This window comes from Gorilla gorilla, chromosome 13 (genome assembly GCF_029281585.2).
Source record: "Gorilla gorilla gorilla isolate KB3781 chromosome 13, NHGRI_mGorGor1-v2.1_pri, whole genome shotgun sequence".
Taxonomy (NCBI): Eukaryota; Metazoa; Chordata; class Mammalia; order Primates; family Hominidae; genus Gorilla; species Gorilla gorilla.
Genome location: NC_073237.2, coordinates 83,593,486 through 83,665,574, shown reverse-complemented (window position 1 = coordinate 83,665,574; position 72,089 = coordinate 83,593,486). Strand labels below are relative to the sequence as shown.

The 72,089-nt window shown below is 42.7% G+C and overlaps 1 long non-coding RNA gene and 1 pseudogene across 1 annotated transcript; both read right to left on the bottom strand.

Annotated features, from left to right (window-relative positions):
- Positions 1–32,038: 32,038 nt before the first annotated feature.
- Positions 32,039–33,675, bottom strand: LOC129524487 (cytochrome c oxidase subunit NDUFA4-like; annotated as a pseudogene).
- A 2,146-nt stretch (positions 33,676–35,821) lies between these two features.
- Positions 35,822–46,482, bottom strand: LOC134756881 (uncharacterized). Its single transcript, XR_010130256.1, has 2 exons — positions 46,158–46,482; positions 35,822–46,006 (listed from the first exon to the last, which is right to left on the bottom strand). It is a non-coding gene; the product is annotated as an uncharacterized lncRNA (long non-coding RNA).
- Positions 46,483–72,089: the final 25,607 nt, after the last annotated feature.

Below are 72,089 nucleotides of genomic sequence, written 5' to 3'. Positions count from 1 at the left end.
TTGAAGCAACCCCTCCCATCACAGGCCTGGAGGCCTAGGAGGACGGAATGGTTTTATGGGCCAGGACCAGCATCTCCCCACTATCCTGCACAGCCTTAAGACACTGCTCCTGTATCCCAGCTACTCCAGCTCCAGCTGTGGCTCAAAGGGTCCCAGGTACAGCTCAGCCTGCTGCTTCACAGCGTGCAAGCCCCAAGCCTTGGTGGTTTCCTTGTAGTGTTAAGCCTTTAGGTACACAGAGTGCAAGAGATGAAGCTTGGGAGCCTCTGCCTAGATTTCAAGTTTTTTTTTTTTTTTTTTTTTTTTTTTGAGATAAGGTCTCGCTCTGTCACCCAAGCTTGAGTGCAGTGGAGTGATCTCGGCTCACTGCAACTTCTGCCTCCTGGGTTCAAGCAATTCTTCTGCCTCGGCCTCCCAAGTAACTGGGATTATAGACACCCACCACCATGTCTGGCTAATATTTTTGCACTTTTAATAGAGATGGGGTTTTACCATGTGGCCATGATGGTTTCAAACTCCTGACCTCAAGTGATCTGCCTGCATCAGCCTCACAAAGTGCTGCGATTACCGGTGTGAGCTGCTGCACCTGGCCCTCTACCTAGATTTCAGAGGATGTATGGAAAAGCCTGGATGTCTAGGCAGAAGCCTGCTGCAGGGGCACAGCCCTCATGGAGAACCTCTACTAAGGCAGTGCAGAGGGGAAATGTGGGGTTGGAGCCCACACACAGAGTCCCCACTGAGGCACTGCCTAGTGAAGCTGTGAGAAGAGGGCCACCATTCTTTAGACCCCAGAATAGTAGATCCACTGACAGCTTGCACCCTGTACCTGAAAGAGCCATAGGAACTCAATGCCAGCACATGAGAGCAGCTATGGGGGCTGAACCCTGAAAAGTCACAGGGATGGAGCTGCCCAAAGCTTTGGGATCCCACCCCTTGCCTCAGTGTGCCCTGGATGTGGGACATGGAGCCAAAGGAGACTATTTTGGAGCTTTAAGATTTAGTGACTGCCCTGCTGGGTTTTAGACTTGCATGGGGCCTGTAGCCCCCTCTTTTGGCTGATTTCTCCCTTTTAGAATGAGAGTATTTACCCAGTGCCTGTACTGCCATTGTATCTTGGAGGTAACTAACTTGTTTTTTATTTTACAGGCTCATAGGCAGAAGGGACTTGCCTTGTCTCAGATGAGACTTTGGACTTTTGGGTTAATGCTGGAATGAGTTAAGACTTTAGGGGACTGTTGGGAAGGCATGCTTGTATTTTGCAATTTGAGAAGGACATGAGATTTGAAAGGGCCTAGGGGTAGAATAATATGGTTTGGCTCTATGTCCCCACCCAAATCTCATGTGGAATTGTAATCCCCAAATGTTGGAGGTGGGGCCTGGTGAGAGGTGATTGGATTATGGGGGCAATTTCTAATGGTTTAGCACCATCCTCCTAGTGCCATCTTGTAATAAGAGTTCTCACAAGATCTTGTTGTTTAAAAGCATGTAGCACCTCCCCTCTCTCTCCCTCTTTTTCCTGCTCTGGCTATGTAAACTTGTGCTCCCCCTTTTCCTTCTGCAGTGATTGTAAGTTTTCCTGAGGTCTCCCCAGAGGCTGAGCAGATGCCAGCATCATGCTTTCTGTATAGCTTGCAGAAGAGTGAGCCAATTAGACCTCTTTTCTTTATAAATTACCCAGTCTCAGATATTTCTTTATAGTAGTGAGAAAATATACTAATACAGAGGGGCAGGGTTTATAACATTATGTACCTTAGGGCAGAATGCAGCAAATAGCTTCCCTCTAGAAAGGCATCCAGTGACTTGTGGGTGGCTCAATCTATGCATTCACGATATCCTCAATGCTATCTTAATGCAAGAGCCCAGAGATTCTCCTGTAAGATCTGATTCTTATTGCAGGCACAGGGGTGCCCTGTGGAGGAAACAGCAGAACTACTGGTGAGAAAGAGAGCATACTATATTGTATTTACAGTAGAAACTCCTGAGGATGATGAGCCCACAAACTCCAAGCCCAAAGCAGATGAAAAAAGCTAATACTAAAAAAGACAGGTTTTAGCACTGGGTGAGGAATTAACTCCCAAGGAAATGAAAATAATGGAGCAATCTGAAAATGACTTTAAAATAGGTATGTTTAAAATTATCTAAGAGATAAACGAAGAAATAACATTTATTTAAGTCTACAATAACTAAGAAAGTAAATATCACTTTTTTTGTTGTTGTTAGTTAAGGGATCCAAGGGTTAGAAAGATTAAGAAACAAGCTCAGTGTCCCACTGGTAATAAGTAGTAGAGCCAAATTTCACACTCAGGGCTGTCTCCAACGCTAAGTGTTAAACAAAAATCTGTGTTGCTATTCCCAGCAGTGTCTATAGGGCAATATGTGTTTGCATGTTTCAGACCATCTTGAAAGGAAGAAATACAACAGAGCACTTCATTAAAATGACTTGGGTGTGCATAGGCTTGGCTCCTATTATAGGATGGGCTAGAAAACAATAATTAATTTCATAAACTCCAATTCAATAAATATTTATTGAGAACCTACAATTTTGTTTAGCTCTCTGTTAGATGGCTTGAGGGTTGCCAGTGGCGGGGAAAGAACACAGTGTAATTTGCAGTCTAACTGGGGAGCAAGGCTTGGAACTATGCACCAGGTTGGGGAAATGTTCAATAAGGTGTGCTTATGTGGGAAAACAATAAGATAAGTAGCCAATAAGATAATCAAGATTCCAGAGAAAAACAGTGGCCATTTGTGGCTTTCAAGTAGGGTAGTAAAGCATGTGCATGATTTAGACAGGGTAGATTTGAAAAGAGAGAGAATTCCAGGGAGCAGAAATAGTCCACTGAAAGGAAAGAGACCTGAAAAACAGAGGCATTTTTAGGGCCCAGTGAAGGTATCAGATTCATTTGAGAGAAAAGATTCCACTGACAAGGTACAAGAATACATTTGTATAAATCAGATTCAAACCATATAACACCTATCCCTTGCTTAGCAACTATCATTTATTCCTATAAATGCAGCTATAAGTAAAAATCCGTTAAAGAAGAAAAAATTTTCTATTAAAAACTTTAATAGAATTATATATATATATATATATATATATATATATATATATATATATGTATGTATTTTTTAGCCAAATTTTCAACCTTTTTGTGGGGGCCACAATTATCTTCTTGTATCCTCATGTGGCAGAGAGGAGAGAAAGAAAGAGCAGGCTATCATGTTTCCTCTTAAATGGGCACTGATCCCATTCATGAGACTCCACCTCATGACCTAATCACCTTCCAAAGGCCCCACCTCCTAATACCATCACCGTGAGGGTTAGGATTTCAACATATGAATGTGGGGACACACAAACATTTAGTTTGTAACAGCATATCTAGGCAAAGCAAGACAACTTGGGGTCATCCAAACATGGAACACAATCCTAAACCATCCCACTTGTGTGTCTCTGAGTAAACTCATGAGTATATCTTTGCCTGAACTGTAAGGTTCAGCAGTCTATTTGCTAAGTAGCAAATGTGGGAGTAAAACATTTATGTTAGGAAAAAAGAAACAGTTTTTGATAAGTGAGCCTTTTCAAGAGTTTTCACTGTCAAAAGCTGTTACCTGAACAGTCATTGTATGACATAGTCTGTCCTTGGGATTGTGAAATGGAGGGGGAGGTTTCTGGTGGGTTAACTCAGGTTCTCCTTTCTGTGACATAGATGCCACTATCAAGAAATGCCTAATTCCACCCTGTGGAGGCTGAAGCAACTCCATCTTGGACGCTAATCTTCCATGTTGACTTCTAATTAACATTTACTCCAGTTCTAGGAAGACCTCTAAGATTTCCATTTTACCTACTGTTCCTTGTATAAGGGCAGGTACTTACTGGATATCCTACTCTTAGGTCAAACAACCTTGATGTTATTGTACTTCAGTTGTCCTACACATCCCTTCTGAATCGCCCTTTCCTTGTGTTATACAACGCTAGGTTTGGGGATTAACGGTGCAGGGATCTACCATCTTGTCTCACCACCACCTGATGCACAGACATGGCTTCTATTCGTAAGGCCCTATTACATATTTCTTTCTGAGAAACTGGATCTGTCAGCCTCTTTCTTCAGCCTCTCAGCTTCCGGGGACTTCTGGGGGTAGGTTTGCATAGACCTGTCTGCCGTGGAGCACATCTTGTTTGCAGCACGCATCTCTCCAGGTAATCTACCATTATACATGAAGGCAAACAGGCAGCAGCCTCAGTCCGTAGAGACGGTGCGGTTGTTTTTTTCTGTCAACATCTAAACTGTGGGATATTTGGATTGCTTCACATAGTCATAATATTTGTGGTCTTATGGAAACTGTGTTACTTTTTCTGTGTATGACTTCCTTGGTAAATATTTTCTGGGTCTCTACTGATCTTGTTATCAGAAATAACGTAAAAAAATTTGCCAAGAACAATTCGTTTGTTATACTAAGAGTTGTTTTGGTTTGCTATGTAAACTAAGACAAATATTGACTTTACTTTTCAAATTGATACCTCCAGTATACATATGCCATTCCCCTAAAGGGAGAACACCTGCTTTGAGTAGTTATTATTAATCTATTTGGTTAAATAAAGGGAGAGCTCTATTAATAATAGTTGAAATTTCTTCCTTACTTTTTAAAAATTTAAACATAGTGTGCTCATCAGTTATGTCTTTAGCTAAGGGAAATCTCCAAATAAAATGCTGTTTGTTGGAAGCTCTCCAAATCAACATGGTTTTATTCGGTTTAAAAAAATTAGAAACAAAAAATATCAAAACTAACAAAAAACAGTACAAGACATGAAGTCCTCAGAGAGGGGAATAACACACACCAAGGGCTGTTGGGGAGTGGGGGGTGAGAGAAGGGAACTTAGAGGGCTAGTCAGTAAGTGCAGCAAACCACCATGGCACATGTATGCTTATGTAACAAATCTGCACATTCTACACATGTATCCCGTTTGTTGTTGTTGTTATTTTTGTTTTTTGGCGGGGGGGAGGTTTTGAGACGGAGTCTCGCTCTGTTGCCCAGGCTGGAGTGCAGTGGTGCGATCTTGGCTCACTGCAAACTCTGCCTCCCGGGTTCAAGCGATTCTTCTGCCTTAGCCTCCCTAGTAGCTGGGATTACAGGCACCCACCACCATGCCCAGCCAATTTTTGTATTTTTACTAGTGACGGGGTTTCACCATATTGGCCAGGCTGGTCTCAAACTCCTGACCTTGTGATCCGCCCATCTCAGCCTCCCAAAGTGCGGGATTACAGGCATGAGCCACAGGGCCTGGTCTGTTTTGTTTTGTTTTAGAAGAAATAAAGAAAAAAAAAGAAATAGTCTGACATACTCTGTTCTCAGCTGTTCTTCAGAGATAATCCTATGGAATCTTTTGAGGTGAACAGTCTAATTGAGAATCTTTTCGCAAAGGTGCTTATAAACACCTTTCATCTCCATCAAAATAAAAGCAGATGTATTGTGGGGTTGAATTTCATGTTCACTGCTTAATTAAATAATAACTTAAGAAAAATGAGGAGGCTTTCGTATGTTTACTGATGCTCAAATACTCTATTAAGCAATTAGCTTTCATCATTCTATCATTGATAATAAGGATGATGATAATAATTAGTTATACAAGAGTGATACATGAAACTTAAGGAATTGTAGGCCATCCTCCCCACTGAGATGCTAAAAAGGTTTCTGGATCTGCCTAAATTAAACTTAATTTAGTCTGAAATAACTATGGGCAGCAGAATAATTATATCCAAAGTGTTTGTGTCTTCATATAAATTATGTAGCTCTCAGACCTGGGATCCCTTGAGATTTGCATATTTTTGAATCTTAATATAGAACACAAATTTCACTTTAGTTTATACTCAGGAAGATTGCTTGAAAAATTTTTAATAATTAATGCATGAAAGCCAGGACCACACGTGTATTAATGAGTAGACAATTATGTTAATGGACAATAACTTTCTATTATAATTATATTAATTATAAAATTTAAAAATGTATTAATTATACATTTTACTAGGAGGTAGCTTTTAGAAGTTCCTTTTTCAAAATAAGGCTCAACTTATTCCCATTTAACAGAACGAGGAGTAAAGTTACATGGAGCAAGTGACTTGCTCAAGCTCACAGAAGCGAAGTGGGATGTGGAATTCACAGCCCTTGAGGTTTGGTTTCTTGCTAAGTTCATCTCTGTTGCTTCTGGTCTGTTGCTTAGGAACAGTGGTGCTTCTTTACCCAATAGCATAATATCTGTAGAATGTGCTATTACCACTGTAGAGTTTTTAAGTGGAACTAAAATTCCCACTAAATCAGTTCTTTGAATTCTGTATGTAGAAAAAAAAATCCCCAGAAGCAATCACAATGTGAGGAGATTGCATTTTGTCAAGTTTTTTTAAAAAAAGAATTATTCTCCTAAGAACAAAATGTAGTGTCATTTTTCTCTTGGAATTCCCTCTTCTGCAGTATTTTTAATAAATTTATTTGTTTACGAGGTGATCTCAGTGTATTACAGTCAAAAGGAATCTGTTGCTCCTAGGAGAAAACAGTAACGAAAGAACTTTGGAAACAACAAGATAATACTGATAATAATTGATTACTTACCAAATACTGATATTGATTTGAACCTAGAACTGATTTGAACACCTACATGTGTCTATTAGGTTCATGACACTATCTTGGAATAGTGCAGTGGTTATCATCCTAAGCCGTGGAATGAGATTCAACTTCCAGTCCTGGCTGTACTCTTCATTATCTTGGGAATATTGCTCCAATGCTGTGTTCTTTTTTTCTTTTTCTTTTTTCTTTTTTGAGACAGGGTCTCACTCTGTCTCCTAGGCTGGAGTGCATTGGTCGATCACACCTCACTGCAGCCTTGACCTGAACTCAAGCAATCTTCCATCTCAGTGTCCTGAGTATCTGGGACTACAGGCATGCACTACCACACTTGGCTAATTTTTAAACTTTTCTAGAAACGAGGTCTCCCTATGCTACCCAGGCTGGTTTTGAACTCCTAGCTTCAAGTGATCCTCCTGCCTCAGCCTTCCAAAGTGCTGAGATTATAGGTGTAAGTCACCACACCCGGCCCACTCTGTTTTTTTCTTGACGCAAAGCAGGGAAAGTAATCACGTTTACTTTAGATTAGTTAGGAGTCAAATGACATAATGCATGTAAAGTGCCTAGCACTATGGCTGGCACACAGAAGGTACTCTATAAGTGTCAGCTATCATTGTTTTTGTCAATATTATTAATCGGAAATGATATAGGCATGGATTGGAGAGACAGCATCTGCATGCATGAGGAAGTTTCTATGCACACAATTTTGCAGCCTTTCAGAATTGGAAGGGATCTTTAAATTCACTGTTCAACCTCATCATTTTCTGATAAAGAAACTGATGTGGAGAAGGTCAAAGCGATTCATTCAAGGTCCCCAGGATAGACAAAGCCAAAGTCAATATAGTCAGTGTGGTTAGGCTGTGTCAGCCTTCAAGTGAGAGTTGGGAGAGGGGTTGTGAACAAAGGCAGAGACCTGGGGTGAGATATATAATAAAACTGGGAATATAAAGCTGTATTCTGACAGGCCTTGAGAGCCAAAGCAGGAGAGTGTGTGTTTGTACTGGCGTGGTGGTAAGAGCACGTTTTTCTCAGAAGCCAATTAGTTGCTATGGCTGCCAAGGGGTAAGTGGACACCATGGAACAGTGTAGCATGCAGAGTCCTGCTTATGAATATGTCTGACGGACAATGAAGAATGTAGATAGGGCTCAGCTATGGTAACAGGACTACGGAGCGTTCCAGAGACAGGCTCTCCCAGGGTGGAGTGCCAGAGAGGGCACTGCAGGGAGGTTGGAGGAATGCAGGTACCTGGGGACCACGTGGTCATGCTTGTCCATCCTGCTGCCACCACAGCCCATTTATTAGGGCATTAGCCTAGAGAGGACTATCTCCAGACCCTGCTGGCTGCTTATCACGGGAGGATCAGGGCAGGCCGCAGGCAGCTGGGTGCTTGCTACGAATAGTTGCAAAGAGACCAGGACTTAGAGCTATTAGCAACTCTATCAGGCACCAGAAACTTTTAACATTATAGAACCCAATGTCAGATGGTCTAAAACATTTTCCTAGTTGCCTCTTATAGGATGTGGCCTTGGAAAAGATACTTAAACACATACAAAACAACTAAACACAGACAATCTCTAAAATACTAAGTTTTTACTTCCAGATCTTCATTTTTAGAATTTAATTCCTGCACTAAGCATTTTTTTTTCTTTCTTTTTTTTTTTTTTTTTTGAGATGGAGTCTTGCTCTGTCACCCAGGCTGGAGGGCAGTGGCATTATTTCATTTCACTGCAACCTCCACCTCCCAGGTTCAAGCAGTTCTCCTGCCTCAGCCTCCCAAGTAACTAGAATAACGGGTGCATGCCACCAAGCCTGGCTAATTGTTTTGTATTTTTAGTAGAGATGGGGTTTCACCATGTTGGCCAGGCGGGGTTTGAACTCCTGACTTCAAGTGATCCTCCCTCCCCGGCCTCCCAAAATTCTGGGATTACAGGTGTGAGCCACTGCACCCAGCCGCACTAAGCATTTTAAGATGTTATGTCCACTCTAATCCATGGCTTTTCATCTATTACCATGCTGACTTTTCCCTGGTGAATGCTGTCCAATGGGCAGGTAGGAGGCACCTCTCTTGGTGAGGATGCTGGGCTGGATAGTCCTGGGACGCTAAAGCAAAGCAGCATGAGGTAGTGGAGCTGGGCTGGAGAAGAGCGCAGAGGAGCCATGGCCACATGTGAGATGGCCATCAACAACTGAGGGGCAGGGTGGGGACGGAGAGAGAAAGACCAGTGAGATGGGGGCCAGGTAGCTGAGAGAAGAGCTGGTAAAGTGCATGAGGCATGCTGAGATGACACTTTTGGGACTGACTCTGCAAACGGAGGCATTGTATGGGTGCTTGTTCTATGCTGTGGTCAGATATGCCACAAAAGAGAAGCCAAGCGCTTCTTTCATTTGCCACTTGACTGTAGTTTTAATTTTTTTGTTTTTTAACACATTGTTTTAGTCCGTTTTCACACTGCTTGTAAAGACATACCCGAGACCAGGCAATTTACAAAAGAAAGAGGTTTAATGGACTTACAGTTCCACATGGCTGGGGAGGCCTTACAATCATGGCGGAAGGCAAGGAGGAGCAAGTCACATCTTAAGTGAATGGCAGCAGGCGAAGAGAGAGACTTGGGAAGGGGAACTCCTCTTTTTAAAACCATCATATCTCCTGAGACTCATTCACTATCACAAGAACAGCGCAGGAAAGACCTCCCCCCATAATTCAATCATCTCCCACCGGGTTCCTTTCATGACAGGTGGGAATTGTGGGAGTTACAATTCAAGATGAGATTTGGGTGTGGACACAGCCAAACCATATCACAGATAAAGACATTTCAGAGCCTTCCTCTTGAGAGTCTCTCCTGAAAATGACCTCTTTGGGCATAGGGCTATACTCCAGATTCTTCCTCCAGAATTAATCTTGGTTGCACATAGCTGGAAACCCCATTATGCAATTTAAACAAAATAGAGGTTGTTTTTCCTTTGGTATAGGAAAGATCTGGAGGCAGAGAGCCTAGGGCTGAGATCAGGCAGCTGAAGTTCTGATCAGCAAGCTGGGCTTCCTTATTCCTTCTCTTCCACAACCTTCCTACAGCCTTCTCATGGTTGCAGATGGCATCTGGTGCTTGACCCACTAACTCCGAATTTCCCTGTGGAATCTAGAAGGGAAAGTGGAAGAGCAGAGGAGTACCCTTCTCAACTGTCAGTCCCCTTTAAGGAAGTAGCGTGGAAACAACACTTCTATTGACATCTCATTGGCCACCCTGAGGAGCATGGCCTTCTGGGAAATGTAGTCTTAACGAGGCTGTGCCTGCCTGAGGTGTCATTCAGTTCTGTTAGGGAGGAAGAAGGGAAAATGAATATTGCAGAGGCAGCTGGTGGTCTCTGCCACAGACCATCCCACCCCCCTGCAGTCTTTTATGTCTCTCCCTGCTCTATTATCAGAAGTTTCCTGGCCTGTCTATGATTCCCAGCTCTTAAATTTTTTTTGGTGGAGGAGTGGGAAGAAGCTAACATGTTAGAGTCTATGAGGGTTTAATATTTGTTATGAAAGGGTTACTGTATGGATGAACTTTTAATAGCATAATTTCAGGTATTTGCGGTAATCTGAAGGAGAAGAGACATTATGAGGCAACTACGCTTTGCACATGGAGGGCCACATTGCATGTCACCTCCTCCCCAGGGTCCCACAGACTTGCTGGCCTCCCCTCGGCTCTCTGTTGATTTTGCAGAGCTGGATCTAACAGAGCCTCCTCACCTCCGGTCTTCAAGCTGCTCCAGTTTCCAAGTCAGTGAGTTTTAACCCTGGCTTTACTTGAGAATCAAAACATACCTCTTTCCAAAATACTGTCACATGTGGCTTAATGACAAACATAGGTTCTGAGAAATGCGTCGTTAGGCAATTTCATCATTGTGTGAACATCATGGAATGTACTTACACAAACCTAGATGGTATAGCCTGCTACACACCTGCATTACAAACCTGTGTAACATGGGACTATATTGAACATTGTAGGCAATTGTGACACAATAGTAAGTATTTGTGTGGCTAAACATACATAAACAGAGAAAAGGAACAGTAAAAATATGGTATAAAAGACAAAAAAATTATAGGGCAGCCCCATTATAATTTTATAGGACTACCATCATATATGCAGTCTATCACTGCTCAAAATGTCATTATATGGCACATGGCTATTCATATATCTGGACTCCATTATAATCTCCAAGGTTGTATTATAATCATTTGCATTTTGAAAAAGCACCCCAGTTCATCCTGATGGGCATTCAGTGTTGAGACTACAGTTTTTGGACATTTCTGATTAATGTGGAATAGTTTTTGTTTTAATGCTTCAGACTAGTCCCAAAAATAAAAAATGGGGAGTTAGTTTGAGAATGCCTCCCCCCAACAACCACCATTTGCCTGACCAGGGAAGCAGTGCCTGCTAGACGATGGAATTCTGGAATTCTGCATCAGTAACTGAATCACAGAGCTGTGTAACTGAGGAGCTCCTCCTCTGATAATGGGGGTGTTTGTTGGAGCTGCCTGAGGGGATTCTGTACTTTGCTGAATCAGATTTTTCCTTGAACCCTAATTCTAACTTGGGTGGCTATCTTGTGCAGGAAAGAAAAAAACTTTCCCTCTACCCTCAAGTTTGTCGCTGGGTCCTGTATATTAAACTGACAAAGACCAATAAACAAGAGGAAAGGTTTATTTTTCATGCACATGGAGGAGGGCAGGCTTTACAGAAAAGAAATAAAAATCCCCCAAAGAAGTGGTTGTGACATTTTAACAAAGGGTAATAAATTGTGATAACACAAAGGAAAAGGAATTTGGGCTGTGTGATGGTTAATTTTTTTTTTTTTGAGACCAAGTTTTGCTCTTGTTGTCCAGGCTGAAGTACAATGGTGTGATCTTGGCTCTCTGCAACCTCCCCCTCCCGGGTTCAAGCAATTCTCCTGCCTCAGCCTCCCGAGTAGTTGGGATTACAGGCATGGGCCACCATACCCAGCTAATTTTGTATTTTTAGTAGAGACAGGGTTTCTCCATGTTGGTCAGGCTGGTCTTGAACTTCCAACCTCAGGTGATCCGCCCGCCTTGGCCTCTCAAAGTGCTGGGATTACTGGCGTAAGCCACCACGCCTGGCCTGTGATGGTTAATTTTAGGCCATATAATTCAGCAGTACTATTGGTACTTGAGTTCCCTAGGCTCAGTTGACAGAGGAAAAGAAGACTAGGGCCTTATGGAGGAGTCTGCACAATAAACAGGCACCTAAATTGTGCAAAAGTAAAGAGCTGTAGCACTTTGGCTTTCTTCTAGGACATCCTTAAAGACAATAATGAAAGAAAATCTTCACAATGGGCAGAACTTCAGGCGGTTCACTTTGCTTGAAAGGAGAAATGACCAGATATATGATTACACACTGATTCATGGGCTGTAGCCAATGGTTTGGCCAGATGGTGAGGGAATTGGAGAGAACATTATTAGAAAATTTGTAACAAAAGAAAATGGGAGAAGAGGTATGTGGATAGAGCTTTCTGAGTGGGCGAAGGATGCAAAGATATTTGTGTCCCATCTGAATGCTCACCAAACAGTGACCTCAGCAGAGGAGGGCTTTAATAATCAAGTGAATAGGATGACCCATTCTGTAAATACCGGTCAGCATCCTTCACCAGACACCCCTGCAGTAGCTTAATTGGCTTGTGAACACAATGGCCATAGTGGCAGAGATGGAGGTTATGTATGGGCTGAGAGACATGGACTTCCACTCCTCAAAGCTGACCTGGCAGCAGAGACCAATACTGAGCCCCAATATGGCACCATTCCCTGGGGTGATCAGCCAGCTACCTGGTGGCAGGTTGATTACATTGGAGCATTTCCATCATGGAAAGGGCAATGTTTTGTCATTACTGGAATAAACACTTACTCTGGATTTGGATTTACCTTTCTTGCTAACAAGGTTTCTGCCAAAACTACCATCTGTGGACTTACAGAACATCTTATCCACCACCATGGTATTCAACACAACATTGTTCTGACCAAGAAACTCACTTCAAAATCAAAGAAGTGTGACAATGGGCTCAGACTCATGAAATTCACTGGTCCTATCATGTTCCCCACCATCCTGAAGCATTTGGCCAGTAGAACTATGGAATGGCCTTGTGAAGCTACAGTTACAGTGCCAGATGGGTAACAATACTTTGCAGGGCTGGGGCAAGGTTCTCTAGCATGCTGTATATGCTCTGAATCAGCATCTAATATACGGTTCTGTTTCTCCCATAGCAAGCATTCACGGGTCTAGGAATCAAGGGGCAGAAGTGGAAGTGGCACCACTTACCATCACCCCTAGTGACCCACTAGCAAAATATTTGCTTCCTGTTCCCATGACTTTGTGCCTTGCTGGCCTAGAGGCCTTAGTTCCAGAGAAAAGAATGCTTCCTTCAGGAGACACAACAATGAGTCCATTGAACTGGAAGTTAAGACTGCCACCCGACTGCTCTGGGTTCTTCATGCCTCTGGGTCATCAGGCCAGGAAGGGAATTATGGTGTTGGCTGGCATGTTGATCTTGACAACCAAGGGAAAATTCTACTACTACACCACAATAGAGGTAAGGAAGAGTATGTCTAGAATACAGAAGATCCCTTAGGGCATCTCTTAGTATTACCACGTCCATGATTAAGGTCAACTGGAAATTACAAGAGCCCAATCTAAGCAGGACTATAAAATGGCCCAGACTCTGTAGGAATGATGGTTTGGGTCACCTCACCAGGTAAAGAACCATGACCAAGAGGTGCTTGCTGAAGGCAAAGGGACTGCAGAATTGGTAGCAGAAAAATGTGGTTATATATACCAGCTAAAAACGTGGTCAGTTACAAAAATGAGGACTACAATTGTCATGAGTATTTCCTCCCTATTTTGTAAAGAATATATATACATATATTAAGCAAATATTTTTGTTTTCATTTCTCTCTTATTCCTTTATCATATAACATATTTAGGCTTTATATTAGTAGTATCGCCATTGTTACATTAAAGTTTTTATATTATGAAATACCAAGAGAAAAATAGACATTACCTCCTCCTCTTCTGGAGAAAGATTTTTTTTTTTTTTAAAAAAAAACAAGGTCTTGCCCAGGCTGTATTGCAGTGGTGTGATCATAGCTCACTCAAACTCCTGGGCTCAAGCAATCCTCCTCAGTAGCTAGGACTGTAGGTGTGATATTGTTTGGGTCTGTGTCCCCACCCAAATCTCATGTTGTAATGTAATCCCCAATGCTGGAATTGGGCCTTGGTGGGAGGTGATTGGATCATGCGAATGGATCCTTCCTTCTTGAATGGTTTAGCACCACCTTCTTGGTGCTGTCTTGTTATAGAGTTCTCACGAGAATTGGTTGTTCAAAAGTGTGTATGCCTCCCACTCTCACTCTCTTTCTCCTGCTCCTGCCATGCAAGACGCCTGCTCCCACTTTGCCTTCCACAATGAGTAAGAGCTCCCTGAGGTCTCCCCAAAAGCAGATGCTGCCATGATTCCTGTATAGCTTGTGAAACCATCAGCCAATTAAACCTCTTTTCTTTACAAATTACCCAAACTCAGGTATTTCTTTATAGCAGTGTGAGAACTGACTAATACAAGATACGTGCCACCATATCTGACTAATTTGTTATAGTTTTTTAGAGATGAAGTCTTGCTGTGTTGTCCAGGCTGGTCTTTAACCCCTGGCCTCAAGCCATCCTCCTGCTTCAGCCTCCCAAAGCACTGGGATTACAGGCATGAGCCACTGCACCCAACCTGGGGAAGGAATTTGTGAATTTTCAGTTGTATGCAGGATGGCTGCATCATGTTATGGAGAATTACTACCTTGTTCTCGTCCTTACTTGAAGATTAAGTATAGTTTGAGGAGATGGCTGTGAGTGTCAGGTTGACAAGGAATGGACTTGTGATGATAAATTCTAGGTGTCAACTTGACTGGATTAAGGAATACCTAGAGAACGGGCAAAGCATTATTTCTGAGTGTGTCTGTGAGGGTGTTTCTAGAGGAGATTGGCACATGAGTCAGTGAACTGAGGAGGGAAGATCCGTCCTTAATGTGGGTGGGCATTATTCGATCAGGTAGGGGCCCAGATAGAATAAAAAAGGCAAAAGAAAGGCAATTTTCTATTTCTGTTTCCTGGAGCTTCGACACGCTTCTCCTGTACTTGGCTGTCAGAACTCCAGGCTCATTAACCTTTAGATGCTAAGACTTACACCAGCAGCCACACCGTTCTCAGGCCTTTGGCCTAGACTGAGAATTACACCATTGGCTTCCATGATTCTGAGGCTTTCAGACTTGGACTGAGCCACGCTACCAGCATCCCAGGGTCTGCAGCTTGCAGATGGCCCGTCGTAGGACTTCTTTTTTTTTTTGAGATGGAGTCTTGCTCTGTCGCCCAGGCTGGAGTACAATGACACAGTCTTGGCTCACTGAAACCTCTGCCTCCCATGTTCAAGCAATTCTCCTGCCTCAGCCTCCTGAGTAGCTGAGACTGCTGACATGTGCCACCACACCCAGCTAATTTTTGTATTTTTAGTGGAGTTGGGGTTTCACCATGTTGGCCAGGCTGGTCCCGAACTCCTGACCTCAGGTGATCCCCCTGCTTTGGCCTCACTAAGTACTGGGATTACAGGCGAGAGCCACTGCACCCAGCCCCATTGCCCTGTTGTAGGACTTCCTTTTTTTAAATTATTATTATTTTTGAGATGGAGTTTTGCTCTTGTTGCCCAGACTAGAGTGCAATGGCGTGATCTTGGCTCACTGCAATTCTGCCTCCCGGGTTCAAGCAATTCTCCTGTCTCAGCCTCCCGAGTAGCTGGGATTACAGGCACATGTTACCATGCCCGGCTAATTTTTGTATTTTTAGTAGAGATGGGGTTTCATCATATCGTTTAGGCTGATCTCGAACTCCTGACCTCAGGTGATCCACCCACCTTGGCTTCCCAAAGTGCTGGGATTACAGACATGAGCCACCGTGCCTGGCCAGGACTTCTTAACCCCCATAATTATGTGAGCTAATTTCCCTAGTGAACCCCTCTCACATATCTATATACATAGTCTACTGGTTCTGTCTCTCTGGAGATCCCTGCCTAATAAAGGCTTCTAGGAGTGGTACACTGTGAGAAGGTAAATATGAGAGCAAAACAATTGGAAGGTAAAGGTTGTTTAATAAGGTTTGTTTATGCAACACATCTCAATGTGACTTTTTGTCTCCTGTTACAGAGTTCTTGTCTGTATTCTGGTACAGAGACAGGAAGTGGACTCCTTTACCAAAGGAAATTTATGCCCCACTTTTAGGCTTCTGGAAAGAGTGAGGGCAGAGAATTCTTCCTGTGTCTGCTATTTCTCAATTGCCTTCGGCTCAAATTAATCCTTATGCATGGCATATTATGACTCCCCTTACAACCAAACTTTGAGAAAAAGTAACTAAGGTTTCGAGAACCTGAACTTCAGGAATATTTAGGCTCTTTATAAAGTTTTTCTCTGACCTCATCTGCTAAAGATTCAAACTTGTGGAAAAAAGAGCCTGATTGATCCAGCTTGATGCGGTGTGCCAGCCTTTGGGGGTCAGTGTGGCAGGGCCTTCTGCTTGGCAGCTCCATCGAAGCCACATAAAACAGGACGGAAGATATGTCCCAAAGAAAGAGGCATTCCCAGACACAAATAATAGATGTTCACTACAGTGAATTGTGGAATCAAGATAACAGGAAATGTGGTTTATTAGAATCAATTTTTGAAATTAAGTAGTGAAATTCCTATGTACGTACCAAAATATATGGAGGCTGGTTATAAACTGGCAAACTGCTAACATAATTTTCTTCTGTAATAAGGTAGGACACAATGTACCACTGAGGTGGAAGCTCTTGAGAAGTAGGTAGCTGTGGCTGTGAACTATTTAAAGAGAACAAGAAATGCTGGGAGCAATAGAGTAGGATGGTTTCTTCTAACATCACTGGATATTTTATTTTATTTTATTTATTTTTTTGAGGCAGAGTCTCGCTCTGTTGCCCAGGCTGGAGTGCAGTGGTGTGATCTTGGCTCACTACAACCTCCGCCTCCCAGGTTCAAGCAATTCTCCTGTCTCAGCCTCCCAAGTAGCTAAGACTACAGGTGCATGCCACCATGCCCAGCTAATTTTTGTTTTGTTGTTATTGTTTTTTGAGACTGAATTTTGCTCTTGTTGCCCAGGCTGGAGTGCAATGGCGTCATCTCGGCTCACTATAACCTCCACCTCCCGGGTTCAAGTGATTCTCCTGCCTCAGCCTCCCAAATTGCTGGGATTACAGGCACGCGCCACCATGCCCGGCTAATTTTATATTTTTAGGAGATACGGGGTTTCTCCATGTTGGTCAGGCTGGTCTCAAACTCCCAACCTCAGGTGATCCGCCTGCCTTGGCCTCCTAAAGTGCTGGGATTATAGGCATGAACCTCTGTGCCCTGCCCAATTCTTGTATTTTTAGTGGAGACGGGGTTTTACCATATTGGTCAGGCTGGTCTTGAACTCCTGACCTCAGGTGATTCGCCCTCCCCGGCCTCCCAAAGTGCTGGGATTACAGGCATGAGCCACTGTGCTCGGCCATCAGTGGATATTTTAACAGCTGTCTCAAACTTTGAAATTCTTCCTGCAAGACATGAAATAAAACTCAAAAACTTTAAGAGATTTTGGTTGAAATCCAGTATTGTGTATTCATGACTAATGGTTTTAAAATAACATAGAAGAGAAAATATCGAAGTATATTATATATAGTAGGGGTAAGAAATGTTTCATGTAATTTACAATTCAATTATATGTGTATATAAACTTATTTATGATACAAAATTTATTTTATAATGTAGGTAATAGCCAAAAATGCTTAGAAATCACTGAATGCCTTTGACTTGTAGATATGGGGCTAAAATAACTAAAATCCAAATGCACAGATTAACTCTGCAGATTGCTATTTTAACTTACAATCTGACCAGGTCTCTTACTGAAAATTAAGGCTTTTACCAGAAATCCCAGTAATTAGAATGAGAGATATGGCAAGATTTGAAAGATGTTTTTTAAGATCCTCCAAACTTTCTAAAATGCCAGCTATACCATTTCTCTTGACTGGGGAAGCCACATCTCCTATGCAGAAGAAAGAGGATAATCTTTCACAAGCCCCATCTCTTACTGATGCTCTAAAAATAACTGGGATTCAAACACAATATGATCAGGGGGTGAAGTGCAAAATTCAAATGTCATATGCGAAGAACCTGAAAAGATTCATAAATTTGTGGCATTAAAAGTCTAGATATATTTTTTGAAACAGATTTTGGGAATGTTTCACCACAGGTAGGACTCAAAGTATTTATATGAGTGTATTTTACCAGAGATTCACCATCAAGTGGGCTAGGATTAGCTCACCAGCCGGGGTTCTGCCAGTTCTCTGGGTTAACTCATATAATCTTGGATTAAATGTTGGCCCATACTAAATGACACAGAAAAACCATGAAGGGTCATAATCAGGAATAGTGATTACAAGAATTTGTGTAGCGTATGCTGGCCTGGATCTTTTTACCTTTTCTTTCCCTGACCCTTGATATATCCCTAGGTAGAACCCAGAAAACTTTCCCTTTACTCCTGCCATGAAGATGATGTTAACAAGAGACGCAACACAATGTTTAAAAAGAGCTTTACAATCTGTTCTTGAAAAATCAAAAATCCGATGAAATTGACTGCAATTGAAATGGGCTCCTTGATGTCAGTGTGGTTAAGAGAAGCCAGGGTGTCTGAGTCCAAATGACAGCAAAAGCACAGTGGATGTGGTCACTGAATTATGCAGCAGAGCAAGCACAGTGTGAAGACTTTAAGTGATTATCCGGCATTCATACATTTCTGGCTGTCATTTTTTTTTTTTTTTTTTGAGGCGGAGTCTCGCTCTGTCGCCCAGGCTGGAGTGCAGTGGCGCGATCTCGGCTCACTGCAAGCTCCGCCTCCTGGGTTCACGCCATTCTCCTGCCTCAGCCTCCCGAGTAGCTGGGACTACAGGCGCCCGCCACCACGCCCGGCTAATTTTTAGTATTTTTAGTAGAGACGGGGTTTCACCGTGTTAGCCAGGATGGTCTCGATCTCCTGACCTCGTGATCCACCCACCTCGGCCTCCCAAAGTGCTGGGATTACAGGCGTGAGCCACCGCGCCCGGCCGGCTGTCATTTTTTAAACTGTGAGAATCTCAAGAATGAAACCAACAGGCAGCCCATGGCTGGATGGAAAAAACAAATTGGCTTAAACTATCACATTAGAAAATAAGATTTCTTATTTTATTTATTTTATTTTTATTTTTTGAGACTGAGTTTCGCCCTTGTTTCCCAGGCTGGAGTGATTGGTGCAATCTCAGCTCACTGCAACCTCTGCCTCCCGAGTTCAAGCTATTCTCTCGCTTCAGCCTCCCAAGTAGCTGGGATTACTGGCATGTACCACCATACCCAGCTAATTTTTGTATTTGTCGGCCATGCTAGCCTTGAACGCCTGACCTCAGGTGATCCACTCGTCTCGGCCTCCCAAAGTGCCGGGTTTACAGGTGTCAACCACCACGCCCTGCCTAGACAACAAGATTTCTTAATCAATTCTACAATACGAGTCTGTTAAAAAATTCAGAACCATTTGAATGGAGGTGAAGCTGAGCACAATTGATGAAAGGCTGTGCTGTGTTACTACCTATGTCTAGTAAGTTCCTTCTGGCATCCCATTAAAATAACTGTGGCTATTTTATTGGGAGAAACTACTGGATATCAAGAAAGATTAAGTGAATTCTCAGGAATATAGAATGTTATTGTTGTTTGCTGAGCAGGGTGCTTGGCCATATTCACTGAGTAGTAAATGGAACGCAAACTTCAATTTCTAGAGAAACTTTAGAGATTATGTTACAATCGAACACTTGAATCAAATGTCTAATGGTTCGTTATTAGAATATATTATTGCATTCTGATGTGTTTCTCAGTTTGGCCAGTGCAAAAAAAAATCTGATTTTGTATAATAATGGTAAATAATACATTTAATTAGGTGGTAATTTCCATTGTGGATGATTGTCTGTATAGAATTTTATTATCGGAACACATTTATAAAGGTCTTGTACTTGGTGGGCAGTTGTTCAGCTGGTGTATTTGTTTTACATATTTTTTGTGTATGATGTTCAGTCAGATGCAGCCACAAGAGGAGACAGAAGAAAGGCTTAGTAAAGCAAAGTTTATTATACTCACAGGCCTTAGAGACAGAGGTATGGCATACTATGCAGGCCACATGGAAAAACACCAGGGCGGTCAGGAGGCAGAAGACTGGAGCAAGTGGGAAGCATTAGGCCAGAACCACTTTTTTTAAGAGATGGAGTCTTGCCCTACTGCCCAGGCTTGACTCAAACTCCTAGGCTCAAAAGATCCTCCAGCATCACCCTCCCAAGTAGCTCGAGCTACTGGCCTGTGCCACCATGCAGAGCCTTTATTGGGGTTTCTTGCAGGAATGATAGGGTGAACAATTTAGAGTTGGTTAGTTTGAATGACTTTGGCAGACCCTAAGCTACAGCAGTGGTCCTTAGTTGCCTGGTACCTGACCCTGGGATGATTAAAGCACAGGAATATCTTCTCCTGGGGTGTACTGGCCAGATAAAGGAAGTGCGACTCTGGATTGGTTAGTTTGCATATCAAAGGCATGCTCTGGGCTGGATCTTTTGCTGTCAGTAAGAATTGGCTACCCCAGGGAGAGGCAGTCTCTCCCTAGCCAAAAATGTTGTTTTAAAGATGTCTGCTATGGTTTAATAGTTTCTCACAGTTCATGTGTCAGAAACTGAATCCCCAATGCAACAATGTTGAGAGGGGATCTTTAAGAGGTGATTAGGTCATAAAGACTCTGTTCTCATAAATGGATTAATGCTGTTATCGCAGGAGTGGGTTAGCTATCACTGATAAAAGGATGAGTTCAGCCCCTTTCCTTCCTTTCTTTCTTAGGCTCACTTGCCCTTCCTCCTGCTACCATGAATGATGCAGCAAAAAGGCCCTCATCAGATGCTGGCCCCTTGATTCTGGACTTCCCAGCCTCCAGGACCATGAGAAATAAATTGCTGTTCATTACAAACTACCCAGTCTCAGGTTTTGTGTTACAGCAACACAAAATGGAATAAGACAATGTCAAAGCATCATAATATACAAAAAGAAAAAAATATGGTATATATATTCATGTATACACAATGCAGCATTTTTATCCATTTCAATAAATTGAAAATACCAGAGATATTTATTTTCACCTGACAGGTTCAGCATTAAACATTTGCCATCTTCCCTCTAACTCTGTGTCACAGTCTAGTCCATAAAGAATGTAACCAAATCATCAATCTACAGTATTATACCACTAATGCCTGCACTGACATTATGCTGATAAGCCCTGGAGAATAAGCAGTAGTAGGTTCTCCAGTTGTTCTATTAAGACACACAAATAAAGGATGTTGCAAAATAACTTATGTAAAGATTCTGGAGCTCCAGTGGTTTGATGATTATTAAGTTATTATCTTTTTCAATAGGAAACACATGTTGCTGAACACTGTGTTTCTTACTACTAAAAAAAGAGGTGTGGTGCATGGTGAAGCTTCTTCACCATGGGTGTCCTATTTGGACCAATTTACCAAGTGAATCCCAAAGTTGTTGGCAGCTTTGAATGGAGCCCAGAATAAGATATGACTCTCCGATGGGCTTGATTCTACTTTTGTCTTTTGGCTCAGAATATTCAATAGTTCCTGGAGTACCTGGAATGTATATGAAGCTTGGCAAGTCCAGACAGGCAAATTACAACAGAGACCTTAAATATTATAGAGCAATGTTATATTCTCTTAAACAAGTAACTATTCTCCTTTAAGAAACAGCTCCTGACTTGCTACTGGGATTTACTTAAATGAATGATCATGAACTGGATACTGTCTGATCCATTCAGCCATGAAGTCAGGCCTTCAGTCATCAAGCATAAGAAGTAGTTATAGGATTAGGCCTAAGCCAGCCCTGATACAAATAGTGTTTGCATGACTACATGGTTCACACTCCCCATATACCTTCTCCTGCCACACATTTTACTTTTCTTTAGTCTGCACTTGTGACTGTATGAATGGCTCCCTATGACGAAAGATTTTCTAGAAACCCAACTTGATCCTACTGACAGATGTTTTAGCTTGATATGCCAGCTACCACCAGAAGTGAGCAATTAAAGAATTTCAACCTGAGACTAGTGGGAAAAACTTTGAATAGTATATCTCTGTCTACTTGGCCTGGAAGAGCAGATTGAAGAAAAAGATTCTATTCCAATTTCTGGACAGTGGTTCTGGCCAGATGAGCATGGTTTCAGAAAGAAAAAGATCTGAAGATTTGGACAAGGAGATTTGGAGAGGGCATGATCCTTGCAGAATGGGCTCATAGTGTGAGAATCTTTATGTCTCACTTGAATGGTGAGGGAGAACTTGTCTGGCAGTGCCCTGACCTTCACTGGGAGTTGGAGAAAAAGTACCCTCACTTGGGAGGGCCATAGGAGAGCATTAACCTCAGGGAAAGGCATGAAGGTGGAGGCAATAATCAGTGGAGTCTTTGTGGAACAGGAGCTGCCAAAAGTGTTGGGAGGAAGGAGAAGAGCGAGGTTTTACATTGTTGCAGCACAATACAGTGTGGTGCTAACAGTGAGGGGAGACTCCAGGTTCAACATGGGACTTTGGGTTTTGATTGAGGCTGATCGAGAGGGAAGACATGGTGGATTTATTTGTCTGAGGGAGTTCTGAATCACAGAAGTGTACCAGAGAAGGTTTTATTTAATAACTAGGACTCCAATTGGACAGGGAACTCTGGCCTCTAGAGAAGGACTCAGCAATGGACAGCCAGGGATCCAGGGAGGGACGTCAGTCTTGGGGTGGACCCCCTCTCCTCCCCTCTCCTCCCCCTCTTCCCCTCCCTTCCCCTCCCCTCCTTTCTTTCCTTCCTTCATTTCTTTCTTCCTTTCTTTCCCCTTCTTTCTTTCTCTTTCTTTCTTTGCCTTCTCCCTCCCTCCTTCCTTCCTTCCTTCCTTCCTTCCTTCCTTCCTTCCTTCCTTCCTTCCTTCCTTCCTTCCTTCCTTCCAACAGGGTCTCACTCTATTGCCCAGGCTGGAGTGCAGTGGTGTGACTGTGGCTCACTGCAGCCTCTACCTCCTGGACTCAGGTAATCCTCCTACCTCAGCCTCCCAAGTAACTTGGACTGCAGGTGTATGCCACCATGTCTGGCTAATTTTTGTGGTTTTTTGTAGAGAAAAACATGGTAAAACATGGTGGGCAGATGACTTGAGCCCCAGCTGGTCTTGAACTCCTGGGCTCAAGCCATCTGCCTGCTCTGACCTCCCAAAGTGTTGGGACTACAGGTGTGAGTCACGTGCCTTGCCCATTTTCTTCTTCCGTTTTGTTTTGTTTTGTTTTGAGATGGAGTCTTGTTCTGTGGCCCAGGCTGGAGTGCAGTGGCACGATCTTGGCTCGCTGCAAACTCCGCCTTCTGGATTCAAGCGATTCTCATGCCTCAGCATCCCGAGTAGCTGGGATTACAGGCATGCACCACCACGCCTGGCTAATTTTTCTATTTTCAGTAGAGACAGGGTTTTGCCATGTTGGCCAGGCTGGTCTCGAACTCCTGACCTCCAGTGATCCACCCTCCTCAGCCTCCCAAAGTGCTGGGATTACAGGTGTGAGCCACTGTGCCCAGTCGCATTTTCTTCTTTCTTACTAAAATAACCCAGTCTTTATTCAGGATGACATGCGCCTCTGCCCTAAATCACTCAATTTCTCAGGCACCCCAGCAATAGCATGTGACGTAAATCTGAAATTCCACTGGTAGGCCTTCTTGCGATGCTGTTATTTTCCTAACAAAAAGAAAGACTCCATAGGCATGCAGTTTTTTGCCAGTCAACCGTCTCCCTTGTTGCCACCTGAACATAATCATGATGCCATCTTGTTTTTGCTACCTGAACATAATCATGATGCCGTCTTGCAACCATAAGGCTGGACATTCCTGCAAAAGATAGTGGAGAACAAGGTTTGATGACTTCCTGAATCTGCTGCACCAGCTCTGAACTTCTCACCTCTGGACTTCTTGCTTAATGAGAAAAACAAATACCTTACTTGTTTAAGGCATAATGGTTGGGTTTCTGGTACATGCACCCAAATGCAATCCTAAATGAAAAAGCTTTGTGGGTGAAAATGGACACATGGAGAGAAGCTTCAAAAACTGGATTCTAGTCTCCAAATGTTAAACCAGTTCTCTTTCTGGGTGTTTTATTTTTGGACCTGAGATAGAATGAGAAGGTGATATTTTGGCATAGAGGAAAGGGCACCAATTAGAATTGCTTGGTGAGATATGGGCTTATTCTTATGCAAGCAGTACAGCAAATAACCAAATGGTAGTGTTGCTCTGTGACAGCAAACAGCCCAGAACCAGGCATATATATATGTTCCTGTAAATTCTGAACCCTCTGTACATGAAAATCTTGCCCATGTAAGATTTATAGCATGGAGAAATGGAGGAGAAACAATGGGCTGTGCTACACCTGCTCAGTTATCTTATCTCCCTGGGGCAGCATGGTTAAGAGTCAGGGAGAAGCCTGTATTGTACTTTGAAGCATGGAGAAACATTAAGTCCTACTGTACTTCACACTTAGTCTTTCTAAAACTTGGCCAAATCCTTTCTTATGACTTGTCCAACATGTCATTGACCCAGGCCCCATAGGGCCCGGAGCTTATTCCATTCATCATGTTTAGAAATCAGAAAATATGTGTAAATCACTTCATATGCAGAGCCTGGTGCATAGTGAATGCTTAATATAGTAATACAGCATCACTTAATTGTTATTATTAGTAACATATGGGGCCAAGCGCAGTGGCTCACACCTGCAATCCCAGAACTTTGGGAAGCCATGGTGGGTGGATCACCTGAGGTCAGGAGTTCAAGACCAGCCTGGCCAACATGGCAAAACCCCGTCTCTACTAAAAATACCCACATGGTGGTGGGTGCCTGTAACCCCAGATACTTGGGAGGCTAGGGCAGGAGAATTGCTTGAACCTGGGAGGCGGAGCTTGCAGTGAGCCGAGATTGCGCCACTGCACTCCAGCCTGGGAAACACAGCGAGACTCTGTCTCAAAAATAAATAAATAAGTACATAAATAAAATAAAATAAAAACATATGGCAGGCAATTTAGTGTATTAGAAAGATTATGATCCAGAGACCTGAGGTATAATCCTGGTTCTGCTATTAGCGAGTTAAACAGCTTGAAATCACCTTCTCTAAGGCCCTTGCTTTCTTCATCTGTGAGGGAGTTGATAATTTCTGTGCAATGTATCTTTAGCCTAGACAACAATGTAAAGTATATTTCCTGGAGCCATACAATGTGGAGGCCGTGCAGTGGCCAACTTCCTGCAATAGTGAAGCCCAGTGAGAACTGTGACTTTCTCAGCTTGGAATCAATGCAATCTGATCACCCTTGCCACAGAAGGTGTAATCCATCAATCCACGGTGTGTGCCTGAAATCAGTGATGAAATGTCCACTGGGGAATTAGCCGGCCCTGCTGTAATGAGTTTTATACATGCAAGATTGTAGTATTTGTCAAGTGGGAAGCCACAAATATAAATCTAAAAGGGAAGCAGAATGCTTACACATCTTCTGAAGTTCTAATCTCTAGAGGGGTTAGCCAATCAGGCTGACCCCTGGGTCCTGGACTTTAAGGACCCCCACAGATACTTTCTCGTAGGTTACAGAAACATCAAAGTAGGTAGTGGGGAAACACTGGGGCTAGCTGGTGCTGAGGAAAACAAGGCTCTCATATCTACACATGTGAATTAACTACTAGGGATGGTTGCCTAGCAACATTATTCCCCTCCCCCTTCACACCATCTTTAGCTTGCTTTTTGACTTCTTGTGACATCTCCACTTCTCTTCTCTTTTGATATTAGCCTGGTGTTTATTATGAATCAGATTTCAGTTAGTTACAGTGTGTTAAGAATGGTATGTAGCATAAACGGGTAGAGAACAGATTGATTTGCTGGTAGCATTTGAAAAATATACTGGCCAGGCATCTCTTTAAAAAGTCAATGGCTCACTTTTAGCCATGTAACAAAAGTAGATATTTTGACAGAAAACCAAACACCGCATGTTCTCTCTCATAAGTGGGAGTTGAATGAGAAGACACACGGACATATAGTGGGGAACAACACTCACTGGGGCCTCTTGGGGGTGGGGTGAGGAGAGGGAGAGCATCAGGAAGAATAGCTAATGGATGCTGGGCTTAATATCTAGGTGATGGGATGACCTGTGCAGCAAACCACCATGGCACACGTTTACCTATGTAACAGACCTGCACATCCTGCACATGTACCCTGGAGCTTGAAGGAAAAGTTGAAGAACTAAAAAGAATGAATGAATGAATGGAAGGAAGGTAGGGATAAATATTATTTTAAACAAACAAATAAAGAGATACTTTAAAATCCTGCCCCCTTATGAAGGTCCTATCCCATGCAATACTCTTCTGCTATCATACTTATAGCTAATGGTTAGGTGGATGTTTCTGGTTCTGTAGGGACCTAGGAATCTGTTGCAGGTAGACTTTAAAATCAGGTTGAATACAATTTTATTTGGTAAAATACTTAACAGCAGGGTTGTTAAATATTTGCTCCAGAAAAAGCAAAAACCAACCCCTAATTTAACACTTTTTTTTTTTTTTTTTTTTTTTTTAAAGAGATGGATTATTGCTATGTTGCCCAGTCTGGTCTCAAACTTTTGGGCTCAAGTGATTCTCCCACCTCAGCCTCCCAAGTAGTTGGGACTACAGGCCATGCCACCACCACTGGTTCCTAACTTATAGAATTTGCCAATATCTGTGGTGTAAATACTCTCATGATGGCCAGTTTCAAGCTACCAATGTACTGTCCCTGAATGCAGAGTTGGGAAAAGATGTACATTGTCTGCCTTCATGAATTGGTACCTATCACAACCCTGAAATAATTCTAAAGCTTTCTGTTTAAAGCAGGAGAATTTCATATGTCTGTCAGTAATCCTGCAAACTCCATATCCCAAGAGGATTTAATTCAAAGGGTGAAGTGTTTAGAAAATAAAACAAGGCTGGGCGTGGTGGCTCATGCCTGTAATCCCAGCACTTTGGGAAGCCAAGGTGGGCAGATCACTTGAGGTCGAGAGTTAGAGACCAGCCTGACCAACATGGAGAAACTCTGTCTCTACTAAAAAAAAATATGTATATATATATATATATTTTGTGTGTGTGTATATATATATATATAAAATATATATATATAAAATATATGTGTATATATATATATTTTTTTTTGTGTGTGTATGTATGTGTATATATATATATACAGACACACACACAAAATTAGCCGGGCATGTGGCACATGCCTATAATCCCAGTACTTTGGGAGGCCGAAGTGGTTGGATCACCTGAGGTCAGGAGTTCGAGACCAGCCTGGTCAACATGGCAAAACCCTGTCTCTACTAAAAATACACAAATTAGCTGAGCATGGTGGCACATGCCTGTAATCCCAGCTACTTGGGAGGCTGAGGCAGGAGAATATCTTGAACCTGGAAAGTGGAGGTTGCAGTGAGCTGAGATTGCGCTACTGCACTCCAGCCTGGGCAACAAGAGTGAAACTCCATCTCAAAAAAAACACCAAAAAAACCAAAAAAACAAAACCCGAGTAAGTTCCATTTCACCAACTCACAGATATGATTAGCCTGAGTTTCCAGAAAAACAAGGAATGAAGGAGAGACTGCAATCCTGTACAAAGTGCCTAGAACAAAACAAGCACCAAATTATTCCTTGCAAAATGTCAGCCATATTTAAAAGTGGCTCTTCTTTAGTTAAATTTTAAAACTGAGTTTATTTAAATCATTTCTTAAAACTTAGTTTCATCCTAAGCAACTCTGTTTATTCTTTTTGTATTTTTTAAATTTTCTTTAAGAGACAGGGTCTTGCTCTGTCACCCAGGCCAGATTGCAGTGCTGCAATCGTACAATCATAGCTCACTGTAGCCTTGAACTCCTGAGCTCAAGTGATCCTCCTGCCTCAGCCCACACACCCAGTCTATCTTCATTCAATCTGATGAATGGTGAAATGGTTACGTTTTCAAACACATTTTAAAACAATTACATAACCTATAAAATAACAAATATTCATCAGATAGTACCTAAAATCACTTTGCATACCATCTGTGGCATCTGTACAGGGATGTGTACCATGCTTTGTGAAACAATGCACCAAGTACGTGTTGAACATTATTATTAATATTTATCTTTGGAGGCTGAGTATTCAAAGGCTCCCTCCAATAAGGCAGGTGGTAAATTCTCAGTACTATATTTAGATAAATCATCAGGAAACTTGACTCCCAATATCATAAAAATCCTTTAGGAAAAGTCTGTCTGGCCTTTCTTTAAAGGTCACTGCTGCTAGACAACACCTTTCTTCTGGGATGTGGACCACATTTCTTAGATTTTATTAAAGCACTTGTCTTGTCATGGGTGGAGGTGGGGGAACATATTCTGCTTCTATCTAGCATTTCAGTAGAGTCCTAAGCTCAGAGAGGACAACAAGATTCAGTTCAGAAGAGGTCACACATTTCCTCCTTCGTTTTGCACATCTGTGGGTGTCGTGTGCTATAGGCAGTGTGCAGTGGATTGCAAAATGAGGAGCTCTATGTTTCCACCTTTGAGCTGCTACCTACTTCCTGGGTAATCACTGGCCAGCTTCCCAACCATAGGTCAGTCTCCTGTTGTCAAACCAGTTAGAGCAGGAGGCTGTCTCAACTGTGGGGAAGATCTGATTTCGGAAATGGAAGCTATTCTGCCCCATTCTCCCTCCTGAGCTGATCAATGGCAACTATTCACAACAATGACACATGGTGGGTCATTTTCTTTTAATTTATTGATTTTTAACCATAACGGAGAGAACTTCCCTGTTGCAAATCTGGAAAAGATGGTCTACACTTCAGAATTGTCCATCTTTCTCCTTGTTTTAAAGGGGACTACAGCATTCAAACCCAAATCTAAATCAAAACCTAATTTCTTCAGGTGGTTAATTGAATCAAAAGAAGAGTTGTTTCTAATTACCAGCTGTGTCCTGATTGCAAGGTTATTTGTATTCATCCATGACTAGCAAATTCATAATGCATGAGGCCCTACATAGCCACTTGCCTTAACAGCCCTCATTTTAGGAAGCTGATGTCTTCAAACCAAAGGATGCTTAACGCAATGTTTAGTCACGTTGAAGAGCCTTGATTGACTATTCCTGAAGTAAGCTTGTAGAAAAGGAAGTAGTTTCCTAATCCATCTCAGCTTCTCCTCCAATCCACTCCAGCTCCTTTCTGTCAACCACAGGAAAAGCGTAAAGCTGGAAGGTACAGGAACACACTCATCTGCTGACTCTGCTTTCACTGAGGAGGCCGAGACAGTTCAGTGCATTTTCAGCCTTTCGAATATCAGCGGTGAGGGTCCTCTATGGTCTCACATTTTAGTGCTCAATGATTAGGATTTCTCTCTTGACCACAGAAACTGGACCTTCCAGTTCCTCAACAGAGTCATGGGAAAGATCCCATCAGGAAGAGGACTGTTGCCTCTGGCAAGATTTGACCACAGGTTTAGAGCAGGTTAAAGTCACGGTTTCTACAAAGTAGGTTGTTCCTGGATGTAAGAGGTGGCCAGCCATCAGAAAAATCGAGCATAAAGGGGCCACATGAATACCAGTCATGCCAAATGCACCTTGGAGAAGACTCTCAAGCACAGTGCATTTAACTTTTGGGGAAGTATGCCCTTTCTAGGAAAGGCATACAGTCTCAAGAATTCTGACTTAAAATCCTTTGAAGTGGGAAGAAAAAACCACAGTCTATGTGATGGAACGGGCTGGTGGTCGTTACATTACCTGAGTTAGACTTTACATTACCACCTAGCTTTGTGAATTTACACAAGTCACTTAACTTTTTTGAGTATCAGTTTTCTAAGCAGAAAATGAATGAATGAAATATTTACTAAGATCCCTTCCAGCTCTATGATTCTGTGACTCAATTACTTACTTTCACTTCTAGAAACTCATTTATCCCTCTGAGCTTAACTCACATTTCTACTATAGTGTCTAAAAATTAATGATATCCACAAGATTAAACATTTCTAGGGTCTGATTCCACCCCCGCCCTGCCCCTGTCCCAAGCATTTCAGCAGGATTTTTATTATATATATATATATAATATATACATTTATATTATATAATATATATATATTTTTTGCTGAGATTTATTTTCTCTTCTGAGCTCAGAATTCACTATTGGAGCATGTCATGAATCATGCCTTAACTCTCTTCTGCTTGGTCTTACCAATGAAAAATGGAAGATGTATACTGGCAGAGAAAGAATTTAAAGCTGGGCGCGGTGGCTCACGCCTGTAATCCCAGCACTTTGGGAGGCTGAGGCGGGCGGATCACGAAGTCAGGAGATTGAGACCATCCTGGCTAACATGGTGAAACCCCGTCTCTACTAAAAATACAAAAAATTAGCCGGGCGTGGTGGTGGGTGCCTGTGTTCCCAGCTACTGGAGAGGCTGAGGCAGAAGAATGGCATGAACCTGGGAGGTGGAGCTTGCAGTGAGCCGAGATCACGCCACTGCACTCCAGTCTCGGCGACAGAGCAAGACTCTGTCTCAAAAAAAAAAAAAAAAAAAAGGAAAAAGAATTTAATAAGCTTTGGAGTCAGAGAAACTTAGGTTCGAACTCCAGCTGAAGCACTTACCTTGCATGACTTCAGGCAATTATTCAAAACACCTTCTTCTTTAAGTAGGGATAAAATTTCTGAATTTCTTTTTTTTTTTTTTTTTGAGTCAGGGCCTCTCTCACTGCCCAGGTTGGAGGGCAGTGGCTCAATCGTGGCTCACTGCAGCCTCAACATCCCCCCAGCTCAGGTGATCCTCCCACCTCGGCCCCCTGAGTAGCAGGGACCATATGTATGTGTCACCACACCCAGTTAATTTTTGTATTTTCTTATAGAGACGGGGTTTCATCATATTGCCCAGGCTGGTCTTAAGCTCCTGGGCTCAAGTGATATGCCGATCTCAGCCTCCCAATGTGCTAGGATTACAGACGTGTCTGGCCAAATTCTTTAATTTTATGTAGAATTCTTAAGAAGATTAAATGGTCTTCACACCTTCAAAGCATTTAATGGCTCACTTATTCAAAACTCATCTCTCCACTCAATTTTTTGAGATTTCCCCAACCTCGTGATGATCCATCTTGCATATCAGAGTTTCAGTTTCTCTACCTCTTTAAATATTTTTTTATCCTACCTAAACTATTGATCACCATGGCCATAACATGAACAATTCATCATCTTAAATGCATAATTACTAAAAATTAACTTCAGTATCCCAATATCTGACCACTACCTCCCATCCTCTACATCTCTAATGCCAGTGTCTTCACTCCAAAAATTCTTCAGTCTCAACAAGGCCTCTAATCCTTTGATCCTAGTGTATTTTCACAATCAGGCACTTTATTGCATTTTCATTTCCCTTACTAAGGTTAGAGTAGATGGTCCATCATACTAATCACCTCTTGCACATTCCATGAATTTTGTAGGCCCTTTCTTCAATGGCTTACTCCTCTAGCAAACATGCAATCTTGATTAAATCCCATTCTCTGCCTCTTCTGTTCCTTCACTTGGGCAGATAATTATTGCTGGACAATAGCACACAATTGTGTTGACTGGTTCTTTTAAATTATTATTATTTTTTTTTTGAGATGGAGTCTTACTCTTTTGCCCAGGCTGGAGTGCAGTGGTGCAATCTTGGCTCACTGCAACCTCTGCCTCCCGGGTTCAAGTGATTCTCCTGCCTCAGCCTCTCGAGTAGCTGGGATTACAGGTGCATGCCACCATACCCAGCTGATTTTTGTATTTTTAGTAGAGATGGGGTTTCACCATATTGGCCAGGCTGTTCTTGAACTCCTGACTTCATGATCCACCCACCTCAGCCTCCCAAAGTGCTGGGATTACAGGCATGAGCCACTGCACCCGGCCAACCAGTTCTTGCTTTAGTTTCATGATCACGAATCTCAACTGTACGTTCAATGCCACCCAGTAACCTTATTGTTGGAACAAATAAGTTCCTCTTCAAAACTCAACTCTATGGTCATAAGTGATGTGGTCATAAATCCACCCTTCCTTTCTCCCTCCTTCCCCCTTTCATCACCCTGGCCTTCAAAGTTCTCATTTCACTACCTTATTTGGAAACAGTTTCAAACTTCCTTCTTTCTTGTTTTGTAAGTCAACCCTACCCCTTCCTCTCCCTCCCCTCCTTCCTTTGCAAATCTCATGTTTACCCCATTTGGAAAAGTTTAAGACTTAGCAAATTGGGTTACTTAGATTGTGCAGTCTGACTCCAGCCAGTGGGGAAAAGACAGAAGCAGGAGCTGCCTTAGGAATAAAAACCTCTTCTCTCCTTTGTGTGATGTGCTCTTGCAATCACTTTGGACACAGGCAGCACCCTTCTGCAGAAGTAAATTGCCTTGATGAGAAATTTATGATCTAAGTGCAGGTTCTTCTTTGCAGCGCCTAGCACCAATTTTCAACACTTATTTTATTTATTTATGTATTTATTTTGAGTCAGAGTCTTGCTCTGTCACCAGGCTGGAGTGCAATGGCGCGATCTCAGCTCACTGCAACCTCTGCCTCCCAGGTTCAACCAATTCTTCTGCCTCAGCCTCCCGAGTAGCTGGGAGTACAGGCATGTGCCACCACACCTGGCTAATTTTTGTATTTTTAGTACAGACAGAGTTTTACCATGTTGGCCAGGATGGTCTTGATCTCTTGACTTCGTGATCTGCCCACCTTGGCCTCCCAAAGTGCTGGGATTACAGGTGTGAACCACCATGCCCAGCCACCCAGTAACCTTATTAAGCATCCCTAGTATATTAGTTTTTCCACTGTCTTGTATGACCACTTCACACCTTCACTCCCGTCAGATCTTTCACATTTCTCTCCATGTGCCTGATATTCAACAAGAGGACATAGAAAGCCTTAAGCATGTATACACTCCCTTGTCTGGCACTGCCTCTGCCTCCATACACTCCTGTTGATTATAAAGAAGGAAGGCCAACACCTCCACTTTGCTCTTGGGCTTCATTTCCTCTTACCAGCTCAGGAGCTTTTCTCCTGCAGTTACTGCTCTTGCCCCCCTAAAACCTTTTTTTTTTTCAAGTTTCAGTTATTTATTTATTTATTTATTTATTTATTTATTTATTTTGAGATGGAGTCTTGCTCTGTTGCCCAGCCTGGAGTGCAGTGGCGTGCCCAGCCTGGAGTGTAATGGCGTCATCTCGGTTCACTGCAACCTCTGCCTCCTGGGTTCAAGTGACTCTCCTGTCTCAGACTCCTGAGTAGCTGAGATTACAGGTGCATGCCCCCACACCCAGCTAATTTTTGTATTTTTAGTAGAGACAGGGTTTCACCATGTGGGTCAGGCTGGTCTTGAACTCCTGACCTCAGGTGATTCACCTGCCTCGGCCTCCCAAAGTGCTAGGATTATTGGCATGAGCCACCACACCTTGCCAAGTTTCAGTTATTTATTAATCAGTGTAATCTCCAATAGATTACATCAACATGATTTCACGAATTCAGAGGATAAATATTTCCTGGTTAAGTGGAAAATTGTGAGGATGGCTTCTGGAAGACCTTCATTCTAAAGCAGCTTCATAGTGAAACATTTCATTTAGAAATATGGACCTTCTTTCTTCAGTTTGCTGTAATCCACATTCACTGAGTAGAACTTGTATTAATCATTGTGACCTAGCTTGTTCCAGGGCTCTGGGTTATTCTTTCTGTCCCAACTAACATTTGGATTGAACAATGCCAGACGTAAGACATACAGTGCTGCTCCAGTATCTCCAATAAATACAAAGCTCCAATAAATACAAAGAGGGTGATCAAGCTTGGATGCTTCTTGTCCTGACTGATGATCTGGCGGAGCGTGTTTGCGGCAGAGGACTCCGATTGGAAAGGAGAGAATCAGCCTAGCCACCAGGCCCCTGGGCTAAGTAGTATCTGCACTGAGACTGTGCAGATGTCGCAAGTGTTAGGACTTATTTTGTGACAAGCATCACACTGACCCTGGGATATGAAGACCAATAAGTCAACATTCCTTCCCCAAAGCCCTAAATTTCCAGTGGTTAAGATCATATTCTCTTAGGGGAATATGCAAATTTCTATGTGAGCAGAGGTAGCTTAGGGTGTTAAAAGAAAAACTTTAAACAAATTATTTTGAACAGAGTTTAGCTGAGCAAAGAACGATTCTTGAATTGGCAGCCTCCTGAGCCAGAATAGGTTCAGAAAGACTATGGCACTGCCCAGTGGTCAGAGGATTTATGGACAGAAAAAGGAAGTGAGGCACAGGAACAGCAGGACTGGTTACAGCTTGGCCTTATTTAAACACAGTTTGTACAGTTGGCTGCCTGTGATTGGCTGAAACTCCACAATTAATACAATAGTAGGTTACAGTCTGTTTACACATTCAGATAGGTTACAGTTCACTATGCACAGAGGAACCTTTTGAGGTAAGGAGGCAGCTTTAGGCTAAACTTAATTTAACAAGGGATACATTGGGCTGAAAAGTTGGGGTGGGTGTAGTGAGGAGAGGCAAGGAAATAATTCCAGTGTTTGATGAAGATTTGGTAGGAACATTAAAAATCATCATTGTTTATTTGGAGCTAATTAAACCATAATCATTAATAGTAATCTTACTCTCTTTTTATTGGAATTCTGGGCCTCTTTTTACTTTTAATAAAGTGAAATCCTCTTATTTGTGTGAGATCAGTCGCTTAACTTGGTAGGGGTTCTTGAACAAACCTATTGTCTGTTCTATGTGTTTTAATTTTTTTCCCTTTTTTTTTGTTTTGTTTTGTTTTGAGACGGAGTCTCACTCTGTCACCAGGCTGGAGTACAGTGGCGTGATCTCAGCTCACTGCAACCTCTGCCTCCCAGGTTCAAGTGATTCTCCTGCCTCGGACTCCTGAGTAGCTGGGACTACAGGTGCCCGCCACCACACCTGGCTAATTTTTTTGTATTTTTAGTAGAGGTGGGGTTTCACCATGTTGGCCGGGATGGTCTCTATCTCCTGACCTCATGATCCACCCACCTCGGCCTCTCAAGGTGCTGGGATTACAGGCTTTTTTTCACTTTTCAATAGGTTTACTCATCTTTTAAAATACAGAAATTTTAAACTTTTATGAGGTTAAATTATCTATTGATTTATAATGTTGTGTTTTGTTGTCCCGTTTAACAACATCTTCCTTCTCCAAAGCATACTCTTCCATTCATTCCTTTAACACTTATTTTTGGAATGCCTACCAAGATCTAAGAATTGTTGTTGACTCCCAACATATTTATTAGGCAATCCTCTTCAGGCAACTTTCAGTTTTCTTTGGGGAAGGGAGACAATAATATTTGAACAAATCCATTAATAATTCTGAATTATCATAAAGGCTTTGAGGGACATATACAGAGTGATATGATTGCTACCACCTGGGGAAGGAGTGAAAAGGCCACTGAGATAGGATGCCAAGGGAGCTGAGGCCCGAAGGATGATGAGGACCATGTCCCACGCCAGGGGAAAGGTCTTCAGGTGGAGGGAAGAGCAATGACAGTAGCTCTCAAGCAAGAAAGGGCATGGTGTGTAGCAGCAGCAGGAAGCAGATTGCTGTGGAGGGAGCTTTGTGAGCAATGGGAATGTGTGGTGAGATGAAGTTGGGGAGACAGGGCACAATCATGTAGGGCCTTATGTAGGACCCTGCTGTCCTATGTCCCCCACCTCCTAACCTGACTCCTCTGGAGAAACTTCCTTAATAAATCAAAGGCATGGGTGGGCACAGTGGCTCATACCTGTAATCCCAGGACTTTTGGAGGCTGAGGCGGGTGGATCACCTGAGGCCAGGGGTTCAAGACCATCCTGGCCAACATGGCAAAACCCTGTCTCTACTAAAAATACAAAAATTAGCTGGGCATGGTGGTGGTGCATGCCTGTAATCCCAGCTACTCGGGAGGCTGAGGCAGGAGAATCGCTTAAACCCAGGAGGCAGAGGTTACAATGAGCTGAGTTCACACCACTGCACTCCAGCCTGGGCGACACAGTGAGACTCCATCTCAAAAAAAAAAAAAAAAAAAATCAAAGGCATGAATTCACTCAGTGTCCACTTCTGGGGAACTTGACCTAAGATGCTGGCCAAGTTAATTTCCCCACTAGGTGCAGGAATTATCCAAGGGTGGGAAGGCCCATGTAACATCACTGGAGACCACTGAGAAGCGGCTTTAGTGGAATTTAGACAGAAGCCAAATTGCAAGGATTAAGAAGGAAGAGGATATTGCAGACAGTTTGTCATTCTTTTTCGGTGGCCTACACTTTCTGAAAACTCTTATTATGTTTGGGATATTTCTAGCCTTTTGCATCTTGCCTCACCAAAACAGAACTCAGAAAATTGAGATTCTCAGCTTCTCTAGCAGCTGAGATGCAGGAATGTGATGTATGCAGCTTCTCATCAGATACACCCATATTAACTACCTGTTCAGAAACCAACAGCTTGAGAGACTTTCTTGTGGGATCTTTTACTACAGTTGACCCTTGAACAACATGGGGCTGGGGCAATGACCTCTGTGCTGTCAAAAATCCATGTATTACTTTTTATTCCCCAAAACTTAAGTAGTAATAGCCTACTATTGACTGGAAGCCTATATAAACAGTTAACACATATTTTATATATGTATTATATACTGTATTTTTACAATAAAATATGCTAGAGAAAAGAAAATGTCATTAAGAAAATAATAATAAGAAAATATATTTACTATTTGATATGGCTAGGCTTTGTATTCCCACCCAAATCTCATCTTGAGTTGTAATCCCCAGTTGTTGAGGGAGGGACCAGGTGGGAGGTGATCGGATCATGCGGGTGGTTTCCCTCATGCTGTTCTCATGATAGTGAGTGAGTTCTCAAGAGATCTGATGGTTTTATAACTGTTTGGAAGTTCCTCCTTTGTTCCCTCTTCTCTCTCTCGCCTGCCACCATGTAAGATGTGCCTCTTCCCCTTCCGCCATGATTGTAAGTTTCCTGAGGCCTCCCAAGCCATGCATAACTATAAGTCAATTAAACCTCTTTTCTTTATAAATTAATCAGTCTCGGGTATGTCTTTATAGCAGTGTGAGAACGAACTAATACACTATTCATTTAGTGGAAGCGGATCATCATAAAGGTCTTCATCCTTGTCATCCTCATGCTGATCAGGCTGAGAAGGAGAAGGAAGAGGAGGGGCTGGTCTTTCTGTCTCAGGGGTGGCAGAAGCAGAAGACGTGGAACAGGAAGCAGGAACCCAAGCACACTCAGTGTAACTTTTGTTGAAAAAAATCCATGTAAAAAAAATCCATGTATAAGTGCAGTTCAAACCTGTGTTGTTCAAGGATTAGCTGTATTTTTGTTGGGCGAGTGGCAGCAGAAACTTTGGCTTTTTGAGCAACAGCAGTAGCAGTGGCCACAGCAAGGGAAATTGTGGTTCTTCTGCCCAGTCTTGTGGCCTGGTTTTGGGCATTCTTTTTGGAGACTCAACTTCAGCAACTCTGGTTCTCCAGCACTTCCAACAATATCTTTTTAATAAACTTCTCTTTGGAATACCTACAGTCAACTTTAATTGCTTACAAACAGGAACTCTGCCTGAGAGAGTAGAGGATGAGAAATTGGAGCCATGGTGGGCAACCTTTTCAAAGTCACAGGAGAACAAAGAGAGTGCTAGTAGGTGGGGTAGTCAGCCTCTGAGTTGGCCCCCAATCATTATTGCCTTTTAGTGTTCATGTACTTTTGTTGTGCCATGTTGTACCAGGACTGCTCTGTGTGACCAACAGAATACAGAGGAAATAACAGCGTGTGACTTCCAAAGCTAGTTCGTAAAGAAATTATAGCTTCTGCATTGGCTTCATGAATCACACACCATGGGATAATGCTAGCCACCATGTTGTGAGAACACTCAGGCGGCCCTGTGGAGATGCTTACACAGAGAGGACTCCACTTGTCAACACAAATTTGCCAGCTTCCGCAGTGAGCTACCTCAGAAGTGGATCCTCCATTTCCATTAACCCTTCAGATACTGCAGCCTCAGCTGACCTGAATGCAACCTTTTGACAGACCCCAAGCCAGAACTGCCCAACCAAGCTGCCACTCAATGCCAGACTCATAGAAACCATGGGAGATGAGAAATACTTATGGTTGTTTCAAGTCACTAAGTCTTGAAGCAATATATTATGCAGCAATAGATAACTAAAATATAATGCTTAAAGATGGTTTGTTTTGGCTGGGTGCGGTGGCTCAAGCCTGTATTCCCAGCACTTTGGGAGTCTGAGGCGGGCGGATCACGAGGTCAGGAGATCAAGACCATCCTAGCTAACACAGTGAAACCCCGTCTCTACTAAAAATACAAAAAATTAGCCAGACGTGGTGGTGGGCGCCTGTGGTCCCAGCTACTCGGGAGGCTGAGGCAGGAGAATGGCGTGAACCTGGGAGGCGGAGCTTACAGTGAGCCGAGACCGCGCCACTCCACTCCAGCCTGGGTGACAGAGCGAGACTCCGTCTCAAAAAAAAAAAAAAAAAAAAAAAAAGATGGTTTGTTTCTATAGGGCAGGAGAGAACTGAATCTATTTATAATAAAAAGAACAGACAGGGCACATGTAGAGAACTGCTGATCTAAGGGAGAAGAGAACTGAGCAAGGTTCAGAGAGAGAAGGGAGGGAGAGAAGGAGGAAGGAAAAGAAGGAAGGGAAGAGGGAAGGAAGGAAAGAAGGAAGAAAAGAGAGAATGAAGGAGGGAGGGAAGGAAGGAGGAAGGGAAGAAGGGAGGGAGGGAAGGAAGGAAGGAGGGAGGAAAGAAAGGAGATCAAAGATGTAGGCATAGCCTTGGCAGGAAAGACAACCTGTTTTTTCTTGAGATAGGAATACAGAGGGAATGAGATAGATAGGTTAAGGATGAGCATAAAGAAGAGGGTAGATTGAGAGCTTCATCATCTCAGTAAAGTAGGAGTCAAGCAAGATCATTTGCAAGGACTGAGGTAGCCTGGGGTGAGGAGGTCTATTTTGTAAGCTTACATTTATTTAGTGTTTTTTTCAACATTAACAATTTTTCTGGGGGCCAAAGCAGGAAGATTGCTTGAGCCCAGGAGTTCAAGACCAGCCTGGGAAACATGGAGAAACCCCATCTGTACACAAAATACAAAAATTAGCTGCATGTTCTGGTAAGTGCCTGTAGTCCCAGCTGCTTGGGAGGCTGAGATGGTAGGATATCTTGAGCTGGGGTTGCAGAAGTTGCAGTGAGCTGAGATCGCACCATTGCACTCCTGCCTAGGTGACACAGTGAGACTGTGTCTCAAAGAAAACACTTTTTTTTTTTTTTTTAAGAGACAGGCTCTTGCTATATTGCTCAGGCTGGAGTGTAGTGGCTACTTATAGGCGCCATCAGTGTGCACTGCAGTCTTGAACTCCTGGGCTTAATGAACCCTTCTGTCTCAGCCTCAGGTAGATGGGACGACTACAGGCATGTGCCACTACACCTACCTTACATTTATTTAGTTTTTATTTTGTGCAGGCATTGTGCTAAGGTCCTTCCATACATAATCCCATTTAACTACTCTACCAGCTCTACGAGACAAATGTCATTTTGTTAAATGATTCTTTATAGATGAAGAAGCCAATGCTAATGGGAAGTAGGGAAGCAAGAGGTAAACCAGTTCCGTCAGAAACCAGACGGCAGCTCTTTTCACTCCCTACACCCTTTGAGTGGTTTACTTAAGAATGACTGTTGTGAGAAATTTAAAAAGTGATCAACAAGAGAATAGTCAAAGGAAAAGAAAAAAATGTCCTTCGAGAAAATATAGGACACTTGGCCTTCACAATTTCAACCACAAATATAGCCACAAGGATAAACCAACTTTTTCTTAGCTGTTTAAACTGGCTTTGTGCCATCCTCAGACAGCCAGATATGTCAAGAAACACTTAGATTTGGCCTTGCGCAATGGCTCACACCTGTAATCCCAGCACTTTGGGAGGCTATGGTGGGCAGATCACTTGAGGTTGGGAGTTGGAGACCAGCCTGTTCAACATGGAGAAACTCTGTCTCTACTAAAAATACAAAATTTGTTGGGCATGGTGGTACATGCCTGTAATCCCAGCTACTCCGGAGGCTGAGGCAGGAGAATTGCTTGAATCCGGGAGGCAGAGGTTGCAATGAGCTGAGATCGCACCATTGCACTCCAGCCTGGGTAACAAGAGCGAAACTCAGTCTCAAAAAAAAAAAAAAGAAAGAAAAAGAAATACTTAAGATTGTTTTGCATGGTACATTTTAATGAAACTTTAGACATAACACCAAAATGTTATGCACATCCTAGTTTATTTTTTGGAAAGGTAAAGCTATCACATCATTTTGTGGAATGGTTTGAGGAAGCTGCCTCTATTAATATCTAAGGCTCTATGTTAACATAACAAAAGACGATTTCTTCTTTGCTGAAAATGTCAGCTCTTGGGTTAGAAAGTTGATTTACCCCATAAGGAGCCAAAGAGTAAGAAAGCAAAATAATAAAAAGGCATGTTGTTTCTAAAAATGGAGTTGGCCAGGTGTAAGGCTATGATAATTAAAATCAGATGATACTGCAGCAAGAATTGGGAGCTCGGTGGGATAGGTCAGCTGTCAAACAGACTCCTTAGTGTGTTTTAGGAAATAATACATGATTAAGAAAACATCAAAATGATTAATCAATTAATTAAAATAGTTCAAGCTTAAAAGGGGGTAAGCATCACAGAAATAAAAAATGAAAAAAATGAATTATTCTGAAATTGATACAGGTGAAGGCCAACAGCATGCTCAATCAGGAAGTTTCATGCACGTCCTTGTGAAGAGACCACCAAACAGGCTTTGTGTGAGGAACATGGCTGTTTATTTCACCTGGGTACAGGTGAGCTGAGTCCGAAAAGAGAGTCAGTGAAGGCAGATAGGGGTGGGGCTGTCTTATAGAATTCGGGTAGGTAAAGGAAAATTACAGTCAAAGGAGGTTTGTTCTCTGGCGGGCAGGAGTGGGGATTGCAAGGTGCTCAGTGGGGGTGCTTTTTGAGCCAGGATGAGCTAGGAAAAGGACTTTCATAAGGTAATGTCATCACTTAAGGCAAGGACCGGCCATTTACACTTCTTTTGTGGTGGAATGTCATCAGTTAAGGTGGGGCAGGGCATATTCACTTCTTTTGTGATTCTTCAGTTACTTCAGGCCATCTGGGCGTATACTTGCAAGTCACAGGGGATGTGATGGCTTGGCTTGGGCTCAGAGGCCTGACATTCCTGCCTTCTTATATTAATAAGAAAAATAAAACAAAATAGTGTTGAAGTGTTGGGGTGGTGAAAATTTTTGGGGGGTGGTATGGAGAGAGAATGGGCGATGTTTCTCAGGGCTGCTTCAAGCGGGATTAGGGGCGGCGTGGGAACCTCGAGTGGGAGAGATTAAGCTGAAGGGATGTCTTGTGGTAAGGGGTGATATTGTGGGGATGTTAGAAGAAACATTTGTCATATAGAATGATTGGTGATGGCCTGGATACGGTTTTGGATGAATTGAGAAACTAAATGGAATAACAGAAGGAGAAAAACAAGTATAAAAGGTCTAAGAATTGGGACGACTGAGGACATCTGATTAGAGAGTGCCTAAGGAGATTCAGCATAGTCCTGCCAGCAAAGATTATTTATTTACTTCAAGAGTTAAGACTGGCAGTTTGGGGATAGCACCAGGAGATATCTGCTGTGATGGCTTGGAAAAACAGTGTAAACCGGCAGTGTAAACAAGAGTAGGGCATGTATGAGTAGTTGAGAACAGTGAATAGGAGTATGACTAGACAGAAGATAGTAGGGATGACAAGTTTTTTGGGGCACAGTCTAAGTTGGTCTGGTGTTTGGAATGAGGCTGGGGCCTAATACAAAGGAGCGTCTATACAGGAGCTTAAATGGGCTGTACCCTGTAGCATTCCAAGGACAGGCCTGAATTCTGAGAAGGGAAAGTGGTAAAAGTATTGTCCAGTCCTTTTTAAGTTGGTGGCTGAGCTTGGTGAGGTGTGTTTTTAAAAGACCTTTAGTCCATTCTACTTTTCTTGAAGACGGAGGACCGTAAGGGATATAAAGGTTTCACTGAACACTAACAGCCTGAAAAACTGCTTGGCTGATTTGACTAATAAAGGCTCGTTTGTTATCAGACTGTATTGAGGTGGGAAGGCTAAACTGAGGAATTATGTCTGACAGAACAGAAGAAATGACTGCGGTGGCCTTCTCAGACCCTGTAGGAAAGGCCTCTACCTATCTAGTGAAAGTATCTACCTAGACTAAGAGGTATTTTAGTTATCTGACTCAGGGCATGTTGAGTAAAGCTAATTTGCCAGTCCTGGGTGGGGCAAATCCTCGAGCTTGATGTGTAGGGAAGGGAGGGGGCCTGAATAATCCCTGAGGAGCAGTAGAATAGCAGATGGAACACTGAGAAGTTATTTCCTTAAGGATAGATTTCCACGATGGAAAGGAAATGAGAGGTTCTAAGAGGCGGGCTAGTGGCTTGTACTATAGCATAACCTGCCTTTTTGCTGGTGTGTGGCGATTAGGCCTGGTGGAACCACCATCAATAAATCAAGCGTGATCAGGGTGAGGAACAGGAAAGAAGGAAATTTGGGGAAATGGGGTGAATGTCAGGTGGATCAGAGAGATACAGTCATGGGGGTCAGGTGTGGTATCAGGAATAATGTGGGAGGCCGGATTGAAGTCTGGGCCAGGAACAACGGTAATTGTGGGAGACTCAACAAAGAGTGAGTATAGCTGAAGGAGCCAGGAAGTAGAAAGTATATGCGTCAGGTATGAGGAAGAAAATAGATTTTGGAAGTTATGAGAACTGCAGAGAGTGAGTTGAGCACAGTTTGTGATTTTGAGGGCCTCTAAAAGTATTAAAGCAGCGGCAGCCGCTGCACGCAGACATGAGGGCTAGGCTAAAACAGTAAGGTCAAGTTGTTTGGACAGAAAGGCTATACAGGGTGTGGTCCTGGCTCTTGTGTAAGAATTCTGACCACGCTAACCATGCCTAGGAAGGAAAGGAGTTGTTGTTTGGTAGAAGGTGCTTGGGTTTGAGAGATCAGTCGGACATGATTGGCAGGGAGAGCACGTGTGTTTTTATGAGAATTATGCTGAGATAGGTAACAGATGAGGAAGAAATTTGGGCTTGATTGAAGTAATGGGGGCTGTCTGTGAAGCTTTGCAGCAGTACAGCCTAGGTAATTTGCTGAGCTTGATAAGTGTCAGGGTCAGTCCAAGTGAAAGCGAAGAGAGGCTGGGATTAAGGGTGCAAAGGAATAGTAAAGAAAGCATGTCTGAGATCTAGAACAGAATAATGGGTTGTAGAGGCAGGTATTGAGGATAGGAGAGTATATGGGTTTGGCACCACGGGGCGGATAGGCAAAACAATTTGGTTGATAAGGCGCAGATCCTGAACTAAATTGTAAGGCTTGTCTGGTTTTAGGACAGGTAAAATGGGGGAATTGTAAGGAGAGTTTATAGGTTTTAAAAGGCCATGCTGTAGCAGGTGAGTGATAACAGGCTTTAATCTTTTTAAAGCGTGCTGCGGGATGGGATATTGGCGTTGAGTGGGGTAAGGGTGATTAGGTTTTAATGAGATGGTAAGGGGTGCATGATCGGTCGCCAAGGAGGGAGTAGAGGTATCTTATACTTGTGGGTTAAGGTGGGGGGATACAAGAGGAGGACGCAAAGGAGGCTTTGGATTGGGAAGAAGGGCGGCAATGAGATACAGCTGTACTCCAGGAATAGTCAGGGAAGCAGATAATTTAGTTAAAGTGTCTCAGCCTAATAAGGGAACTGGGCAGGTGGGGATAACTAAAAAGGAGTGCTTAAAAGAGTATTGTCTAAGTTGGCACCAGAGTTGGGGAGTTTTCAGAGGTTTAGAAGCCTGGCCGTCAATACCCACAACAGTTATGGAGGCAAGGGAAACAGGCCCTTGAAAAGAAGGTAATGTGGAGTGGGTAGCCTCCGTATTGATTAAGAAGGGGACGGGCTTACCTTCCACTGTGAGAGTTACCCGAAGCTCGGCGTCCGTGATGGTCTATGGGGCTTCTGAGGCGATCGGGCAGTGTCAGTCTTCAGCAGCTAAGCCGAGAAGATCTGGGAAGGAGTCAGAGAGCCTTGGGCCAGAGTTCCAGGGGCTCTGGGAGTGGCTGCCAGGTGAGTTGAACAGTCCGATTTTCAGTGGGGTCCCACACAGATGGGACGTGGCTTAGGAGGAATCCCGGGCTGCGGGCATTCCTTGGCCCAGTGGCCAGATTTCTGGCAAGTGTAGCAAGCTCCTGGGGGAGGAGGTTCTGGAGGAACACCTGGCCGCTGCGGTTCAGGCGTTTGGAAGTTCTTGTGCGCTGGAGATGTGGCTGGGGTTTGTCTCACAGTGGAGGCAAGGAATTGCAACTTTTTCCTATTATTGTACACCTTGAAGGCGAGGTTAATTAAATCCTGTTGTGGGGTTTGAGGGCCGGAATTTAATTTTTGGAGTTTTATTTATTGTCGGGAGCAGATTGGGTAATAAAATGTATTTTGAGAATAAGACGGCCTTTTGACCTTTTAGGGTCTAGGGCTGTAAAGTGTCTCAGGGTTGCTGCCAAACAAGTCATGAACTGGGCTGGATTTTTATATTTGATGAAAAAGATCCTAAACGCTATCCGATTTGGGATAAAGAAAAAGGAGCATTAACTTTGACTATGCCTTTAGCTCCAGCCACCTTTTTAAGAGTAAATTGCTGGGCAGGAGTGGGAGGGCTAGTCACGGAACGAAACTGTAAGCTGGACCAGATGTGAGGAGGGGAGGTGATAAAAGGATTATAGGGTGGAGGAGCAGAGGCTGAGGAAGAATTGGGACCTGGCAAGGAGCAGCCTGGGGAGGAAGGGAGAGGTCAGATGGGTCTGTAGAAAAGGAAGATTAGAAAGACTCAGCGATGCTTGGGGTTGGTACTGAGGAGACAGGTGGGAGGGAAAGAAGGAAGATTTGGGACGAGTTGCACTGGGCACAGAGACTAGGAAGAGACTGATGTGTAAAAGAATGCCTGGACGTCAGGCACCTCAGACCGTTTGCCTATTTTATGACAAGAATTATTTAGATCTTGCAAGATGGAAAAATTCAAAGTGCCATTTTCTGGCTATTTGGAACTACTGTCGAGTTTGTATTGGGGTCAAGGGGCATTGCAGAAGAAAATAAGGCATTTAGGTTTTAGGTCAGGTGTGAGTTGAAGAGGTTTTAAGTTTTTGAGAACACAGGCCAAGGGAGTAGGAGGAGGAATGGAGGGTGGAAGGTTCCCATAGTGAAGGAAGCAATCCTAGAGAAGAGAGTAGAGAAACTGAGGGAAGGGGTTCGGGAGTTCTTACTTTCCAGAAAAGTGGGAAAAGGGGTTGGGGCGCAGAGAAGAGGTCGGGGCACGGAAATAAGGGATGGGGCGCAGAAATAAGAGGCCGGGGCGCGGAAATAAGGGATTGGGGCGCAGAGATATGAGGTTGGGGTACTTGCCCCTCTAGAAAAGTGGGACTTGCTGCTAAGAGTGAAGGAGAAGGGGTTGAGGGGTACTTGCCCCTCTCCCAGAAAAGCAGAGAAGGGGTAGAGACAAGGAGAGAAGGGCTTGGGGTACTTGCCCTGTCCCCGGAAAAGCAGAGAAGGGGTAGAGACAAGGAGAGAAGGGCTTGGGGTACTTGCCCTGTCCCCAGAAAAGCAGAGAAGGGGTAGAGACAAGAAGAGAAGGGGTTGGGGTACTTGCCCCTTCCCCAGAAAAGCGGGACTTGCCGCTAAAGGTGAAGGACCAAGGCAGGCGTCCCTGTGTGGTCTGACACCCTTGAAACGTGGGTGTATAATCAGAGAGGTGTCCCTGCAGTGATTAAACACCAAGGGAAGCCTGCCTTCCCAATCTGTGACCGGCACCGGAGTTTTGGGTCCACGGATAAAATGTGTCTCCTTTGTCTCTACCAGAAAATGAAAGGAATTGAAATTAAGAGAAGGGAGAGATTGAAGTGTGGCGCCAAGATTGAAAGAAGAAAGAGGTTGAGGGATAGTGAGGGAGGTTGGAGAAGAGAGTAAAAAGAGGCCGCTTACCGGATTTGAAATTGGTGAGACGTTTCTTGGGCTGGTCGGTCTGAGGACCTGAGGTCGTAGGTGGATCTTTCTCACGGAGCAGAAAGCAGGAGGACGGGGGATTGATCTCCCAAGGGAGGTCCCCTGATCCGAGTCACGGCACCAAATTTAATGCGCGTCTGTGTGAAGAGACCACCAAACAGGCTTTGTGTGAGCAACATGGCTGTTTATTTCACCTGGGTGCAGGCGGGCTGAATCCGAAAAGAGAGTCAGGGAAGGCAGATGGGGTGGGGCCATTTTATAGGATTTGGGTAGGTAAAGGAAAATTACAGTCAAAGGGGCTTTGTTCTCTGGCGGGCAGGAGTGGGGGTTGCAAGGTGCTCAGTGTGGGTGCTTTTTGAGCCAGGATGAGCCAGGAAAAGGACTTTCACAAGGTAACGTCATCACTTAAGGCAAGGACCGGCCATTTACACTTCTTTTGTGGTGGAATGTCATCAGTTAAGGTGGGGCAGGGCATATTCACTTCTTTTGTGATTCTTCAGTTACTTCAGGCAATCTGGGCGTATACGTGCAAGTCACAGGGGATGTGATGGCTTGGCTTGGGCTCAGAGGCCTGACAGGAAGGAGATAAGGCTGCTCGCTATCAGCATGGTTATTCTGCCTTGTGGAAAAATATATAGTTTAATTATACCTTCCTTAATGCATCCTTCTAATCGTAAACACTGCAGAAGAAATCACAAAGAAGGAGTCATAATTTTGACTCTATTCAGTTCAAACATACAAAAGCTCGTGACTTTAAAAACCATTAAATGGCTAATGGCAATCAAGCAGAAAGAGCAAATGACAGAGAGTTAATAAAGTGAATATATGAACATCTTTGATAGCAGTAGCACTCCAATAACAACAGACTATAGGATACGGGATTCACTGGCGAAATAAAAATGTCAGCAAACAAATGGAAATGTCTTCAACCACACTTGTTATCAAAGAAATGCAAATGAAAACAATGAAGTGGTGATTATCACCTAAGAAACCAGTGGGTGGCTCATGCCTGGAATTCCAGCACTTTGGGAGGCCCGAGTCAGGCGGATCACCTGAGGTCGGAAGTTCAAGACCAGCCTGGCCAACATGGCGAAACCCCATCTCTACTAAAAATACAAAAATTAGCCGGGCGTGCTGGTGGCTGCCTGTAATCCCAGCTACTCAGGAGGCTAAGGCAAGAGAATCACTTGAACCTAGGAGGCGGAGGTTGCAGTGAGCTGAGATCACGCCATTGCACTCCAGCCTGGGTGACAACAGCGAAACTCCATCTCAAAAAAAAAAAAAAAAAAAAAAACCCAGGGAAGCTGAAAAGGTTGGTAGAGAGGCTGGCAAGAGCATGGTGCCTGCTGGGAGGTGACTTGCTGTAGATGCTCTGGAAAGCCATTTGGCGTTATGTATCAATAATCTGTAAAGTTCATACCACAGATGCACTTCTGAAAATCTATATGGAAGAAATAATCAGAAAGTCAGAAAAAGATTCATATGCAAGAATATTAATCACAACGTTTTCTATATGGGTTAAGTATTCAAGAATATAAGAATATTTAAGTAAAATGTGACTTACTCATATAAGAATATAAGGTGATTAAAATCATATTCCTGAAGAATTTTCAGGGGCCTGAAAATAATCATAATACATGAAAAATGAAACGTCATGCAAACTATTTATTTTATGCTCCCAATTATGTAAAATAAAGAATTCCATTGGAAACAGAGCATGTAATGCTTGCAATTATATGTATATTTAAAAGTACCAAAATATTAAGTGTTTAACATATCGGGTGGACATTCAGGTGATTTTAATTTTCTTCTCCATGGTTCTTCATATTTCCTGTAATGAGCATGAATGATTTTTTTTTTTTTTTTTTTTGAGACAGGTTCTGGGCTCTGTCACCCAGCCTGGAGTGCAGTGACATGATCTTGGCTCACTGCAATCTCCATCTCTCAGGCTCAAGTGATCCTCCCACCTTAGCCCCCCAAGTAGTTGGGACTACAGGTGTGTACCACCGCACCCAGCTAATTTTTGTATTTTTAGTAGAGACAGGGCTTCACCACATTGTCTAGGCTGGTGAACTCCTGGCTTCAAGCGATCCACCTGCCTTGGCCTCCCAAAATGTTGGGATTACAGGCATGAGCCACCACACCTGGCCATGAATCACTTTTATAAAAGAAAAGCATTACTGGAAGTAAAACTTTTCATGATCTCTGAAGTTGGTCCCCTGGCTTTCCTGCAGTCAGTAGGATTCCAACCTGGGTAGAGAATTAGCCTCTTGATTTAGCATCAAAATTGCTTGAAATAAAGTGAGGATTCCCAACACATCTCAACTGTTTGGGGATCTTTTGAATGAGTTTCAAGTAAGTCTCAGTGAATTCTTTTTCCATACAAACTCAAGTAAACAAGGTGAGAACAGACGCCAGTTACACGGCCCTGGTGGCACAACCATAGCTCACTGAAACCTCCAACTCCTGGGGTTGAGCTATGGTTCTGGCTCAGCCTCCCAAGTAACTAGCACTACAAGTGTGTGCCCCTATGCCTGGCTAATTTTTATTTATTTATTTTATTTATTTATTTTTTTGAGATGGAGTCTTGTTCTTGTTGCCCAGGCTGGAGTGCAATGGTGCAATCTTGGCTCACCACAATCTCCACCTCCCGGGTTCAAGCGATTCTCCCGCCTCAGCTTCCTGAGTAGCTGGGATTACAGTCATGCGCCACCATGCATGGCTAATTTTATATTTTTAGTAGAGATGGGGTTTCTTCATTTTGGCCAGGCTGGTTTTGAACTCCTGACTGTCAGGCCTCTGGGACCAAGCCTGCACCTATACATCCAGATGGACTGAAGGAAGCAAAGAAACACAAAAGAAGTGAAAATGGCTGGTTCCTGCCTTAACTGATGACATTCCACCATTGTGATTTGTTCCTGCCCCACCTTAACTGAGTGATTAACCTTGTGAAATTCCTTCTCCTGGCTCAGAAGCTCCCCCACTGAGCACCTTGTGACCCCCGCCCCTGCCCGCAAGAGAAAAACCCCCTTTGACTGTAATTTTCCACTACCCACCGAAATCCTATAAAACTGCCCCACCCCTATCTGCCTTCCCTGACTCTCTTTTCGGACTCAGCCCGCCTGCACCCAGGTGAGATAAACAGCCTTGTTGCTCACACAAAGCCTGTTTGGTGGTCTCTTCACACAGACATGTGTGACACTGACTTCAGGTGATCCTCCCGCCTCAGTCTCCCAGAGTGCTGGGATTACAAGCGTGAGCCACCGCGCCAAGCCTAATTTTTATTTTTTGTAGATACAGATCTCACTATGTTGCCCAGGCTGGTCTCGAACTTCTGTCCTCAAGCAGTCTTCCCACCTTAGCCTCTTAAAGCATTGGGACTACAGGTATGAGCCACAGCACCTGGCCTCAGGCTCTGTGTTTCTGACAAGCTCTCAGGTAATGCTGATGGTGCTGGACAGCAAACTACAATTTGAGTAACAAGATAGAGTCCCTACAGGCCAGGCGCGGTGGCTCACTCCTGTAATCCCAGCACTGTGGGAGGCCGAGATGGGCGGATCACGAGATCAGGAGATCGAGACCATCCTGGCTAACATGGTGAAACCCTGGCTCTACTAAAAATACATAAAAATTAGCCAGGCGTGGTGGTGAGCACCTGTAGTCTCAGCTACTCCGGAGGCTGAGGCAGGAGAATGAGGTGAACCCGGGAGGCAGAGCTTGCAGTGAGCCGAAATCACACCACTGCACTCCAGCCTGGGCAACAGAGTGAGACTGCATCTCAAAAAAAAAAAAAAAAGATGGAGTCCCTACATAAACCAAAAAGTTATCTGAGATAAGTCTTGATCAATTTAAAAGTTTATTTTGCCAAGGTTAAGGACATGCCTATGAGACAGCCTCCGGAGGTCCTGATGACATGTGCCCAAGGTGGTCAGGCTGCATCTTGCATTTATATGTTTTTTGTATGTTTTAGAGAGACATAAGACATCAATCAATACATGTAAGATGTACATTGGCTTGGTCAGGAAAGGTGGGACAACTGGAAGTCAGGGGCTTCCAGGTCATAGATGCGTTCAAACGTTTTCTGATTGGCGATTGGTTATTATCTACAGACCTGGAATCAATAGAAAAGAATGTCTAGGTTAAGGTAAGGGATTATGAAGACCAAGGTCTTACCATGCAGATGAAGCTTCCGGGTAGCAGGCTTCAGAGAGGATAGCTTGTAAATATTTACCAGACTTAAAGAGTCTGTTCTATCAGTCTCAAGGTCTGTGTTGACGTTAATGGTAATAAGGCATGTCCCACCCCCTCTTCCCATCATGAACAGAACTAGTTTTTCAGGTTGACTTTGGAATGCTCTTGGCCAAAAGGAAGGGTCCATTCAGACGGTTACAGGGCTCAGAATTTTATTTTTGGTTTATGCTATCTTAGAGGACAGCCCAACCTTTCCTGCTTACAAATATAAAAGATTTTGAAACAAGTTCATCAGCAGCATTAATTAGATGAGTAATGTGCATCTGGTGTCTGGAAGCCCACATCTAGGGAACTGTTCTAGGGTCATTGGGTCATTAGGAGATTAACAAATGACTTCATGGTGCAAGTGCCTTCACATGAATATGGGGATGTATGTACATCTTTTGAAACAAGTGTATTTTTGTGCATTTCTAGTGAATTTCTTTTAGGAAATTCTTGGGCATTATATTTCATCTTTCCTGATGGAGTTGCATTAGTGATCAAAAGAGCAAACCACCAATCCTTTCCCCTTGTCTTTTTTCTTTTTCTCTTTCACAAAATCTCTGGTCTCTGCATGTGTGTTCAGTAATAGGAGAAGCCAAAGCCTCCTGTGGGTCCTAGGAAATGCATTATCTACTCTAAAAATAGACAAGAGCCCATTGTCTCATGCAAAAGTAAATCCCACATACTAATCCAGCAGAAAGTGATCTAGCCTTTTAAAAGATTTATTAGTTTCTGATCTTCCTCTCTATGCATAACAATTTTTCATCTCATTCTGTGACAGATAAATTGAATTAAGTGAGAGTTGAAATAACTTCTTTTAAAGATAAATCATCTTTGTGTTACAAACCTTTGAGGTTTAGGAGGCCTCAAGATTCTTGAAGAATCAAAACATTAAGTGAGGAAGAGAAAAGTAACTGTTATTATAGAAATAGCTGCATTCCCAGCAGTGGTGTGCTGTAAATGTTTAACAACCAGCTCTCAAAAAACAAGAAACACTGCCAGGGGTTGGGGTGGGGAATTATGAGGAGTGACTGCTAATGACTGTGTTTCTTTTTGGTGTGATGAAAATGTTCTGAAATTTGATGGTGGTAGTTGCATAACCTAATGAATATATTAGGAAACCACTGAATTGTACAATTTTAAATGGAAACAACAACAAATCTCCCTTCCCCCGAATATTATTTGCACGATTTGCTAATTTCCATAATGTAAATTCTCCCACTATTGCTGATTTCAACACCACTGGTTCCCAGTGTGGCAACTGTTTCCTAGCCACAGGGGTTTAGGAAGAAGGTGGGGTGTATACAGGATTCCCTCTCTGATTGCTTTTGCTAGCTTTTTTCTTGCTTTTTTTTTTTTTTTTTTTTGCTTGTTTGCTTTTGTTGTTTTTTTCTGTCTTGAAGTGATCAAGATGTAGTGAAAGCACCCTGAGTGGGATATAAGTCTGAGATTCGTTCCTTTACTAATTCAAATATTCAGCCACACATTTAGCACCTCCTCATGCCGGGCTCTGTGCTGCGTATGTGCCGCAAATTCTAAGGTACCTAGAGTGACCCCTGCCACTGAAGAGACTACAGTCTAGTGAGGGATAGAAATATAAAAACCCTATTGTAGAATGTGAGTGTGCATATGCTAGAAGTATGCGCACTCTGATTGAGAGAGTTACTTTCCCCCATGGAGGAGGAATAGTGGCGGTGATATCAGTGAATGTGTCAGATAAGAGATATCTATCTGACCTGGGAGCTGGGGAAGAGCACCACAATTTAAAAGAACAGCATGAACCAAGGCATAGAGGCACAAGAGTGACAGGGTGCTAAGGACACAGGCACTAATAAGTTGTGGGTAGCTCACAGGTTCGTAAGTGGCCAGGATGTAAAGTGACCAGAAAGATGGGCTTGTATGCTTTTCAAGTTTTTATGGGCCATGCTAAGGAGACTGCACCTTATGGTGCAGGAAATGGGGAGCCACTGAGGTTTGTTAAGCAAGGGAGAGACATGTGGAGATCTGCAGTATTACTTTTTGATGGTAAGAAGGATACATGGGTAGGAAAGAGAAGTGGGAATAAGCTGGAATTGAGTAGGCCAGAGAACAAGACTGTGTTATTCCAGGTGAGAGATGAATAAGCTAACAGTGTAGGGTACAAAGTGGAGGGGATGAAGTGGAGAAACACATCAAGATAAAATGTATAGAACTGATCATTCAATTGAATGTGCATGATGGAGCAGATGGTGGAGTTAGGCTAATACAAAAGTTTCTATCTTAGGTGACCAGATGAATGGTGATGCCCATAAAATACCTATGGATGGTAGGCACTGAGTGAATATTTGCAGAAGGTGGAACAAATATGTGGATCATAGAGGAGCAGCAAGGTGAGGCACTCAGAGTGAGGAGTCAGATTAACTTTGCTTGCATCAGAGCATGGTTTGGTTACTTATTATAATCGCTGTGGGACTTTGAGCAAATTTCTTTTCTTTCTTTCTTTCTTTTTTTTTTTTTTTTGAGATGGAATCTCACTGTGTTACCCAGGCTGGAGTGCAGTAGTACCATCTTGGCTCACTGCAACCTCCGCCTCCTGGGTTCAAGCGATTCTCCTGCCTCAGCCTCCCAAGTAGCTGGGATTACAGGCATGTGCCACCACACTCAGCTAATTTTTGTATTTTCTTTTTAGTAGAGACGGGGTTTTGCCATGTTGGCCGGGTTGGTCTTGAACTCCTGAGCTCAAGTGATCCACTCGCCTCAGCCTCCCAAAGTGCTGGGATTACAGGCATGAGCCACTGCGACTGGCCAAGTTTCTTAATCTCTCTGAATTTAGTTTGAATCCATGTGTAGGTGAGAAGAGATTTTGTTAGTTAGTACTGGAATTATTTTACTTGGAGGGATTTAAAAAGCCTGCAGTTATTCCTAGTGCTGCCAAAGGGGAATACATTTATTAGATGAAATGGAATCAAAAACGTAGTGGAGGCAGAAATGTGTGCCCTGATCTATATACAGCCATTACAAATAGTGAGTCAGTCTTATTTCTTGATATTTGGAGGATTTCTGGATACCCAGTGACTTCTGTTTGTGTTTAAAAGGCAGAAGAAGAAAGACTGATGCAGTTTAAATCTAATCAGAGGAAAAACTCCGGTGGCTCCTCAGTTGGTGTCCATGGAAACTTGATACAGCAGAGGGCCCTGATACCTGGGCTGTCAGAAGTCCAGAATATGTCTTGTTTGAGAATTCTGAGTAGTCACAAACTATCAGAACATGGGAAGGGGACCCGTGCCAGTTTCAAAGTAAAGCTGGAACTGAAGCTGTTAAATATGTATGTGGGAAAATTGAAAATGCTTTTGAAATAGGCAAAGCAGATTACTGGATGTCTTGTCCAGCATACTTTTCCAGATTATCTCTATACCTTCATTGTTTTTGAGCTATTTTACAACTCTGTAATTGTAGACAACTGATAGCAATGCAAAGGATTCTTGTCCATAGGCATGCAAATACATTTTGTCTTGTGGAGAGGCAATTGATTCTCTCACACCCTCATGGAAAAACAAATTTTGCATCTAGTGAGCAATTTCATTTGATCGTTTCTTGGGACTTACACTTGTGTCTGCTCTTTGGTTTCTCCTTTGGACTGCTTGCAACATCTTACTGGTTTCCTCATTAGTTAATGAGCTGAATAAAATTGGTGAATTCATTTTATATGAGAATCATGTTTTTACTCTTTAAAAAGGATGATCTGGCTGAGTGTGGAGACTCATGCGTGTAATCCTAGCACTTTGGGAGGCTGAGGCAGGTGAATCGCTTGAGGTCAGGAATTTGAGACCAGCCTGCCCAACATGATGAAACCCCATCTCTATTGAAAATACAAAAATTAGCCGGATGTGGTGGCACACACCTGTAGTCCCAGCTACTCGGGAGGCTGAGGCAGAAGGATCACTTGAACCTGGGAGGCAGAGGTTGCTGTGAGCCAATATCCCGCCACTGTATTCCAGCCTAGGCAACAGAGTGAGACTCCATCTCAAAAAAAAGAAAGAAAGAAAAAAGAATGATCAATTAATGAGCATCACAGTTACATTTTACACATTGAAAAATTAGGGTAAAAAGAAAGAATCCATCCAGCCCCAGGGTATCCTCAAGGTGCTGGTGGAGGACAAATAGTGATCCAGGGCAGAGGGAGGCTAGTAAGACTCCAATCTGGGATGCATTGTAGGTCCAGCTTCTACTTCCCCAAGGCCGGGAAAATTCCTCCTCATGTAGACCTTAATATATATATGTCATCAGATTTTCAGCCTTAACATGGATCATCAGATTTTAGTTCGGGATAGAACTGTGTTTCACTGTATTGAGGAGAAAGGCGTAAATGAATACTCTCTCTCTCCCTCTCTCTCTCTCCTTCCTTCCTTCCTTCCTCTCTCTCTCTCTTTTTTGACAAGGTCTTGCTTCATCACCCAGGCTGGAGTGCAGTGGCACATCATGGTTCACTGCAGCCTCAGTTTCCAGGACCCCAGCGATCCTCCCACCTCAGCCTCCCAAGTAGCTGGCTGGGACTACAAGTATGTGCTACCACATCCAGCTAATTTTTAAATTTTTTTAATAGAGACAAGGTCTAACTATGTTGCCTAGGTTGGTCTTGAACTCCCGGGCTCCAGTGATCCTCCTGCCTTGGCCTCCCTGGTTATTATAGTACTGGCATTACAGGCATGATTTGCTGCTCCTGGCCTGGTAAATAATACTGTTAAGGAGAGGGGAAACTCAACCAGGGTTCAAAAATCTCTCTAAACATTAGGAAATTAATCTAATTTTTGATTGCCTTAAAAGCATGGATATGTGTCTCCTCACAGCATAATGATGCACTAACAATATGTGGAAGAGATGGTCAATATTAGTGAGAGGAGGGCTTGTTTCTTATGGATGACCCGTTTAAAAAAATATACAATGATCCAGCTTTTCTCAGGATGGAGTCAGAAGGAATCTCAATAATTCCTATTACAAGACACTAACAGCATGAGGCAACCCTGCAGGAAATACAGAGAGTTTGCAAAGTCCTTCCTTGTGGCCTAAGGAAAATGACTTCTGGGTACTCAGGACAGCCCAATGTGATGAGTCTTCAGAATATCAGCGTTTTCTTGGTAGTGAACTAGCTGCACAATCCAGGTGGGGCAGGACGTCTGGGTGCTGAAGAATGGGAGCGGATGTAAGGAGCGCCTTGTTGGGGAAAGGAGAGGCAAAGGCATGGAGGCATCAAGCATTGGGATCTCTAGGGTATAAGCCATGTGCGATGTGGCCAAAGGAGTCCTTTTTTCTTTTTTTTTGAGACCTTGTTTCACTCTTGTTGCCCAGGCTGGAGTGCAATGGCGTGATCTCGGCTCAGCGCAACCTCTGCCTCCTGGGTTCAAGCGATTCTCCTGCCTCAGCCTCCTGAGTAGCTGGGATTACAGGCATGCGCCACCACGCCTGGCTAATTTTGTATTTTTAGTAGAGACGAGGTTTCTCCACGTTGGTCAGTCTGGTCTTGAACTCCTGATCTCAGGTGATTCCCCCTTCCTCGGCCTCCCAAAGTGCTGGGATTACAGGCATGAGCCACCGCGTCTGGCCCAAAGGAATTCTTGAAGGAAAATTTATCTATTACAAAATAAGAAAGAAGCCAAAAAGGAAATAACAACAAAACAAATCCAAAAAAGGAAGAAAACACAAAAGATAAGTAGAATTAATGGAATAGTAGACAAAAAAACTTGATATTTTAAAAAGACAAATAAAAGAGATAAAGTTATAGCAAATCCAGTTACCAAAAAAGTGAATATTAGAAAGGAGACATTTATACCACTGCAGGAAACAAAAATCTGTAAGAGAATAGTTTGTACAATCAACATATTTGAGAAAATGACTTTCTCGGAAAATGAAAATTGTCTTATTCCAAACCTATGCCCAGTTAAAAATCCAGAAACAACTCCCCAAACTGTGCAAGGTCGACATGAAAAAATTTTGTAGTTTTTTCCCGAAAAACACAAAATAGTAAATAAATATTGGAGCAATAGAGTGTGCTCTTAATGGGCTAAGTACTATAAGGATTTTACTATCTGCCAAATTAATCTATAAATTCACAACATTCCCAACCAAATATCAAGAGAATTTATAGGCAAAATAATTATACATTTCCTTTGAAAGAGATAACACAGAATAGTTATGAATACTGGAACAACAAGAAAACAATAGGGGGTAAGGGCTCCCCCCACTGCCCCACTAGCCTACAATGGAATATAGCTGGGGTAATTCAAAGTATGGTGTCAGACTCAAAATACAAATTTAAACAAGTTGATAAAAAATGTTGAGACATGAAGCTGTTTGGAAAGAGATAAAATTAGGCTCTTAACTCATACTAGAAACAGAAATAAAGAGCCAGGCCTCAAGAGCGGAACCATGAAAGTATGAGAAGAAAATATTTTTATTTTTAAAATAATCTTTGGGATGGGAAGGCATCTGAAGAAAGATACAAAATCCAGAAGCCTCATAGGAAAAGAGAATTAGAGAACTACACACACAGTTAATATGTAGATTTGACTACATACAGAATTTTAAAAGTTTTGATGACGAATGACACTGTAAAAAGTTAAAAGAAAACTGGCAGTTGAGGAGAAAATTATTAGTATCCAGGAAATATAAAAAGTTCCTAAAAACAATTAGAAAATACAAAAAAATAGATATGAGCAAGAAATATATGAAAGAATTAAAACAAATGCCTGGCCAGACATGGTGGCTCATGCCTGTAATCCCAGCACTTTGGGAGGCCAAGGCAGGCGATTCACTTGAGGTCAGGAGTTCGAAACCAGCCTGGTCAACATGATGAAACCCCGCCTCTACTAAAAATACAAAAAAATTAGCTGGGTGTGGTGGCAGGCATCTGTAATCCCAACGACTCAGGAGGCTGAGGCAGGAGAACTGTTTGAACCCAGCAGGCCCAGGTTGCCCTGAGCTGAGATCATGCCATTGAACTGAAGCCTGGGTGACAGAGTGAGACTCCATCTCAAAATAAATAAAATAAATAAAATAAATTTTTAAAATGACCAATAAACAGATGCAAAAATGCTTAACTTTGCTAGTAATTAGAGGAGTACAAATTATAATTATAGTTGATAATTTGTGGGCAAGAACATAGAGGAGCAAGTATTCCTACTATTGATCAGAATTTAAACTGCAAGTTTTTGAAGGGCAAATTATTACAATTAAATTACTTTGATCTAGGACTTATACATCTAGCAGTTCATCTAAAGAAATACTGGCATATGTACATGAATGTATATACAAAGATGTTCATTGTAGCATTGTTAAATAAAGTAAAAAAAAAAAGAACCACCATAAATGTCCACCAAGATGGGGCAGGAGTAGCAGACATTGATGGGGAAGGAAAGTGTCCACTTCACATATTATTACTTATATTTCCTTGTTAAAATAATTTTTTTTTAATGAGATGGGGTCTTGGTCTGTTGCTGGGGCTGGAGTGCAGTGACGTGATTGTGACCACAACTCAGTGCAACCTTGACTTCCTGGGCTTAAATGATCCTCCTGCCTCAGCTTCCTGAGTAGCTGGGATTACAGGCATGTGCCACCATGACTGGCTAATTTTTTAATCTTTTGTAGAAATGGGGTCTCTCTATGTTGCCCAGGCTGGCCTTGAACTCCTGGCCTCAAGTGGTCTTCCCACTTTGGCTTCCCAAAGTGTTGGGATTACAAGCATGAGCCCTCATGCCTGGCCTAAACATTCTTTTAAGCAACAATGCAGATGATACAGGAGTTAAGAAGAAATTACTTAGGCAGATAGTGAGGATAGAGGAGTTCTTGGTAAGGTTTTTCTTTTAATGAAAAGCAGCCCCAAATCATTTTCCTTTCTAACTAAGAGCAGCCAGTAAAATTGGGCTGCAGACATAGATGCCGGCAGTTGTACCAATCATGTTCAAGATGGCAGCTCCATCTTTCCTTCTCTTTGTCAGCCACACGTATCATAAGGAGATGGTGCCGCCAAGGGGAGAGTTCATTTGCATAATAAGATTAGGGTGGGGAACCAGCCTTCCCCGGGCTATGTAAACGTCATACCTGATGAAACCAATCTGTGAGCCCTATGTAAATCAGACTCCGCTTCCTTAAACCTGACTACAAAATCCGGGGCATCTGACATCGGCTGGTCCTTTCCTCTTGGAAGTCCCCTCTCTCTCACTACAGAGAGAGCTGTTTTCCTTTCTCTTTCTTCTGCCTATCAAACCTCCTCTCCTAAACTTCTCCTGTATGTCCATGTCCTAAATTTTCCTGGCTCAAGAAAATGAACCGTGGGTGTTTACCCCAGACAATGTAGCTGCTTCACAAACATATTTACTTATTTAGGTAAAAAAAAAAAAAAAAAAAAAAAAAGTGAAAATTATACTAACATATTTAAAAAGTTGTCTGTGGATAGTGGTATCTTAAATGTATACTTTTCTATATTATTCAAATGATCCACAATAAACTAGGATGATTTTTTTCAATCAGGAAAAGACATTCAACATATAAAATTTTGAGTACTCCATGTATTTACATTGATATGTAAAAAACATGATCGGCAAACATACTGGAAGAAGATAAACCTGTAGGTTGGCAGTGGTTGTATCTGGATGAGAGATATATTGGTGATTTTCTTTTGCTTCTGTTTTTCTTTCTTTTCCAAGTATTCAGTGATGTGCACACTTTTCTTTTAAACTTTAAAAATATTTATTTTTTTAAAGATGGTGGCCTATCATGGTGGCTCATGCCTGTAGTCCCAGCACTTTGGGAGGCTGAGGCAGGAGGATCACTGGAACCCAGGAGGTGGAGGCTGCAATGAGACATGATTTCACCACTGTACTCCAGTTTGGGTGACAGAGCAAGGCCTTATCACCCAAATAATAAACAAATGAAAATAAAATGAAGCTAATGTAGGTGACCCTGACCATGTATGCATATGGCTATAATTTTTTTAAAGCTATTCTTTTACAAATTACAAGAACCAGCACGTATTCAACACCTCTTCTAAAGAGAACAACAATCTGTCAGGGCTGTTGTCATGTTGTTTAATATGTGCTTGCTTCTGAGGGCCTAAAGAGAGAATACTTTGGTTTTTTAATAGCCACAATTCGGGTATAGGATTCAGAACAGAATTCTGACCTCCTACTTTATAGGGGAAAATGCCCTTAAAGACATAGCCTCCGGGATGACCAGATCATTCATTTTAGTTTAGTAAGGTCATGGCAGAGAAAACAAGCAGTGAACTCCATTTTAATTTTAGTGTATTACCATTTCTTGAAGTTTTCTTTTGGGGAATAATGGTTTTTAAGGAGTTAATGAAAAAGGAATTCTGATCTTTGTTTCTAATTCATTTTCTCCATTCTCATTTGCATTTTATTTGTTGAAGTCCTTGCTAAGCTACATCTGAATGAAACAAGAATTCCCTGGGGATAGGGATATTTAGTCCTTATTTACACATCTACTTGCTGATAGAAAGCTGCACAGAACGAGGAAACTGAGAATTAATACGGTTGCACATTTGCATTCTGTATCTCAATAAACTTTTCTAGCTAAAGGCTATTTTGAGGCTGGGCGCCGTGGCTCATGCCTGTAATCCCAGCACTTTGGGAGGCTAAGGCGGGCAGATCACGAGGTCAGGAGATCGAGACCATCCTGGCTAACACGGTGAAACCCCGTCTCTACTGAAAACACAAAAAAATTAGCCGGGCGTAGTGGCGGGCGCCTGTAGTCCCGGCTGCTCGGGAGGCTGAAGCAGGAGAATGGCGTGAACCCGGGAGGCGGAGCTTGCAGTGAGCCGAGATGGCACCACTGTGCTCCCGCCTGGGCGACAGAGCAAGACTGTCTCAAAACAAACAAACAAAAAAAACTATTTTGAGGCCTGGTGCGGTGGCTCATGCCTGTAATCCCAGCACTGTGGGAGTCCGAGGTGGGTGGATCACTTGAGGTTAAGAGTTCAAGACCATCCTGGCCAACAGGGTGAAACCCCGTCTCTACTAAAAGTACAAAAATTAGTTGGGTGTGGTGGCGCACGCCTGTAATCCCAGCTACTCAGGAGGCTGAGGCAGGAGAATCGCTTGAACCCAGAAGGCAGAGATTGCAGTGAGCCGAGATTGTGCCAGTGCACTGCAGCCTGGGTGATAAAGCAAGACCGTCTCAAAAATGAAAAAAGGAAAGAAATTAAAAGCTATTTTGAGTAATTTTTTGGTGGCTGAGGACTAGAAGCACAGAGTCACTTGAAACTTCCACTTGACTGCCTTGCATGTCACTGGCTCCTTGCACCATTTTACTACCTTCATTTTCTTTGTTAATATCCCAGAAACATATTTTTCATAAATCAAACTCTCCTTTTCAGAAGCCCTAGGCATTTTCAAACTGTAGCAAAATCAACCTCAAGATCTAAAGCCATTCTCTATATCATTCATTTACTGCAGCCACAACCCAGGCCGAGGGAAATCTCTTTCTTTAGCTAAAGAGGCACCATTACCTAAGCTTCCCTAAGGCTCTTGTGACATAAAATGACAGGACTTTTATGAAAATGTGTTCAGTTTTGCTGAAGCATTGCCTTTGGCTGTTTTAGTCGCTGCAGTTCTCTGTTTGTTCAGCTGGAGAGGTCAAATAATTTGTTCTTCCAGAAGTTAATCATTGATGACAAATTTGCTTGGCTAACACACGCACTCTTTGTCGCAGACTAGCGCGGGAGAGCGCAATTTGCCTTTGTAAAAATGCTCATATTCTTCAATGTACTTTTTCTCCTATTTCATACACTAGCTTCAGGCCACTAGCTTTTCTCATCACCTTCTCTGCATCATCTCCTTCTGTCGCCTCTGGTCACCCCCTTTCCTCCCTTGTCAGTTAAAGACACAGAACCTGCCTTCACCTGCCAGGGCACATCAAGACTCAAACATGGTTCTCATGCTTGACCAGAGGTGGATTTTCTAAGGAAGCTTAGCTTCAGGGCCCCTTGCTTGCACGGGGTCATAGCAGCGTGTTCACACGATCATGCATTGTAAAATGTACAAATGCCAGATATCCTAGCCTCTCTACACACAATTATTCTCTGTTACATTGTTGTAGGACTTTCTCCTTAGTTCAGCTAAAAACAGGGTCCTTGTCACACAACCATGAAAGATTAGGCTCACAGACCCTTTGAAGGGTGAGAAGAGCAGGGTTTATTGGGTGAAAAGGAAAAAAAGGGAAACAGTGACTTTCAGCAAAACGAGAGTCCTGCTAGTAGACTTCCTGCCTCACAGATTGACTCCCAGGTACCACCTGGAATAGGAGAGGCCAGGCTCCTCTCTCCTGCAAATGGCACCAACTTCCTGAGGCTCCACCCCAGTGTACATTCCTCCCAGTGCCCAGGCTGGTTGGATGTTCTCCGGTGATCCCTTTATACTCAGCTGTCTCAACGTCTCCCCTAATATGGTTGGACTTCGAGAGGCTGTGGACATTTTGGGGAACCATCTAAAGGGAAGTTGAGTTGGGGACACATCTAATTTGGATTTAGAGGAACATGCTTACTTGGTTTGCACTCTGTTCGTGCCTGGCTACTGTTCAGTTATGGCTGGCTGTCTTCTTGGAGAAATGGCTCCTAGGAACACTTCCCCCACCTACTCTGCTAATCCCCTGGCATAGAGACTTAAGAGACATGAAAGGGCAGACCCAAGCATCTCACTGAGGGATGAACATGCATATGATAGCTGGTACCCTAACTATGTGAGAGGCAGGGGAGAGGCATCGTCTGAAAGCTATGGAGCCTGAAGCCAGTCTCTGGAAAACTCCTCCAAATGGTAAAACTTACGTATGAGGGAAATTTGATAGAAGTTTTGCCAAATCTGACCACAATCCCAAGAAACTTACATGACATCATCAAAAGCGGTTGTGATACTGAAGGAATCGTCTACACTACTGACTTAATTTTTTTTTTTTTTTGATATGGAGTCTTGCTCTGTTGCCCAGGCTGGAGTGCAGTGGCACGATCTTGGCTCACTGCAATCTCCGCCTCCCAGGCTCAAGCGATTCTCCTGCCTCAGCCTCCCGAGTAGCGGGGATTACAGGCATGCCATCACACCCAGCTAATTTTTGTATTTTTATTAGAGATGGGGTTTCACCATGTTGGCCAGTCTGGTCTCGAACTCCTATCTCAGATGATCCAGCTGCCTCAGCCTCCCAAAGTGTTGGGATTACAGGCGTGAGCCACTGCTCCCAGCCTGACCTAAAAATTTAATCAACCAGGCTAGATTAAAGATATTTACTCTTATGTTGTATATTATGAAATCTTTATCATATGAAGAGATGGTCAAAAAGTATGCAGCCAACAATGTAGGAAGGAAAATCTTATTAAGATGTGTCAGGATTTTAATTTTTATTTATTTTTACATGATATTCCCCTGTATTTTATGATGTTCATGATTTTTTTTGCCAGTGTTTAAAAATTTGTATTTCATTATGACTTCTGATTTCCCTCACATCTTTACCCAATTTTGTATTCTTTTTTACAAAATGAAGCTTGAAGGTGAAATCTTCCTCTTCATCTTTTTAGGCTACCGTATTACAGGGCAAAGACTTTTATACAATAATTCTCAACCCAGATACTGGTAACTAATACATTTGAGGCTGGAGAAAAGTCCATAAATATTGGAAACTGCTATTATGAATCTGCACTCAGCTTTTTCTAGTTTCTATAAAATAAGATTTCAGCTTAGAGGACATCCATTCTCACATGCTAGAACAACACTCAAAAATCTCTAAAAATATAAAGCAATGTTCAGTAGGGAGGAAGCCATGTCATAAGAATAATTTGGCTGGTTCTTAGGAACAGTTAGTAACTAGGCACAGCCAAAATCAGTGTGTTTGTCTTCTAACAGATCATAATACCAGGTGGCAAAGAAAAAGACGGAAAGGAAATGCATGCAGTATGTTTCAAAGGGGGTTGTTGTGTTATGCAAAAGGCATAGATCCCAGAGGAAGCCATGTGCCCTCCCTACTGTTCAGATGGGGTTTGTCTGGCGCTAGGTAGCAGTAACCAGGGGAATAACAGATTGGTAGGATGTTCTCAAGGGGAAGGAATCTTCTGATGCCCCAAAGGGTAATGCCTTTGGAACATAAGGTAATTCAGATCTGATTATATTGCTGTGGTTCCCAAACTTTAGCACTGGCATCACAGGGAGGAGGGCTTGTTGAAACAGATTCCTGGGACCTACCTTCAGAGTTTCTGATTCAGTAAGTCAGGGGTAGAGCCTGAGATTTGCATCTCTGAAAAGTCTTCAGGTAATGCTGATGTGTTGCTCAAGTTCCTCATGAACCTTCAGAGGTTGTATCTGACTTGTTGTTGATCTGCTTTGTTCAGATCTTGGTGTAACAAGGGAATCAGCCACCATCACCTGCATTTTGGCCCAGACTCAAAGGTGGGCAGAGGAGTGGAAAAGCATCAGTGGAAACAAGGGAAGGCTTCAGGTGTGCCCTGATTGCAGGCTGTTGGCATGGGAACTTGGAGGCCGGCTAACTAGAAGTGGAACATCCTATGGGAATGCTTATGGGATTTACAATAGATGATATATATTTGGCTTTCTCCATGTGGTCCTAAGTTGGAAGTAGCGACAAAAATAAAAGAAGCTGTCAATTATTAATTAAGTCCTGATCACTTGGATTCAATTGTTATAGGGGTTATTATGTAGCTTCCTGGGCTGGTTGCAAGAGATAGTGATCTGAATTCCTACAAATTCTACTTATAGATGTACCTACTGGCTGGCTTCTTGGGCTGGTTACTGTAAATAATCAGTTGGCTTCTTGAACTGGTTGCTGGGATTGTGGATAAGAGTTCTATTTTTATATGTAGTCTGACCATCATCTGTTTGTGTATTCAGTCTCTCAGATGTCCAGTAATAGTTTCTTGCCTCAATGGGCAAAATCATATTGACGTTTACGATAGATGAAAACCAAGATCCTCTTTGTGCGTCCACTCTCAAATATAGATTAAGCACCTAGTTTATGTCACATATGATGTCAGCACTGAACATAGTATTAAGCAATTTCAAAATTATCTGCTTCATTTAAGATTTCTTTTGATTGCTACTTTCATCATGGTTCTAATACGTCTTCAAAACACAAAACTAAACTATACTTTGCAGGAAAAATACATGAGTGTGATAATTTTTTCATAGAGAAGCAGAATGCATTGCAGTTCTAATATGATCGGGATCCATTTTATTTTGCATGGAAGGGATGAGTCCTGTGAAACGGGGATCCATAAACTGGCAAGTCCTTGGTTTGGTGCAGAAAATCCTCACGATGGGAGAAATTAACCTAAAAATTAGGAACTCAAGAGGTAATAGGAACTGAAAAGGGATTCTAGCTAAACCCTGTTTCTGATAATTGAGTGAATCACTTGGCCTCAGCACTCACTTAGCCTCTACATTGGAAACACAGCAAGACCCAACCTCAGATTTACTCTGTAGGCAGAGAAGGAAAGTAAGACCATTGAGGTGTCTTCTAAAAGGGCACCATAGAAGTAAGTGCATTCTTTAAGGCATGTTTGCTACATGATCCAGGAAAACATAGATCACTTGATAAGAGTTTAGGGAAATACAGTAGTCTTTTTATCTGCCTTCCCTGCCACCCCCATGCCTCAGCCCCGGGCTGCTTTCATCATTCCACACAGGATAATGATTTATCTTTCTGATTTAACCACTGAACATCTTATTGCATGGAAGAGTCTGGTTATTTTGTTACTTTTAAGAGTAATACAATACAATTGGTTCTGAGGGCTTCGCTTATTACCTTGCATTGTTTTCTCAAGAAGGACTATGATTCCTCTTGTTACTTGTTTCAAAAATAGTTGGAATTACATATGAAGATAGCAAATTGCAAACCCTTTAGGTTCTTTTGCAGAGGCTTACTACCAATAGTCTCTTTAGTGCTTTTCAGGATGTAAAGAAAGGAATTGGTGAATGCCTGTGTTCTGTTTTTTAAGTCAGGGGAGCCAGGGGAAATATAATCTGTGGAAAAAAATCCAGGCCTCAGCTCGGTTGCTCTCTGCTGAGTCCTAGATCATGACCATATTATTGCCAGATCTTGATTGGAAGGATTAGACTTTTCAAAAATCAGATTTTCACATTCTCTTAAGACTTTTAGAAAGCCTAAACTTACAAATTGACAGATAAGGACTATTATTTTGCAAATTCAGAAGTCATTTCTCTTACTTGATGATGCTCTATGAGGCGAGGATGGAAGCCTGAGAGAAAAGTCACATAAGAATAGGACCCTTTTGTTAAAAAAAGATTTTTTGGCTGGGTGCAGTGGCTCTTGCCTGTAATCTCAGCACTTTGGGAGGCTGAGGTGGGTGGATCACTTGAGGTCAGGAGTTCCAGACCAGCCTGGCCAACATAGTGAAACTCCATCTCTAATACAAAAATTAGCTGGGTGTGGTCATGTGCACCTGTAATCCCAGCTACTCGGGAGGCTGAAGCTTGAGAATCACTTGAACCTAGGAGGTGGAGGTTGCAGTGAGCCAAGATCACACCACACTGTCTCAAAAATAAATAAATAAATAAAAAAGATTTTTTAACCTGGTTATGAAAGTAGTATGGGCTCATGCTCATTGAAAAGAAAAAAATACAAACAGGTAGAGTTAGATTTTAGAAACAGTTTTATCTAACATAGACCCTACCTGTATAATGTTTTGTTTTTCTTATTTTAGCATAACCATCTCCCCTATTTCATTAATATTTCTTCGCAAGTATACTTCTAGTGACTAAATAATATTCTCTTATGAAATTTTTATAATTTACTTAACCATTTGTCTATTCGTTGAGGCTTAGATTGTTTCTAGTTTTGACAGTTACACATAATATTGCAGAGAAAACCTTGGTGTGTACATTTTTTTGTTTACAATTTTCATAAATTCCATAGATTTCCACAGATTTCATAAATTCCTAGAAGTAGAGCCACAAAACATAAATACTTTTAGAAGTTTTGCTGTTTTTTCAGCAACCATTGAAACGATGATGTGATATTTCTTATCATATTGATGAAATATATTGAACTCATTCTAAAAATAATGGAGGAAAAAGTTGAAAGAGGTGCTATCCATTTTAACTGTGTAGCATTATATTAAGGTTAGATTGGGTAGAGTATTGGTAACTCCATGTAGAGGACGTCCACATGAACATTTAGTGAGCATTAAAAGTTTCTGCCATGGGCCAATATATGTGGGGTACCAAGAGCAGGAGAGAATGGTGGAAAGCCACAGCAATTAAGAGTTGAAGAGCGTCATTCCACATTGCCTTTATTTTCTGCCCATGTTTCAGCTGCATTGAGCCCTAGACCTGTTGGGATGACTCAAACTTTCATTTGCATGAGACCTGACACCTTGGTTGTTTTATTCTTATTGCATTACAGGTTGAGTATCCCTTATTCAAAAGGCTTGGAACCAGAAGTGTTCTGAATTTTGTATTTTTTCAAATTTGGAAAATTTGCATATACATAATGAGGTATCTTGGGGATGGAACATGAATCTAAACATGAAATTCATTTATATTTCATACACACCTTATACACATAGCTTGAAGGTAATTTTATACAATATTCTTAATAATGCTGTGCAGGAGACAGTTTGCTTACATTGAACCTTCAGAAAGCCAAGGTGTCACTGTCTGAGCCACTCGGGCGGACAAACTGTGGTTCCTTGGCAGTTACCATCATTCCTAACTAATGACTGCTACCAATAAGCAGACATTTTCTTACAGTTATTCACACATAAGTATTAAAGAGTAAGAAATATAACATATCATCAACACAGCAAAAAAAAAAAATAACGTGTTCTGGATTACTAAGCAGCACAGTAGCATCACCAGAATACATGGGGATGGTGAATAAACTGTGTTGTGTGCCTGCGTTTTGACTTCGACCTATCACGTGAGGTCATGTGTGGAATTTTCCACTTGTGTCATGTCAGAGCTCAAAAATTTTGGAATTTGGAGCATTTCTGGTTTTCAGGTTAGGGATGCTCGGCTTGTATCTCAATTTTTCACTGACCGGAAATATTGGATCAGAAAGTCTTAAGAGGTAGCCCAGCCAACCTCCTGGGGTCCAGACTTAGTGGTCCTCACATCGATTGAGCTGGAGCATCCCAGTGTCTCGCTGTCTCCTGGTCAGTACAGAGACCTCCCCCACTGCCTTTTGGGTCACTTGTGTGAAAAGCCTGGAATGGCCATGTGATAGTCTCAGCTTGTAATGTAATAGAACCCAAACTTTGTTCCCTGGCAGAATAATTTTTTCCTTTGAGTGTTAGGACTTCCAAACATTTTGGTCCCAAGATTTGGGTGGAAAAATAAATCTCCCCTATCAAGTAATCTGGTATAAAATTGAAAGGAGCTGTTTGTACCTCACCCCTTCTTTCCCAAGACTATGCATTCTGGCTATAGGGAAAGCCGAGTGAGGAAGGCGAACAGTTTCTTTCAAACATTTCATCCAGAAGTAAGAAATCCCCCAACATATTCAGTGGGTCAAAATTCAGTAGCATACCAGAGCTAACTATAAGGGAGATTGGGAAATGTAGTATGACTTTGTGCAAAGCAGGCAGAGGGGTAAGTCTAGTGAATACACAGCATATCTCCCCACGCCCCTCCCTTGCCTCGACCAATTCATTTTTGCTGCCGTATGCAGTTCTTCTTGAATATGTTTCAAAATTATGACAAGGTTCTAGTTTCATTAAGCATCTATTAAATTCATTTTTAAAAAAATGTTTGATTTGTTTCAGAGAGAAGACAAACCACTCTTCCATTTTTTTTTCTTTTTTCTCTTTTTAAACAGAGATTGGGGGCCAGGCACAGTGGCTCACACTTGTAATCCCAGCACTTTGGGAGGCCAAAGTGGGCGGATCACTTGAGGTCAGGAGTTCAAGACCAGCCTGGCCAACATGGTGAAACCTCATCTCCACTAAAAATACAAAAAAATTAGCTGGGCACGGTAGCACATTCCTGTGGTCCCCGCTACTTGGGAGGCTGCGGCAGGAGAATCGCTTGAACCTGGGAGGTGGAGGTTGCAGTGAGCTGAGATCATGCCATGGCACTCCAGCTTAGGCAACAGAGTGAGACTCTATCTCAAAAAACAAACAAAAAACAACAATAAAAAGACAAAAACAAAAAACAAAACAACAACAAAAAAACACAACTAAATGGGGTGGGAGGGTCTCACTCTATTGCCCAGGGTGGTCTCGAACTCCTGGTCTCAAATGGTCCTCCCTTCTCAGCCTCTCGAGGTGCTGGAATTACAAATATGAGCCACTGTGCCCAGCCTGCTGTTCCATTTTTGTCTAGAAACCTGGACACCATTGATTGCACTACCTATTTATTTTTAGTGGCCACATTGTAGGCTGTTGCAGATCCTCACATTTTAAATAATTAAAATTTTTGTTCTCAGGACCTAGGATTACTTCTCTAGATAATTACATATTACTTAGTGCTGCCAGTTATGTTAATGAAAATACCTTAGAAATGGGCTGGGTGCGATGGCTCACATCTGTAATCCCAGTACTTTACTTTGAGAGGCTGTGGTGGGAGGATTGCTTGAGCCCAGAAGAGTTTGAGACAGGCCTGGACAACATAAGAAAACTCTGTCTCAACAGCAACAACAACAACAACAACAACAACAAAGGTTAGCTGGGCGTGGTGGCATGTGCCTGTAGTCCAAGCCACTTGGGAGGCTAAGGTGGAGGGCTCACTGGAGCCCAGGAGTTCGAGGCTACTGTCAGCCATGTTTGTGCCACTTCACTCCAGCCTGGGTGATGGAGCAAGATCCTGTCTCAAAAAAAAAAAAAAAAAAAGAAAAAGAGAAAAGAAGATTTTATCTTCTTTGTGCAGTATCCAGAAAAATTCAAAGTCAAACACTAAATTCAATGTTGTAAGTTGAGAGAAAACCTTTTGTGTTAATAGCATGAGAAAAATGAGCAATTGTTCTTTGAATGTATTCTTGGTATGATCTTCTGTAAGAACTTCCAGGTAATACCCCTGGGTGGTAAGAATTCCTCAGGCAAGTCATGACTGAGTCAGGAAACCCAGTACAACCACTTTGCCACATGCTTCAGCCAGAGAAATGGTGGGGAGGTATCAGTTAGCATCTGTTTATCAAGTGCTTCATGGGGGCTCAACACTATAGGGGAGACCAGAACTCCTGCACCCTAGGATGACAGCTGGTATTAAGAGTGAGATAGGTGGGGCGCAGTGGCTCATGCCTGTAATCCCAGCACTTTGGAGGGCTGAGGTAGGAGGATCGCTTGAGCCCAGGATTTCCATACCACCTTGGGCAGCATGATCAAACCCCATCTTTATAAAAAATGCAGAAATTAGCTAAGTGTAGTGGCGCTGGCGCCTGTAGTCTCAGCTACTTGGGAGTCTGAGGTGGGAGAATCACTTGAGCCCAGAAGGTTGAGGCTGCAGTGAGCCGAGATCAAACCACTGCAATCTGGTCTGGGTGACAGAGCCAGACCCTGTGTCTCTGCCTCCCCCACAAAAAAAAAAAAAAGAAAAAAAGAAAAAAAGAAAAGAAACAACTTTGAGATATGCAAAGGTTAGACACAGCTTACAAAGTACAGATGATATATTCTTGTGCATATTGCTGGATTGTGACTGAGAGAATTCATGTGAAATGTAGTAACTTTTAGAGAGCCACACATGTATTAGCTGATTTTTTTTTTTCAGAGGCAAGGTCTGGCTGTGTTGCCCAGGCTGACGTGCAGTGGCTATTCACAGGTGTGATCATAGTACACTACAGCCTGGACCTCTTGAGCTCAAGTGATCCTCCTGCCTTAGCCTCCCAAGTTGCTAGGACTACAGATGTGTGCCACTGCTCTTGGCTTTTAGCTGCTACTTTATTGTAAGACCCTAGTTGGCCAGACTCAAAATAGGCAAGTCCAGACTACTCTGGCTGTGTGCTGGGCACCTTAAGCTTAACCCTCCACATCTCCTTGGCCTTTTCAGGAGGTCCCCACCAGGTGCAGTTTGAGATCTCACCATTGGTTGTAAGTTTATTTTGCTGCACAGATGGAATTTAGGATAAGCCCTCAGCTATGTGATCTCTGAGAAAGTGTCTAGTGTGTGTTGGTGTAAGACACCTGGTATCTTTAGACAGCATGAGTCCCTCGTGATTACTACAGGTTCTGCAAAGAACTATTACTCTTGGCAAGGACTTTATTGACATTCCCTTTAGCAAACAGAGACTCGGTGATGTTCACAGCCACCAGCTCTCATGAAAGGCTGTTGTGGGCAGCAACACAGCTGGACGTTCCTTTGCTTACTGATGGGAGATTCATAAGGTAAATGAAACTTGAGCAGAACTTTCAAAAGATGGAGAATCTCATCATTGTCGTAATGTATATTTTACTCTTTCAAATGATTTTATTAAATAACTTATTATGAGGTTTATAATGCCAGAACTTGGGCCTCTTATTTCTAAGTCCTGTGATCTTTTTGTTCAACCACACTGAGGTGATTTGGCAGGTGAAAATATGTAGATGAATGGAAGAGCTTCTATCAATGGGAGTATGAGTGTGGAGACAGGATAATGAAAAGTTGTTTTTGAACATGCAGTAGAAACTGGAAACAGGAGAAAGTTGGTGGAGAATCACAGTTACTTTGGAACGGGGTGCATTTATGTCTATGTGTGATGATGAAGTCTTTGAGATCCATGACCAGAAATTTGGGTAAAATGCATGCAGAAACTATAGATGTCTTGTCAGAATTGGGAAGGTAGGCAACATATGAGAAAGATATTTTGGCCATTCAATTTGAAGGGGCAGTGGTGAGATGGACAGTCCTGTACAAAGTAGCAGTCCAAAAAGACAGGGAAAGGCTCTGGACTGAGTTTTCAGTGATGGGAAGAAGACCACTGGTATATGGGAGACTAGCTGGGGGAGGTGATTGACAGGGTGTGAGGAATCTCAATGATGACACCAGCCAATGGCTACTAGGGACATCATTGTGGTTGAATGGGAAGGATATTTGGAAAAAAATAAAATCAATCTCTGCCAAGTCTTCCCATTATAAACACTGGCCTACGGTTTCCTCGTGGTGAGTGATCTCAACCCAAGAGAGCTCACAAGAAGATGTATTTAGGAGTGAGCATGAATGCAGGAGGAGAAACAGGTGTCAGAGATGCTTTGTCTCATCTGAGTGTGCTGAGAAGAAGGGACTGATGGCCAGAGTAAAAAGAAGCAGAGAAACCTATTTTTTTTTTTTTTTTTGAGGCGGAGTCTCACTGTGTCGCCCAGGCTGGAGTGCAGTGACGCGATCTCCGCTCACTGCAAGCTCTGCCTCCTGGGTTCACGGCATTCTCCTGCTTCAGCCTCCCGAATAGCTCGGACTACAGGCGCCCGCCACCGCTCCCAGCCAATTTTTTTGTGTTTTTAGCAGAAACGGGGTTTCACCGTGTTAGCCAGGATGGTCTCGATCTCCTGACCTCGTGATCTGCCCGCCTCGGCCTCCCAAAGTGCTGGAATTACAGGCGTGAGCCACTGCGCCCGGCCGAGAAACCTATTTTTGATGTTCATATTTGGTGAGTGTTTCTTTTTACTGTTTAATCATGGTTTTGAAAGCCATAAGGAAGGAAAAGCATGGCAATGCTAATTGCAGTGGATTTAAGACAACGTCTGTGTGTTCTTTGACACTTCTCCCATCAAGGACCTAATTCCCTTTCCTTTGGTCCTAATTAATAGAATGTGTTAGAAATGCATGACCACAGAGGCTGGTCATAAATGGTGACACAGCATTCCCCTGGCTTTGTTTCCCAGGATACTTGCTCTTGGAGCCCACCTGCCCTGCTGGGAGGTGCTGGGAACACCTGGAGAGCCATGTGCAGCTGTGTGGCCAGCAATCCCAGCTTTGTTCCCAGCCAGCTGCCAGACCTGGGAGTGAGGAAGCCTTCCAGAAGACCCCAGCCTAGTCCCCATCTGACAGCGACCTCATGAGATATCCTGAGTGA